This window comes from Marmota monax, unplaced genomic scaffold, assembly GCF_021218885.2.
Source record: "Marmota monax isolate L192 unplaced genomic scaffold, Marmota_monax_Labrador192_F-V1.1 WCK01_AAM20220418_F8-fsc00037, whole genome shotgun sequence".
Taxonomy (NCBI): domain Eukaryota; kingdom Metazoa; phylum Chordata; class Mammalia; order Rodentia; family Sciuridae; genus Marmota; species Marmota monax.
This window is the reverse complement of record NW_026693245.1, coordinates 5476360-5548448: the sequence shown is the minus strand read 5'-3', so window position 1 is coordinate 5548448 and position 72089 is coordinate 5476360.

The window sequence follows — 72089 nt, the reverse complement described above, 5'->3', positions numbered from 1 at the left end:
ATAAACCAAATTCAAAATGCATAAAAAGAATCATAGAATTCTTGTACATAAAATTTGTTTTAATTTGTTAGAAAACATAATCAAATATCCTAGGTCTCAAATAAAGGCATTTGAAAAAGAATTAGACATCTTTGGTCATGTGATCTGGGCACTCCTTGATTCAATAGTGTGAAATATGGAGCAAACACAACAAATGTAGATGCAAGCACGGATCCACAGGCAATGACTGAAAGCTAATCATGTGACAGCAATTGAAATCTACTTTACCAATGATCATGGTAATACATATGAAATATGTTAATGATCATGCATTGTTAAATGTCATCATGCTGTTTTAAGTGGAAAATAGATTTCACTTCTATCTTACCCAAGATTAATTATTGCTGATGATAACTATCAACAATTAAAGAATAGTATTAAAGAAAATTACGCACTTCCACATATTTAAACCAATGCAATTATTGAGTCTTGGACCCTTTTTGACCAAAAACCCAAAAAAAATTTGTTTAGAAAAATGAATAATGATATTTTAATAACCACTTTAAAATGTTTAGAAAAATGAGAAAATTGTTCACTTTTTAATTTGTCAACTTGAAAACACAAAAAGAATCTGTAGGCATTAGTTTATGATGCCTTCCCGTATAAATCAATGCCCTACCTTGTAATAGCTGCCACAGAGATCAGCTGTGCTGCACCTTACTATCTGTGGTTATTGACAACCCCCCTGTATTATATTAGGGAGAATTTTATGCAATTTCAAAGGACATGTCAGATAAACCAAAATCTTTCAAAGTTACTGTAATATTGTGAATTATGAAGAAATAAAGTAAATGCCATGTAGGATTGATGGTGAGAATGAATGGTTTTCCTCCAGAATTCAGCTGTCCCAGTTGAACACGAAGCAAGTAGTGTGTATCTGTTTGTTCAACTTTGCCATCTGTGGCAAAGTATATTATCTAGTGTCACATTATGAAAGTCCCAGTAGAGCAGGCATTTTTCTTCCCAATATGTGTAGAAGAATTACTTTAATCTTTTCTTCTTATGAGAAAAGATAAATATTATCAGCTGTATATACCTGATGAAACACTTATCTATTTTGATAATGAATGAATCCATTTTAAACACATGTTATACTATCCATCTTTAGTGGTTCAAAAATGGATGACAGTGTGATTATGTCTCTGTGAGATAAGTAAAATGTGTGTATTCTTAGATCATCTGGCTTTTAAAATACCAGCCATGTAAAACTGTGGCAAATTAGTCATTTTTCTTAATGCTGACTTTAAATTTGGTAGCTCTTTCTTTCTTATTGAATGAGGGTAGAGTATGTCATAGTTAATAATTCTAAATGATTAAATCACATTGAAGTGGAATATACTAATGATTTGTCATTATTTTGTATAATTGTTTTGTAAAATGTAAAACAAAATATTTCTCTGGGAAAGGTTGGTGTACATATGGAGAAAAAAAATATACAGTCAACTCTGTTTCCTCATCTGTGAATTAAGTGTTAAGAATGGAAGGCGCATGGAGCTCCTGAGAGCACCACTTGTGCTAAAGGTTTTAATGAGCAGTGAATTAAAACTATCAACTTCCATAGTAAGTGCAGCTAAAAGTGTGTACCAGCACAGCCCTGACCTTGGGTGGAGGCATGAGTGATACCAAGGTTTAAAATTTGAAGTACTGTTTGTTCTTAAATTATAAAAAATTTAAATGTTATCTCACATTCCTTTGTTTTACTGCATTTAAAATGTCTGGAAACTTATTTTGTATGTTAAAAGTAATAAAGTCCTGAAAAGCATTTTTCTAACATATCTTCCCTTGTTCCATCATTTTAGCACTGTTTTGTCCAAAATCTTAAAAGTTCCTTCCAAAGTCCATGAAGATGTGTTCCCCCTTCCAAGTACATAGCCCTGTACTTGAAATTCAAAAAGTCCAATCACTAGAAAGCAGTATACTAATATTCTAGAATACAGTTCAATTAGAGGATACAAGAGGTACAACTGAGAATACAAGAGGTAAAATTGTCAAACTTAAAATTGTACTGAGAACCAGACATCATGATTTCTACAAGTTTTAATTAATATATTTAAAAAAAAAAACATTTTTCCTTTGTCTCATATATTTCACTAATTTGAAATGTAACATTCTGTGGTCACTCCAATATGTGATACACAAGTCCACACCTACTGACAGAGTTGCACTCACATAGTTCAATTGAAAGCAGAGACTGAGGCAAAATATGCCCACATTGTCAATTTGTCTTTAATATATTTTGGAAATGATAATATGTTTTCGCGTATTTCATTTATAACTTAAATTTATTTCCTTGTAATAAATTTTAAATTAGGGGAGGGAGAGAAGGATTTAATGTATTTTAAAACTTACTAAATCTCTCTCTCAAGCTACTTAGGCTGAGCACAAATATTCACTTCAATGTTTTGTTTTGTTTTGTTTGTTTTTAAATAAAATGATGTATTCCTTCCCTGTGAATTGGTCAGTTATTTTAGCTTTATTTTGTCAGTGGATAGCAGAATGATTAGAGAAAGAAAAGTTGAGCACTCTTTACTTGAGCAGTTTTGTTATCATCTTGTGTTGTAATGACATACCACCATCAGGATTTACTTTCCCAAAGTGATTAAAGAAATGGAGAGATAGAGGAAGGGACTGGTTACACTGTTGATAACAGGATATCTCTGTGGGTTATATTTAAAGTTGTGATGACACTAACTTTTTCCCTTAAAAACATATTGTTAATTGTGACATGTCTTATAGACTGTAAGATTTACAAACAATGTGAAATACCAAGAAGTTTGAATTGAGCTTTTTCATGAAAGTTAGTCTTTAGTTAGATCTGGATGTGGTTTCAAATTATGCATTTTATAATATTAGAGAATATCAAATGTTTTGATGCTCATTAAGAAAAGTTTAGGTTATATAAAATTTCTCAAAGCCATATCTCTAGTTGGATAATATTTCTATGAAACTTAAGTTGGAAAATGCTTGCTATTCTATTTTATTGTAGATGACAAAATCTATATCTTGCAAGAGATAAGTAAGGTACACATGAAATAATTTGGGGGAAAAATATAAAACATGAGATCACAGTGCAGATACTTCTAACCTTAGAATACAAAAAGCACAAAAGTTTTTCCAAGGACTAGATCTTACTATAGAAAACATTCTTGAAGTCAGTTTTAAAAGAACTTATAGGCATAGTTTAATTTCTGTATTTCATGAATATCAAGAATTCCCATAACTGCTCGTTTTCCTCTTCTAGTTCTCATTATTAAGCACTTAGCACCATTTACTTTAAAATATTCTCTTTGCTCCCTCCCCATCATAGAAAACTTCTGAAGATACGACATATTATAAGCAACTAAATAATCAAGGTCTAAAACAATTAGTGAAGATCATAAATCTCTAAGAAAATAGAAATAACTGTGTCCTTGAATGCTTACTAAGGTGTTTAGAAAAAGTGGGACGTGAGTCAAGCCATTCATTACACAAAAGCTGTGTCAGGATCAGGAGCAGGCATGAGGAAGTATCCTGCAGAGACAGTGACTAAATAAACGAAAATTATATTACCACACTGTGATTTTTAGGAGTTAATTTTTAATATTTGCTCATTGAAGGGTTGATGAAAACCTAAGCTAAACATGAACTAGAAATTGTCTATACTGCCTCCCCTTCCCTGACCTCCTGTGTATCCAACACTGGTGCTTCTTCATGTTTTGCTTTATCTAAGGAGAGACTACTTGGTTCTTACTACCCTGCTTCTTACATCAGGACATGACATATCCGATAGAAGGGATCTCAAAGTCTGTGGGTACGTCTGTCTAAACTTTAGTTATTTTTTTTCCAAAAGTCTTACCTTTTTCTGTCCCCAAAATTATGCAAAGGGGCCTAACAATGTATGTCTGGCCCCATTTTGAAGAAGAGATTTATAGAGTGTCTTGGCTCTGTGAAGTAGAACACCATCTGGGCTGAAACTCACCTCCAAGAATTTTCCTCATTAGTAAGAAGAGAGATTTCTCTATTTACTTACCTTGTCACGCTTCCATATGGCCCCAACCATCCATTAGTAGCTTCACATTCTGTTGATGAACTAGTTCAGGCTTACCTATATATTGTTTTACTATCATATCATTGCTCTGTAAACCATTGACAATTAAATTGTATTCAAATGTACTGTATGAATGAAAGTGGCAAATAATTTCCTTGTACTTAATCAACTTAATTAATTAAAACTTGAATTGCTTTGTCCTTGAATCCCTGAATTTCCTCATTTCTCTATCCTCCTACCTTTCATTTACTACACATACTGCACACACACACACACACACACACACACACACACACACACCCCTTACTGTCTAACCTAGAGAAACCCTCAGGTTTCCAGAATAAGTCTTTCATGAGAAAAGCCTAAGAAGAGTCTTAAAGAGTAAGGTAGTCCTAATATCCTCAATTATTACAAATGCATTTCAGAAGTGATGAAAAGACAGGGGCTAGATTTCATAAACAGTGATCTTTACTTTTATGGAATCATGTGGAGCTTTGTCGTAGGTGGTGCAAAAGCTACACAGCAGACTGAAGTTCAAGAAGGGGAAAAGTGGCCAATTGGTAGGGTAAGTGCTAGAGATGAGAAACAGTAGTGGTAGCTCTTACCACAATAGAAATGATTTACAACAGTGTTGGTGGCAGCGACAGCAACCACTGTTTCTTATCCCAACCGGTGCCAGGCAGCAAATTACAGACACTCTGACAATAGAAAGTGTTAAAAAGATAAAAGATAAAGCAGCTTGGCACTTGCCTAGATAACAGGATGCTTGGCAGAAGCAGCCAACTGCAACCTGATACAGATTCCCTGAAGAGCTTCAGTGTGTTGTCTATAGGCACGCCAATCACTGGAATCCAGGAGCCTTGGGATCCACCAGCCTGCAGTGAAAGACAACGCAGTGCATAGTAACACAAACTTGGGCTTGGAAATTGGCTAAGGTTACTTAGCTAGTTTTGTAACTTTAGACCAAGCTCGGAAACCTCAGTCTCCCCATCTGTAAATTATAAATAACAGTATCTGACTCCTAAGGTTATTATAAATAGTAAATAAAGCTATGTATGTGTATTATGTAACAAAAAGCAGTAAGCACTCAGAAAATAGTCAATATTGTACTATTTAGCTCTAGGTTCCCTGTCATTTATTAAAATTAATGATGTTTATTACAAAAAAATTCTTTGGGAAATACAACAATAATTGCTATTTAGTGAGTATATTAGTTTAAAGTGAAATTTAACTGTACAATAAAAATTTAGGCAAAACTTTCAGAACTTCATTTATTCCCTCAGCATATGGGAGTAGATATTCAATCTGGGTATTCAGGTGATTATTGAAGATTGTCTGTTAATATTTGTAATGTATTTTTGTCATTTGGTGTGAAAAGTCCTAAATTTACACTCTTTCACATATTCACGGTTAACAAGCCAATATAATGAACTGCAGTGACTGTTTGGGGGCATATAAAATGATACTATAAATGACTATTAACTGTTGTCATCTGAAAAGATTTTTAAAAGTTATTTTTGCTCATCTGTCATTCTTCCTGCCCACCAATCATTAGTATTGTTCAGTATATTTACCTCTAAATTTCAGCTCAGTAAAACTCCAAAGCACATAGCCCCTACACAAAATTATGACTATTCACAATCAGTTATAGATTAGAAAATCAAAAGCACCAAACTTGTTTGAATTGTTGGTAAAATATTAGATCATAAGATCTAAAGAACATTGATATGAGGGGCATTCTTTATGCAGCTACACAAAATTTGGTTTGTAGAATACAGACATCTATTTGGCTTTGCAAGAGTCATTTCTTTCCTTACCTATAACATCTTAGCTGTATTGCAGATAGGCAAGTATACCAGATGAAAGACCCCAATGAAGCAAATTGTATCTACTTGCTTTTGTTTAATTTTAAAAATTGCTTGCTTGAATAACATTTCACTGTGTGTTTCTAATAGCAAGCATTTTTTTACTATTATATTTGTAGAAAAGGACAAACAACTTTGTAAACTGTTTGATGCTCATAGATATGCTTTCCAGAGTGTGTTTTTGGGGAAAAAAAATTGGCAAAAATTCACAGCATGTGGAGATCATCCAGACAGTTTGGAGATTTATGTTTATGTGATTCTTCATAATAGGTCAGTTGACAGTGTCAACATAGGATAGAACAAAAAATAAATCTTTAAAACTATGCCTATAAAGCACACATGGATGATATAATATTCTGCTGAGCTTTTAGGTTTTACGTCTGCTGCTTAGAAAGTCCCTTAACCTTGGGATTTGGCAGTCAGTATGAATAAGTTTGTATAATATCCATATTGAGTCATAACAACTGATCCAGAGTGGGTGAAGTAAGTCAGGGTCTTCAGCTTTCTCAGATACGTGCCTTGCATCCTGAGTAATAGTACAAATTTGCTTTTTCTAATACACCCAACTCTTCATGTCATTCTCCCTCTTAATATGGAGATGAAACATGACAGAGAATTTCCTTCATTATCAGGCCACCAATTATCCTCTAGCTCCATCTCTCACCATAACCCCACCTTACACATATCAGACCACCCTTTACTCTGGCCACATCTAAGTGCTTGGAGTCTCCCGAACACACAGATAGCCTCAAGACTCAGCATTTTTTCTTAGAATAGAGTTTCCTCAGAGAATTCCCTGCCTCAGTTTCTTTTCATCCTAACTCTGTCATGCTCTGCTTCTATCTCCCAACTCCTCTACCAAAATCTAGCTATTTCCTTTCTATCTTTAAATTTTTATCTTGTATGTCATATTCTCTAGAAAAGTTTCCTAGCATATTCCCAATCCTTATTTGGATGCAATGATCCTCCATTTTTCTCATTATTTGTTCTCATGCTTACCTTCATGGTAACACTCAGAATGATATAAAGCTCTATACTGCTTTATACTAGCCCTTTCCCTATTGAACTATGAGTGATCTGCAGTTAAGAACAAGATTTTTGTTATGTTTACATTCCTAAAAAGAATGTGCTATATGGTAAATATTCAATGAACATTTTTGATCAAGTAAACCAAGAAGAAAATGGCTCCTATTAAATGTAATTGAAGACAAAGCATAGTTAAATATTCTTATTTATTATTGCTACCTACCACCATCACATTTTTAAACAAATTCACACGAAAATTATTGTCTGTTTTTAATATTTTATTTCAAAAGGCTAATAGCCCTTTTCTAAGTTCTTGATCAGAGTCTCTCTCTCTCTCTCTCTCTCTCTCTCTCTCTCTCTCTCTCTCTCACACACACACACACCAAAAAGAAAAAGAAAAAAAAACTCTATCTCCCTTTTAACCTATTCTCATTTAATAGACAATAAGGCATTCCAAAGAGAGTATTCCCTTGTCTCTACAGTGAGTTAGATGGTCATAAGTCTGGGGTAACATAAATAATGTCTACAGAAGGATGCATAGCCAAAATAGGAGATGAAGAATGCAAAATATATTAACATCATGGTCAAATACAGGGTTAAATAAAGTGACAAATAATTTAGATAGTTGCACAAATGTGTATTTCCCTCTTTCTATTTTTTTCCTAATAAAAGAAAGTGACCTATTAATAGGAACGCAGCCTTTAAATATAAAATTGTATTGAATTTTAAATGGTAAAGAAAAAGAAATTTAGGTGATTTTTGTACTTTGGAACAATTTTAGTGCTTATGCAGGAACTTAGGGTACATTTGTTTTCAGATTTTTTTTTGATTTCGATGAAAAAAATGACACACATCTTGAACTACAGAAATGAATCCTCAGAATTCATAGAGAAATTCTGTACTGGATTTTTTTTTGTTTTAAAAAAAATGACAGTGAAATGCATTACAATTTTTATTACACATATATACCACAAATTTTCATATCTCTGGATAAAAAGTATGTTGTCACCCAATTAATGTCTTTATACATGTACTTTGGATAATGATGTCTATCACATTCCACCATCCTTGCTAATCCCCTGCTCCCTCCCTTTCCCTCTACCCTCTTCTCTATCTAGAATTCATCTATTCCTCCCATGCTCCCCCTCCCTACCCCACTATGAGTCAACCTCCTTATATCAGAGAAAACATTCGGTATTTTTTTTGGAGGGATTGGCTACCTTCACTTAGCATTATCTTCTCTAACGCCATCCATTTACCTGAAAATGCCATGATTTTATTCTCTTTTATTGCTGAGTACTATTTCATTTTGTATATATGCCCCTTTTTTTTCCCATTCATCCACTGAAGGGCATCTAGGTTGGTTCCACAGTTTAGCTATTGTGAATTGTGCTACTATAAACATTGGTGTGGCTGTGTCCCTGTAGTATGCTGTTTTTAAGTCCTTTGGATATAGTCTGAGGAGAGGAATAGCTGAGTCAAATGGTGGTTCCATTCCCAGATTTCCAAGAAATCTCCATACTGCTTTCCATATTGGCTGCACCAATTTCAGTCCCACCAGCAATGTATGAGTATACCTTTTCCCCCATATCCCCGCCAACACTTATTGTTCTTTGTCTTCAGAATAGCTGCAATTCTGACTGGAGTGAGAAGATATCTTAGAGTAGTTTTGATTTGCATTTCTCTAGGTGCCAAAAACATGCACTGGAGAAAAGGTAGCATCTTCAACAAATGGTGCTGGGAAAAATGGAAATCCATATGCAACAAAATGAATCTCTCACAATGCACATAATTTAACTCAAAATGGATCAAGGACCTAGAAATTAAACCAGAGACTCTGCATCTAATAGAAGAAAAAGTAGGCCCTAATCTTCATAATGTGAGATTAGACCCCATCTTCCTTAATAAGACTCCTATAGCACAAGAATTAAAACCAAGAATCAATAAATCGGATGAAATCAAACTAAAACGTTTCTTCTCAGCAAAAGAAACAATCTGTAAGGTGAACAGAAAGCCTACATCCTGGAAGCAAATTTTTACTCCTCACACATCAGATAGAGCACTAATCTCTAGGGTATATAAAGAACTCAAAAAGCTAAGCACCAAAATAAATAAATAAATAAAAATAACCCAATCAACAAATGGGCCAAGGACTTGAACAGACACTTCTCAGAAGAGGATATATATGTACTGGATTTTAAAATATTTTCTGAACATTGAGCTATAATAGCAGGAGTGTTGAGGATAAATAAGAGGGTAAGAGTAAATTTCATTTGTGTATAGCTATTATTCAGATAGAGAAGATTCCTGAAGACTTAATGTATCAGTATTCTTATGGTACATTTGTCATGGTCCACATATGTAGCCTGAATGATAGACCACTTAGTAAGTTGAAAGTAAAACCATACCCAATGAGTACTTATTTACTGTCATTTTTATCTTATTGGGATGATATTTTTCAAGATTCTACCCTCAATATTTTCTATTCAACATTTTAAAAGTGGGTTGGATGAGAATTTGCATTAATTTTACTTTTTAATCAAGCCTTTCATGTTAAGGTGGAAAGAAAAACCACACATATCTACAGAGGTTTGAAAGTGGAAAAACTTGTAGATTTTAGTGTGCTGTGAAACTAGCACGAATCAAAATTGTAAGAGGCTTCCAAAATAGCCAAATCAACCTGCATTTGCAGTATCACCCTGAACTAGTTATCATGTCCTAAACATCACCTTTAAGAAATATTGAAACATTAGGTAATGTCTAGGAGCAGTGATCATAATGGGGAAAATTAATTTTGAAGATAGCAAAAAACCACTTGTTGCTAGAAGCCAAATAATTGTCAATTTCCAATCAATGTGATACTGTCAAAAGGAAGGAGAATTGAACTTGTGGTGTTATATCCTCACTTGGCCCAACTGGACACAAGAATGAATATAAAAGGAATGTACAGAACGCACATAGGGGTTCATAACCTTTATAGCAATTAGAATTCCTCAAAAATAAGAATGGGCTTTGACAGAAATTAGAGAGTTCCCAGTCAAGGCATATTTCAAGTAAAAAATTGACAATTAAAGAAAACTGTATTGAATAATCATATTAAGAATATTGAAGACGAAATTTAAATATTTGATGAAGTAGAAAACAGAAGAATTGGATTAGACAACATGTAAGAGCTCTCCAACCTGACAAGATCATATTTCTCTATAAATACCAGCAAGTAGGAATACCATAACAGGAATGGTAGTATTAACCTTAACTTTTAAAAATTGAGTATTTTTCATACAGTTACATTATTAGCATAATTATCAAATTTTATCTGGAATGTAATTTGAAAATTTGCTTTGTATGGATGCAAAACCAAATATAGATGTATAAATTGTATTTCCTATTTCACATAGCAAATAGCTACTGTATTTAAGAATAATATCTAAGTTAATATATGCATTCAACAAAATTTTATGAAATATTCTCTGTGCTAGTGACGTGTGAAAAATAAAGAAATAGAATGTACTCTGTGACTTCATACACACACACACAAACGTGCACACACACACACACAAAGCAAGAGAATATAAAATACCTATGTGTGATACCAAAGCATTTGAAGTTTTAGCATGAAGTAAAGAGAATTAGGAAAAACTCTTTGTAGAGGATGATTTTGACACACATCTGAAGAAGGAGAAAATGGTTGTGAATGGAAGAGAAACAAGTTTTCTAGACCAAGAAAATTAAATAAGCAAAGAATCACAAAAGTCCAAGAAAGTGTGAAACAAGAGGAAGAAATTGCTTGAATTACATAAGGGGTAAGACTGCTCATCTCTGCACACTTGTAAAACCTCACTACAACAAAGCCTATGTATTATGCACATTGCAGTAGATGATCCATGCTGTCTATTAGTCACTCTTAGTCCTGAAAGGCTTTTGGTAATACTCATACATAGTTTAATGATGAATACTTAGTCTCATAATGAAAGAAAAAAGAGGAAGGAAGAAAGAAAAGAAAGATAGATGTTTTGTTTTGTTTTTTATCTTGAAGCAAAATGAATTTAGGTAATTTTAAGAATCACAACATTAAGTAAATGTAAGAAGTGAAAAACATTATCACACACTTAAACCCTACCCACTCCTATCCCCAGAACACAACTTAGGCAAAATTAAGAGGTTTGAATTTCTGTATTCCTAAGAGATGTATTCCTGGAAGAGTGGAAAGTCCCATTAAATCATGAATTCTCATAGTTCATTCCACCATGACAATAAACTGCCTGTGAGATTGTCCTTTCTATGTCTGATCAGACAGGTTTCAAGTGACTGCTTTCTCAAATCTCCCTGCCAGGTCAGGCCCATCTCACACTCAAGTTAGGTCACAGAAACAACAGACCCATACCTGTTCACAGGAAATAGTTATTTATCCAACTCAGATGAGATTGACAGGTATTTTTTAGATTGAGAAAAGAACTATATAGAGAGATGCTTTTACATGCTTTCAGTCTTAAATGATGTCCTGCATCATACTACACACAAGTAAGGGCGGCAGGAATTTCTACAAAGTAGGAAACCTGGGATCAAATAGTATCAATAATAGCCCATAGGAGAAAAGAAGTCACAAAAGCACAGCTCCTGGAAGCACAGAGAGGTAGTAACTCCTCTGTCAAGCCCCCAGGTTTGCCTTTTTAATACAGATGAGCCGCTGCTTGCTTTTCTAGAATGAAATCTTGCTGTCCACTCTGTGCTTTTTTGTTCAGCTTAACTGAAACTCTTTTCTTTTCCTGTAATGTATCACCTTTGTACACCTCTAGGCATTTGCTGTTTCCTGAAACTGGAAAACTGGAACTTCTGTCCCTAAACTTTGACTCAGTCCACAAATTCATATTTTTCTGAAAGTGTAGGTGTCACTCATCAGGGAAAGCTTTTTTGATTTCCAAGGTTCGAAGTTCCACCATAGCACCTGTGCATACTTTCTGAAAGCACCTTGCCATGCTCCTTTAAGGATTTGTCTGTATCCCCTATTTGACTAACACCCAGGAGGGTAAGAATAGTGCCTGTGCCACTCACTCATACCTTCATTGTTTAGAACAGCCCAACAGATTTTAAGTGAAGAAATGAATTAGTGAAGGCTTATTTAGCTCAGAAATCCACCAACTGTGGCTATGTGATTAAAAAAATTAAAATGATAATTATTAATAATATTTTTACACCTTACTGTTTGTTGAGCATTTTAAAATATATTAAATTAATTATCTGATAGACTTTTACAACTATAAGTTAAAGATATTATTATTATCCCTATGTTATGGACAGGAAAATTGAGATTTGGAGAATTAGAGAAAACTCCTCAAATCACACACCTAATATGTTTGTAAGCTGACATTTGGGATGCAGGCTATATAATATGATAGACAGAACCCTTTTTTGTTGTTATTGTTATTTTTTTTGTAGTTGTAGATGGATGGCATGCCTTTATTTTATTTGCTTATTTTTATGTGGTGCTGAGGATTGAACCCAGTGCTGAACACATTAAGCAAGCCCTCTGCCACTGAACTATAGCCAATTATAATTTAATACTGAATCCAATATTAATTTAATACTAATCTTACAGTATTTTCCTGATAGTTTTACAATATGCTGACCAAAATCAAACAATTATTTATAGAGAGCTTAGGATACTTGGATAAGAATTTATGCATGCAATTTTATTCTACCAACAATAACTTCCTTTCTTTCTTCTGTTAATTAGATTTACCATTATACAATTAGGAACTATCATCATAAACCGAGTCACAAGATTGCCAGGGTGAAAGTAAAAACAGTTTTTAAAAGAAAGAAAAATTAAAAACTATTATTCACTAAAACATATTTAAGGTTAAATGCACAAATTGTATGGGTTGACTGACAACCCATCCTGAGCAATTCTCATGAGGAAAATGCAGAATGGTGTGTTAGAATAGTGGAATTACAGACAAACTCAAGTCAAATGTGTGAACAAGTCAACTATACCCCATGTAACAGTTCATCCTGGCGTCAAAGAGTAGTGTGAGCAACAGGGGATGGGGGACCCAGCCTAGCTCAAGACTGGTTCTTTCTATGTGTGGTCTGAAGGCAAGTGCCATTTAATGGCTCATCTACCACCTGTTGCCAGGCAGGATCAGTGATAGCAAGAGCCTTACAGATTCTGATTACTAACTCTCTTTAGCAGAAAGTATCAGGAACAGAACTTTTTTGTTGTCTCAACAATGAGATTCATTCTGCAGATCCTGATTAAAACATAACAGAAGAGCTTGGATATCAGGCTTTAGAAGAAACAGAATCTTCAGGACTGAATGAAATAGGTAGGAAAATGAAGAAGCATCAATGTGTGGAGGGAGATGGGGGGGTCTCAGAAAGAAATTTTCCTTATTCCTGTCCAGAGTTTTATGCACTGAGAATGTTGATAGCTGTTCTGTCCGACTTGATAGACTGCAGTCATACGCAACTCTGGAAATCTAGAAATGGAGCTTCTCTGCATTGAGACGCATTTCGAATATAAAATACTTACTGGATTCAAAAGCCTTAGTATGGAAAAAAATGAAAATATTTTCATGCATAATCATAAGGTATAGTACTTGTTCAGTACTTATTAATATAATATTTTAGGTACACTGGGTTAGTTTAAAATATAATAAAATATATTAAAATTACATTCAACAGTTTTTATTTTTTAATGTGATCTTACATATATATATATATATATATATATATATATATATATATATATATATATATAATATTTAATGATCAAATCAGGACAACCAAAATCTCTCATTTACTTCTATAATGTTCAAATTAATGCCTCAAATTATTACCTACAAAGGTTCTGTGTTAAAATTTTTTTATTCAATTTAACTTTAAATTTTTGACTCAGCAATTTGTGAATCAAAGTAAAGTTTTTATGATATCCTACCCCCAAAAAAGCTGGAAAAACAATAGTTTCCCTTAATATCAGCAGCTATTTGTTCAGTGAGAAGCAGTATCTAAAACAGAGCCAGGGTGGAAGTGAAAATAGAAATCTGTGAAATCAACAATTGACTCCTTACATTACCATTATTTTCTCATCAGCTGTACCCAATCTGAGAAAGTGCACATTATCCACAGAAGCAAATATGCTGCAGAAATTTGTGTGGATGTTTTCATATGCCATAAATTGAGTTTGAAAATGAAACATATTGCACAAATCCTTAATGTTTTAAAATTAAAACATTCTATTGTATCTTTTAGGGTTCTTGAATTTTTAAAGTCGTATAATTTCTGGGCCCTTTTGGAACCACAGTTTTTCCTAGATAGTTTAAGTAAAGAGATGTAATATAGAGAAAGATTAAAAATAAAACAAGGAACAGAGATTATCAGCAGCCAGACGTCATTAGCACTGCCAGTGCTGATGGAATGTTTTTATCAGAGTGCAACAAATTTAGAGCCAAGGAGCAAGAACTCCTCAGAGCTACTTATGATCAGAAAAGCAGAACCCACAGGGAAGTATCAGGGAAGAAGGATCCTGATCTCTCCGTAGGCCTATCTTCCTGTCTACTCTACTGGTCCACCCATGTAGAAGCCCACTTGCATGTGCAAGGACTCTGAAAGGATGAAAAATGAGCACAGAAAAGGGACAGAATAGAGAACAATTAATCCACTTGTGTATCCAGTAGGTATAAATCAGTGTGTGTAAGACCTAGTGACAAATGGAAAAATCTAAGTTGTATGGTAAAGTCTAACAGAAAGGTGGTCAATATAATAGATTCCACACAACAATGAAGAGCATTAGTCTAGAATAACTTCTATGGTGGTAATTGAAATTCATTAGAGTTATATTGCTGTAAAAGGATAAAAGAATGAATGTAAGATATGGAAAGATTATAGAGCTTAAGCTTTTTTCTTTAATTAACTTGATAAAAATTATGATTTATTTTAAAGAATAAGAATTAATTTTTTAAAAAATTAAATAAGAAAGGAATACATCTGAGGAAATTGGTAAAAAGTATAATTTAGAAATTAGAGAATGCTATTTTCAATTTTTAATATTTGCTATTGACTTTGATGATATTGTTAATTTCTGGTTAATTAAAACTCTAGAAATATCAGTCTCAAGTATGAAAGTAAAATATATATTTTTCAGTACTTCATTATATACCAGTACCTTTTATAAACTAATTGGTATAGACAAATAAAATGGAATCACAATACAGAAACATATGACTAAAATGGGTTTCATGCTGGCCTCTGAACACTTCTTATTCTCTGGGCAACCTGACTTAATCTGACCTTGGTATGGCTACCTCCTCTAATTTCTTCATCCCCTACATTGTATTTACTTAACTACCAAGACTAGACTCCCTCACAATAAATAGGTGCTCTTCTCCAGAAAGCCTTCTCTAACTATCTCCCCACTTCTGGCTAGCTCTTCCCAGGTAGGGGTGAGACTAACATCTTAGAATACTATATGCCATAGATTGTTGTACTAAAATGCTCTTTAGAGAAGTGGATGAATAACATATTGTTTCTACCTGTGTTTGTACTAGATCGTGTTATCAGTTATAATTTCTGATCTAGGGAATGTAATGCTATGATTCTGTATTATTAATTAAGTGAATATATGAAACACTTTGATACAAGACAGGAAGGTGAGGGAGCCAACATTCCATTTTAGGTCTAATCCTTATTCTCACTGTGCTAGAATAGAAGGTCACAATTTATTCTTATTGGCAAGGTCACTAGTTTTGCCGAGGTTTTTTTTGTTGTTGTTTGTTTGTTTGTTTGTTTTTCAACTCCCCAGGCAAATTCACCATTGAAATCCCAAACTTTCATTAACTTAGACAATTGGACAATTTTCAGGACATGTGACAACATCACCCTGTTTATTGTAAGAAAAAAAAAAACTCAGTCATGCTATATGGAATATCTGCTTTAAAGAAAAAACACCAGAGACCTTTGATGTACCTTCTAGCTTTGAAATGTGACCCAAAATAGCAGGACAAATATACGACATTGAATGAAGTTATTTAATATAGGAGTTCTTGCTTTTTCTGATATCTATTTTTAAAAAGGCTTTAAAATCATTAATTCATATCTATGGCCAAATTATTTAGGTATATTTTTTTTACTCAATTTCCCCCAAATTTCCTAATCTTAAAACATTTTAAAAATACATACCCCACCAAAATTTTTTATAATAGTGCATCAATATTTCTATCCTCAATATTTCTATTCAGCAAGTTTAAGGTAGAGTCCAGCACTATGATTCCAGGCAATATCCCCTGCCCCCAGTCAAGAAACTTCCATGATCAGGCATCCGGAGAAAACTACTTCTACTGAACAGCAGTTGACCATATTTCAATTATATTCTTTAAGATGGACTCTGAACCATTTAATTTTACTATTTCACAAACAAAATTAATCAATCTTAAAAATAAAATTAAGATGTAAATTTTTTTCACATGTTATATGCTTAGGAATTTTTATTTTCAAAATAAATCTGTATGTATATGCTTACAGTTCGACCAAATTCTTGGCATTTGTATGTTTCTGAGCAACCATTCTTGGAAATTTTTTTTTAATTTTTTTTAGTTGTTGATGGAACTTTATTTTTACATAATGGGTTTAAATCATAAGTTCATGATGGTTAAATAATGAAAATGAATGTTCATGGAAAAGCACAGATGAATTATCTCCTATTGATTTGGTTTGCATATAAATTAGTTTGTTATAATATTTTTTTCCCTGTGAGGCAATTCAATAATCAAGAATTGTTAATTTTACACAACATTCTAACATAGAATTTTGGGGGTATTATTTGTATATGTTGCTGAGAATCAAAACCAATGCCTCATATGTGCTAGGCAAGCGTTCCATCACTGAGCCAAAACCCCAGCCCCTCTTGGAAATATTTTAAGAATTTTTTGTCACATGCATTTTGAGAAAATCACCTAAGTATTTAAATCTTTTGACAGTAATAAAACCCAGGGTCCTGCACATGCTAGATAGTATCCCACCACTAAGAGAAACTCCAGATCCTTAATTTAACCAAAGAATTTGGTTGAAATACAAAATGTGGTTGCTATACAAAAAATCACCAAGAACAATGTATTTGTAATTGTCCATATATACTTTTCCTCTAGAACAGGTGCTTAAAATTGTTATGTTACTCCAATAATACATCATTATATCATCCAAATACTATTATTTTTCTTTAAGTCTCATGCTGAATAAAAATAATTTGTTATATGCCAAGAGTTCTACATGCTTTTCCTAATTCTACGATTGTCACACATGGTCTGCGGGTATGACAGTGAATTTTTTAATGGTGGCATTTGAATCTGTGTGGTACACAAGCTCATGGGCATCCTCAGATAGGGCCATAAGCAGTGGTGATGTTTTTAGAGAGTGATTTTGTTATATGTGTAAAAAAATTTAAATTCATAACCTTTATCCCATGTGATCACTTCTAGAATTCTGAACTCTGAGTACCCCAGTTAGACATGTACAAAGATATGAAGATGTTATTAAAAATTCTGTTTAAAATATCAAAAAGGAAACTTAAAATATTTAACATTTTCAGCATTTAAAACAATTATAACACACATTCAATGAAAAATTAAAAACATTTTTTAGAGTTTACAAATGAAAGCAGTGATGGAGTGAAACTAACCCACCAAAGCACAAAGTACAAAAAGCAGGAGTTGAATTTATAACACATACTTTCAAATTAAAAAAAAAAAGCACTGTGTGCATGTATACAAAAAAAAAAAAAAAAAAAAAAAAGACAAAAAGAACCACAACAAAGTATGAAAGCTATCTCTAGATGGTAGGATTATATATATCTTTTTTAGATGTTTTCTATATTCCCCATTTTTGGTTAAAATTTGAGTATTTTTATAATAATATGGTACATATTATTTTTTAAACAAAAGAGGCCTTCTATTTATTTTATTTATATATTTCTGGTTTAACAAGGAGTAAAGTTCTAACATTTTCAAACCTTTTCCCAACTTCCTCACTGTTGTTTTCTTAAATTCTTTCTCTCCTTTCCATGTTTACCATCTTAGTTTCTTTTGAGGAGAAAGGTTTTTAAAAAAATAAAAAAGAAATTTCCTAGTGCCTCTTGGCTCTGGGCACAGGAGATGTGAAGTTGATGTTACTGACATGACCATTGTTTGTCATTGTCATTTTTAGCCATGTTAATAGAGTAAGCACCTCAAAGTATTCAGGTTCAAAATGTTGAGTTTTTCACTACCCAGGTTTATACATTAAGATGTATCTCTGATTCATTTTTCCTCCACTATGTTGAAACATCAATGCAATCTTTCCTATTTTGTACTAATTTATACTTCATGAACTTAGTCTTGCTCACTTGTTCTAAAATACTTAGGATTTCTGTATATCCCAGTCATGCTTATTCATGTCTGTGTCCTATACCAATTTACTTAACCTCTGCGTACCCCAATTTCTTAACTAACTATTAAATGGGTTAACTCCCACTAATGAAAGGTGAGATTTGAACAGAGTTCATATACAAACTATTGGAATTTGACTTGTCATATAGAAATCATTCAAAAAATGTTCGTTCTTAAAATCAGTAGTAATACAATTGTCTCTGGGGAAAAAAAACTGAGGTAAAACAATTGTTAGTAAGCTAGGGGTAGGAGAGACTCCCAATCCCCACTCCCCCACACACATACACATACGCACACATACATGAAATTGTTTCATGTTCATGATTCTAGGCAGTGGGAAAATCACTTGTTTCTTTTCTTACTCTGTCCAAATAAAAATCACTCAAAGCCAAATTTTTGGTGTATCCTAAAAATCTGAGCTAAACTTTAACATCAGAGTGTTTGCCTTGCATTTTCTCCTTGAGCACTTCTTCCTTTATATGTTTATTTTCCTTTTTTGTGGAGGGAGGGTTTACCTGAGATTGAACTCAGGGGCACTGAACCACTGAGCCACATCCCCAGCCCTATTTTGTATTTTGTTTACAGACAGGGTCTCACTGAGTTGCTTATCTTCTTTCTTTTTGCTGAGGATGGATTTGAACTCATGACTCTCCTGCCTCAGCCTCTGGAGTCCCTGGGATTACAGGCATGGGCCACTGTGCTCAGCAAAGGTCACCAAGGGGGCACCTGGATAGGAAATATTTTTCTTGAGAGTGATTTCATCTCTTTACATATGTATTTTTTCATGTCAATATACATATTCATGGACCACACTCTTGAATTCCCTGTGAAGATGAATGTTTTAATGCAATAATTAAAATATTAAATTTAAAATTTAGCTTCTGGTCATAGTTTATATTTTCTTTTTAAATTTATTTTTATTGGTTCTTTTTAGTTATACATAACAATAGAATCTATTTTTATATAATTATAAAAGCATGAAATATATCTTGTTCTAATTCAAACCCTAGTACCTCTACTTCCCCTCTCCTCCCCCTACCTCCTGTTCCCTTCCCTCTACTCTACTGATCTTTCTGCCATTTACCCATAGTTATTTTTAAAATTAATTTCTTGTGAATATACAGAATAGTGAAATTCACTGTGGTATATTCATATATGTATATGGGAAAGTCATGTCAGATCCATCCCACTGTCTTTCCCATCCCCCCTCCCTTCCCTTCTGAGACACATAGCCAGCCCTTTTTTAAATATTTATTTTGAGACAGAGTCTCACTAAGTTGCTTAGGGCCTCACTAAATTGCTGAGGCTGACTTAGAACTTGCAATCTTCCTGTCTCAGCCTCTCAGCTGTTGGGATTACATACATGTGCCACCCTTCATTCTTCTTCTTCTTCTTTTTTGTTTTTGTAATAAAATGTTATTACATTCGTGTATTTGAGATCATTAGACATGTTCACATACCATTTCCTCTTCCCAAAAAGGAATTCTTAATACTGATGTTCATCACTTAAAACATTCCTTGGACTTTCATCATCTACACAATGGTACCCACTCTACTCCAAATATACTCTGTTGTTCTTAACCTACCTGCAAAATCCTTCCCAGAAATTGGATATATCTACATATGATTATCTTCAGTGAAGCAAGATTATTTTTCAAAAAGAGACCTATCTTTTGCTTTCTGGTATAAATATTTTCTGCAAGCTTCCAATTCCAATCTTCTTTTAGCAAATAGCTTAGGTACGCAACAATATGGAAATGATTACTCACCTGATATAGAATAATCTCAGGTTCACTTCCATGTTTTGGTTCATTATAAATTTAATAAGAAAAAGAAAACATTTTCATGATGTCTACATATACAACAATATCACATTGCACACCATAAAAATATACAATTTCTATTTGTCAAGTACACTTTCTTAATAAGTGGAGTAACCACTATAAAATTCTAATAGTAATATGTTTTATACTCTATACCCTGGCACATTATAATTCTTGCATGAAAGCAATGCAAAATATTCTCAGATGTATCTAAGCACAAAATATATACCACTGGTCAGGTATTGTAAAATAAGGGAAAAAAAAAAAACCTGACAAATGTTTTCTACAATGCTTTATTTCCTAACACAGCAATAACAAAGAAAAAATTGTGATATTTATCTCTAAGTTTAATTAATAGTATTAAGTGGAAGTCAAGGTGAAAACTGAAAGAAATCTGTATTCTATAAATGTGGGTAAACCTACATAAATTGGCTTAAGGAAATTTTACACTTGCAATGTGAAATGTAAAGACTTGCCTAGATGGCCATGTTTCAAGATATTTAAGATGTGGCTCAAGCAGTAGTGCACTTGCTTGGCATGCACGGGGCGCTGGGTCGATCTTCAGCACCACATAAAAATAAAAATAAAGATGTTGTGTTCACCGAAAACTAAAAAATAAATATTAAAAAAAATTCTCTCTCTCTCTCTCTAAAAAAGAAAATTTTACACACCCATATTAAGTAACTTTAGCCAAAAAGAAATTTGGTGAATAGCAACAGAAATGAATGGAAAAAAAAAAAAGAAAAAGAAACACTCCTGAGATCGATAAGATCTAAAAAAAAAAAAGCTATATTCAAAGTAAGTCATTTTAACTATTTTAAAATAAATATATTTAAAGGATTTATTGGAGATGGGAAGAAAACTGAAATCCAAGTAATTTAAAAGAAAATAAATAATGATGCATCAAACAGAAATAATTCTATAACAGCAATGGAAATGATCAATATAAAACTTATAAATACTCAATTTATTTCAAAATAAGAAAACATATATTGTAACAGTTATAGAAAACATGTAAAAATGAAATTGTTCTAAGAACATTTGATGGTAACATACGTAATAATTTCAAGAAAACTGATAAATTTCTAAAGAAAAGCTTATAGGTAGCCAAAACTAATTTAACAAAGATTTAAGAAAAACAAACAAACAAACAAAAAAACAGCAAAAACTTGAAACTATCAAAAACAGCACAAACAGGAAAGACTTTCCACAGATGATTTTACATTTTACTTAATCCACATTTTCAAGACATCAGTAATGTCTGTGCTATAAAAATTACTGAAAAAAAAAAGATGGTAAAAAAGAACATTGCCAGATTCACTCTCTAAGGCAACAACTACTCAGAAAATAAAAGTTGACAAAGACATACGGAAAGGAAATCTGTGTATTCAGTTCTTTATTACTTAGACACACAGCATTTTAAACAGATTACAAGTTGAATTTTGGTCTAAGAACTAAATTATTCATCATTATGAAGTCTACTAATAAAACATCTACTAATAAAAACAAGTTAAATAAGAAAAACTATATAACATTTTCCATTGGATCAAAAAAAAGTCTACAACAAAATCCAAAAAACATTAAATAGTGTATTTTTTAACATACTGAGATAAAGACACATCCCCAAAATGATAAAAAGCATCATTCTTGGTCCAAGAGGCAATAGAGCACTTACCAAGGCCACAGGATTACACTTTTGGTATTGAACATTGCCTTAAATCTAGCTAGTGTAGTTGGAAAGGAGAAAGAGAAATATTTATTTGCAGATAATATCATGTTAAATCTGGAAAAAAACAAATGTATACAGGATATAAAACAATGCAACAATCAAACCTCACTAATAATGAAATACATGCATATAAAAACTATTATTTTTGGGTGATAGAATTACAACATTTGCTTTCTATCTTTTATTTTTTTCTCAACCTAATGCATATGTACTGCCTAAATAGTATAAATAGAAACAACAGCAAAATATCTGGAAACTATGACCTAAACAAACAGACAAAAATTGGGTTGTGGGGTTGCTAAATCCTTTGAGGCTCACACACACACACACACACACAAGACCTTTGGAGACCTGGATAAAGAATCAAGGTCTACACTTGACTCTGTTGCTGATTAAGGAATCTCAGGCTTTCACCTAAATTTAAGATTTAGTTTCCTCATTTGTAAATGAGGCAATGGCAAAAGATTCCATTCAGGGCTATATTTCACTATGACTCTGTCACATGGTGACCAAAAGCATAATTAAGCAAAAGGAAAACTGGTTTATTCTCATTTAGTCATTTAATTATCATCATCATCATCTTTAACATCTTCATTGAACATAAATTGTCTAACAATGTGCTATATGCTTCATGTGAACTTTAACATTAAATTTCATTTTTATTTTCATATTTAGAGATGAAACAGTTGAGAATAGAAGTGTTTATTTCCAGAGTTGATTAGAAATCTATGGGAATCTACAGGGCCAGAAATAAAGAGATATACCTGATTCCAATGAACAGGTATTTACCCATTACAACATTGAGTGGCTGAGGAATATGTCAATGAGCTATATGATATAATACTTTTGATTTTTCAAACAAAATTATTTAATTACAATATTACCAAAATAAGAACACATAAATTCTTACAATTTTGCCAACATACCCTGAGCAGAATGCCCAAACATTAGGATCTGACTTTACTTTGAATGTTTGTGAACAGTCCATGTAGGAGAGACAGGGCATTCAAAAATGGATATTTACAAGGAATGTAAATAATAGTGAAAAGTACAAATGGCTGATTTTTAAAATAGTTTATAACTCTAATACTAGAGCAATAGACTTTTAAAGCAGAAAAAGACGGCAGAACAGCCTCTGATAAGATAAAGTAACAGAAAGATTCGTTATATTCCCTCATGCATTAAGTAGATTAAGAGGGAGCCCTGGTCAGAGCAGAATGATTGGCAATGAATGGGATAGAACAGATCTGACAGGAAGCTTGGAATAGCCTGAGGTTGAGAAAGAAACAGATCCTTTGCCAAGGCAAACTCTTGCCAATGCTGCTTCTACACAAAGTGGGTTGGCACTCAGCCTACACAGTGCAATTTGGGGCCAAACTCCCATGAGGGGACAGTGTGTGACTGCTACTTGCATGCTCAGAAGGCAAAGGTAAGCCTATTTTCATTCCCTTTTTCTTTTGTTGCTATAACTGAATAGGAAAATATTTTTGTTTTCTGCAATAACTCTTGGAAGGGTGCTCCAGACAGCTGTGCAGGAACATTTGCACCTGAACAAAAATAAAACCAATCCCAACAAGGGAAGGAGTGCTGAAATGAATAAAATTTCAACCCTTGTTTAATGGCAATTTGATGAAAATGTCTATTTTCTGAGGCAGGGCCTCCTGAAAAGCTCAAAAACCAGCTGTGCCCAAAAGGGTATACCTGAAACTTAACAAGCAAAATAGGAAGTAAAACAATTTGTGAATAAAGGTTTCCCTTTCCTGCTTAAAGCTAGATTGACAAATATTTTTATTTTCCATTCATTGAATGGTATTTTGAAACACACTAGATAGAATTACATGTTTAAAAGCCATATACTCCCTGGTGCATTAACAAAGCAATTCTTTATAGCAAGTACCACAAATTCTTAATGAGTTTGAATTTGAGGATGAGAAAACAAGCAGAGAATAAAAACTACTATCTCCATAGGCATAACCATAGTGTAGAATCTGCCAATGCCAGCAATTTAGAGGTGTGTCTAAGTAGTAATTTCACTTGCCAAAAGCTTTCTGGAATTAAAAATATGGGATTTGCCTCCAGTAATAATTATATAAGCCAGTTAAGAGAGGAGACAAAACTGGAGAGAAAAAAAAAACACATAAGAAGGATGGAATTGTTTGCTTACTTGAAATCGTCTAGTTAGAAAGAAAAAAAAATAAATGAGTCCATATTAAGTAGCTCCTTTCAGCTCCATTTATAATGTATGCATATTTCAAAATACCACATCATCCCCCGTGAGTATATACAATTTTTGTCAATTATTATTAAAAATATAATAATTTTAAGAATCAAAAACTATTGAACAAGCTCACTTTCTGTCAATCAGATAATGGCAGTCATTTTCTTCAGATGGATACTGATTTATACCATGGACACTAGGACTTGCTAGAGATGTGGAAGAGATCCAGTAAACTGGTGGTTACATGGCTTTCTGAGATCTTGACATGCAGAGAGGCCACTAAAAAGATGGTTCAATGTTGGTGACTCAAGTTGGAGTAACCTTAATAGGTATTTTCCTGAAATGGAAATCCTACAAATCAGCATTACTTAGATAATTTCCAGTGCTCTTTAATTTTTTATAAGCTGCATTGACATTTCTACTTCTGTTTTACAACCCCATTGGGAAACTGAGGTGATTTCTTTTTCAAAAACTAAACCCATACATTTTTAAGCAACTCTGAGTTCATTAGCTTTTTCCAACTATTAAAAATACATTATCAGTATAGTGGAAATGACCCTATGTCTCCTTTTTTACTGGCTTGTCTCAGTTGGAGAATCCAAACCTGGGTCAGACTTCTGTATATATGAGATAAGTAATTACATACAGAGAACAATTTGACGCATACCAGAAGTTTTCTTAAACGAAAAAATGTTGCCCCCTGTATCACCTGGATAGCCACTATGTGCTGATTGTGTGGCTTACACAATCCCACCTGCAAATGTCCTCTTCCAAGGCAAATACTATCCCTCCAATAAGTAAAACATGAGAATAAAATTGTCCAGTTATTTTCTCCTGAAATGGTCAGTACAGAAACAGAAGACTCTTTTCTCACTTTTCCTGCAGATAAACTCAATTTTTGCCTTTCAAAATCCAGTACAATTTGGGCTGGGGTTATGGCTCAGTGGTAGAGCATTTGCTTTGCATGTGTGGGACACTGGGTTTGATCTTCACCACCACATAAATAAATAAAGGCATTGTGTCCATCTACAACAAAAATTTAAACAGAAAAATCCAGTACAATTACATGTTTCAGTATTTGCACCTTAAAGGGAACCAATTATTCCTTTCTCTTGGCCACTGTAGGCTTTATACTTTCCATTATGTACCAATAAATCCATTGCAAATTGTATATACCATAAGTCAAAAAATGCATTAATACATTTAACCTACCAAGCATCATGGCAGAGTACTACAGAACACATTTGACCTCAATTGTTTACCCTCTCTGCCACTGCCCAGCATTGTGAAGAGACTACCCTACTGAATATGGTGAGCCCTGAAAATAATCAAAATTCATAATTTGAATTTTTATTGAATGCATATGGCTTTTGCACCATCATAAAGTCAAAAAATTATTATGTTAAACTATTGTAAATCAGAGACTACCTATGATGACAAATGGTTTGACGAGAAATAAAGACAAATAAAGAGATGGCTAGAAAAGAGAAGGAAAGGTATTCTGAGTCACTAGAGAACTGAATTTGGTCAAGCAAAGAATACATTCAGGAAAACACATATTTCAGACTTTTGATGATTAAAATATAGTTACATACCACATGCAAGCACATTTTAGCATGTTGGTTTTCTTCTTACAATTAATTAAAGAATACACTGCATATTTCAAACCCAGATCTGAAGTTCACTCCTCTAGAAATACTTCCTTTTAAAAAATTTTTCTCTTTTTGTACTTTATGGCATTTTCAGTATACTTATTCTTAGACACTTCTTTCTGGTTGTGATTTCTAGGTTATATTGGGTAATTTTCCTGAATCTCTTAGCACTTTGAGAGGAAGATCTCTGTTTGAAATATCTTTCATTCCTAAAATATGTAGTGCCTTCAATCACTAAAATGTTCAGTTCAAGTTTATTTAATAAAAACAAAGTGAATAATTAAAAGAAAAACTAATATATAGTTATTATACCAAAAGGTGAGAAATGAAAACAGTCTTTCTGGGACCTCCATAAAAAGGGGTTGCATTATACATAGAGAATTTAGAAATAATATTGAATTGAGCTAATTAGTATGAACAAGATTGTTCTCTCTCTTTCCAACCTGGGGATTCCAAGATTCCAAGTAAGGAATCAAACAGAATTCCGTACCTGGATTATAGCTGCCTACCTGTCTCTACTTTTAGAGTCATCATACTGGTAATACTGAATAATCTTAGTAATCACGTATTCCTCCCATCAACAAAGATGATGTCTATGTCCCTTCCTCCTTGGTACACTACTGACAAAGTACATTGCCATCTTTTAAACTATTCTTCTGTTTGAAGACTTATTCTAATTCCTCAATTTCATCATCAATATAGTCATCATAAACTAAAGTTTAGGCAAAAAATTGGCTTCACTGTTCCACTAAATATAAAATTTGATAGGGATCTAGGTTGTATCATTTTATCTTAAAGTGAACATACTAGATTCTACTTTCTACAAATGAGTAGTGAATCATACAATTAATTAGAAACTAACAAGTTAAAGTAGTTCTCATTAGGTCCATCAAATTTATATTCAGTGTAAATTTGTCAGGGATTATGATCATTTGTTTCTTCAATTATATTTTTATAATCTTAGTATTTTTATTTGTCAGTGAAACTACGTGAGACTTACTAATATTGGCAGAACAAATCTATCAATTGACAGAAATTAATAGGTTTAAGAGATATTTGTCACTAGTAGCTGTCCATCCATCTCTGTGTTCAGACTCATTCTCCTGGTGATAGAAATTAAAGGACTAACATGTTTTCAAGGACCTACATGTACTTTTCTCTTGAGTATGTGCTTAAAAGACAAAGGCAGATTTTTGAGTTCTTTGCCTTCAAGAAATGCACAGCTTCACTGTACAGGTAAAAAATATCTATTTATCAAATACTCTCATGACAAAATTTAAACAAAGGGGATGTGTATAGCTCATGATAATTGCCAAATTGAAGTCATGCAGATAACTGTTTGATTGCCAGCTAAGAATTTGTCATAAGAAAAATCTGGCATCTTCACTGATAAGAACCTTGTCAGTTAGATATCACATTTTTCTTTTGCAAGCCCTCAATGTATCTTTTCTTCAAAAAGTTGCTCAAATCTTGTGTCAGTTAATATTTTGATATGTTAGCCAATAAGGTTTATTCATATAATTATATGTACTATGACCTTTTCCAGAGTTTACACAGCTAAGGTCTTCCAAGTTCACTTCTCAGTGAAGGGGAATAAGAGGAGAAAGACAGAGCCAAGGGAGGGGTCAAATTGCTGGCTTTTGAGGAAGTCTGGTTTTACAAGCGGGAGTGAGATGCACAAGCCCAGCAATCTCACCAAATAAGAATTAGCAACAAGTTTGGTCCAGCTGGAGGGGAACACTGTCCCCTGGAGTAATTAAAGTTTGGAGTTGTCTGCATTATATAGCAATGTTTGAAGCCTAATGTGAGTTGATATGGATTTGGTAGGAAATGAAAAATAGCACCATGAGCAAAAGTGAGCAGATTTTTTTTAAATAAATTGTCTAGTTCTGAAAAAAAAAAATGCAGTGATAGCTGGAGTGTTCACCCTTGGCCAACTCTCCCTCTCAACAGCCTTCTGTAACTAGTCTGCCACTAATATAACTGTCATCTAATGCTAGAGTCAGGAGTAAAGTTCAGGAGTATCAGAAACAGAGACCTCAGAAAGAAGGTGAACAAGATGAGTTTCATTCTTTCTAACAGAAAGAACTTTTGAGACTAATTCACACGGAAAATACATGCATTTGTGATGCACTCTACCTCTGTCAAAGAAGGTATTATAAAGAATTGGTGTTAGCTAAGGACAAACATCACCTGTTTCAATTTGTTAACAGGTAGCCTTTTACCCAGATGCCTCAGCATCTAGTACCACTAGCCATCAGTCCACTGGTAAAAGAATCTCATAATCTCATGCAATTATTTACAGACTGTTTTAAAAGAATTGCAAGAGCTTGAAAAGAGGAGCACTGTTGCAACAGGTGGTAAAACAGCATTGTGTACAGGGTCTCTGGGGTCTCACTGCCAGGCTTAGAATCCTAGCTCTTACCTAGATCCATTGCGATATGGTCATAAGCAAGTTATTCAACCTCTGTGCCTTGGTTTTATCATCCACAGAACTTTATGGTATCACTGTGATATTCAGAATGGTATCACATGGAAAGTACCTAGGGTCTGGGGTCACTTAGGTGAGCTCCTTCTGTAAAGTTAATATTAAACAACCCTTGGCTAACATGAATAGTGGGTGAACTATCATGAGCCCTTTGTAGCAGACTGACTAATTCCCCCAGATGTGTTCATATCAGAATCTTCAGGATCAGTGAACATTACCTTATATGACAAAAGGGACTACGTAGATGTGACAAACTAAGGATCTTTTTGTTTGTTTGTTTGTTCTAAGTAGTTATACACAATAGCAGAATGCATTTTGTTTCATTATACCTGTTAAATTAAGGATCTTGAGGTGGGAAGATTAGCCAAGTGTACCCAGGAAGGCCAGCATAACTATAGTGATCTTTAAAGGAAGACACAGGAGTCAGCGTTAGAGGACTAGGCAAAGCAATGACAGAGTACACTGGAGTGGTGTTCTTTAAGACTGAGGATGAGGTCATGAACCATGGAATATAGGCTTCTACAAGAAGTTGGAAAGGCAGAATTATAAACATTATCATTTAAATACCCCAAATTCTGGCACAGTATTAATATACCCATTCTATAGAGAAGACATTATTTTAAAGAATACTTGAAACTCACCCAAGCTTAAGTGCCTAGTCAATGGAGAGGGGGAATCATCTTGGACCTGCCTAATTCCACACATGACGTTGTTCATAATTCCAAGATTTCCCTGGTGAGACATTTATCTCAAGTTTCCATCTTTAAAGAAAACCAGGCACTTTGTTACAACAATCACCATACCTATACATGGAACATTTTTCACTGGTTCACTTCCAAATTTCAGCTTATTCTCAGAAAAAAAATGAAAGAAAGAGAGGAAGAAATAAAGAAAAAGTAGAGGAAAAAAGATAATAAGAGAGTGGTAGCTGTACCCAGCAGCTATGGAGACTAGGAGCTAGAATCCATAGATTTGAAGTCAGAAAACAAGGAAGTCATACCTTGCTATGTGATAAAGGATAATTCATTTAATTTCATTTCATTTTAAATTCCTCATCGGTACAATAATTACCTTACAAGGCTTTGTAGATGAGTAAATGATATAATCAATATTAAAACGATTTACACGTCTTGCACATAATTGCATTCATGCTTCCCTTTATTGAGAGTTGATTGCAAGTCTGAAACAGTTCTAATCATGTTACATGGATTATCTCATTTAATTTCCACAGTATCATAGCACGTAATCATGCTAGTGGCAATAGAAATAATAGCTCAGAGCATTAAGTCACAAGCTGTAGCCCGTGTTTCGTGAGGGTGTTGGGAATGGGGTTCCCTTCCATGGAATGGGCTGGCTGAGAAATAAAGCTAAGAAAAATAGAACAACAAACCACAAGATGCAGAAAATAATTCCAAAAATCAGGGACAGGCCAGGCAAGCCGATTATAAGGATGGAGCATCTATACTAAAATGGCAAAATGGAGCCCACACTTGCTTTATTTATATCAGGGAACATCAAAAGCCTTCCATAGAATGTTCTTCACCAAAACAGGTAGAAGATGAGCTGTTCAGTTCCCAATGGGTTATGCCAATGTCTGGAGCTACTGTGAGGGTTCTTCCTAGTAGAGAGGAGATAAAAGTCATATACCTTGGGCAACAATTTTGTGGGAGAGCCACGGGTAATTCCCAGTGTTAACCCTAAAATCTCCCTGGCTACCGTACTGAGAGAAGACCCTCAAACAATTCACATGTGGCTTCCTGCAATAAGCCAAATTGTAGGCTTAGACAACATAATCAACTTCTCCATGTCTCCCCTCTTGCTCCTAGAAAATAATGATATTAATTTTTTATATCATACATATGATCTAAGAAATAAAATAGGGTGGGGAGGATTAAGAACTGCCAACCTACCACAGAATGTTTTCTCTGTAAGTGTATGAGGTTATTATCATCTGCCCTACACAAACACACAATTTACAGATGAGGAAAGTAGTCGATTACTCATCCAAGATCAAAGTGCTTGTGGAGGATGGGTTGTTAAAAACAAGATTGAAACCCATAGTGTTTCTAGGCTGTTCTCTGTATTAGAAAAGTACCTTGTGTTGATATATATTTGATATATATATTATGTATGATAAAAATGATTCCAAGATATCATATACAAGAAATTTGAAATGACTTATTTACTGTAAGTAAATGGTATGAAATCTTTGCATAAAATTTCTTTCATTGAAGATTTTGAATTTCATTGAATTTCATTATTTGTAACCATTAGAATCTTGAAAGTGAGAGCATTCTGCACATGTATGTTTATATTAGCTTTGTTCATAATTGCCCAAACTTGGAAGCAACCAAGATCTTCTTTAGTAATCAATGTATAAATAAACTAGTACATCTGGACAGTGGAATATTATTGAAAACTGAAATGAAATGTGCTACCAAGTTGTGAATAGATATGGAAGAAACTTAAATCTTTTATTAAACAAAAGAAACCAATCTGAAAAGACAGCATGCTGCATGATTCAACTATATGACATCTGGAAACAGCACATTACAGACACACTGAAAAGATTAGTATTCATCAAGGTTGAGGGAAGGAAGGATGAAAAGAGGGAGCACAGAGGACACTTAAGGCTGCAGAACTACTTTATTCAACATATAATGGTACATAAGTGTCATTATTCATTTATCAAAACCCACAGAATATGTAGCACCAAGAGTAGCCCAAATGTAAGCAGTGAACTTTGGGTAATTATGAAGAGTCATTGTAGGTTCCATAGTAACACGTGTACCTCTCCGATGAAGCTACAAGGGAATGAGAATGGTGGTCATGTGGGAACTCTCGACTTTCTGCTCAATTTGCTATGAACCTAATACTTTCAAGAAAAAAAAAAAAACTTGCTTAGTAGGAAAAAAATTCAGAAAGGTTTTATGCATCTGATATTTATTAAACTTTCATTATTTAGCTCTAACTTGGAGCTTTTGTGTTATATTCTATAATAATATCAAGGCGAGTGTTTATGGTTTCTTTTAATTTTAGTTTTTTACTTTTGGAAGTAGATATAAAATTAATAATATTAAATTTTTGAATTTTTTTCATAATTTCTATCATTGTGGAATTTTAAAAATTTAAAGAAGTGTTATTTAATAGTTTCAAGGAGTCCTGTCTCCAAATCTGACCTAACTTTACTTTAAAAATGAAGTTATACTCTGAGGTCTGTGCTAGAGTACTAGGTTTAAAGGGATCATATTTTGACAAAATTTGACCATTAATCTGCTCTTGAAACTCACACATTTCATGACTCCAGAAAGAGGAAACTGGGTAGCACTTCACTCTGCACGTCAGGAGATCATTCCTTCCTACGCCGCCATCATGAGTAGGACCTCTTAGGACATTCTCAGCCCCGTGCCTTCCCCACCTTCTCTTTCACAGTTCCAGAATGGCACCAAATCTCTCCATGCTATTTCTTTATATTAAAAAACCTGCCAACCAGATACAATTGTGCATGCCTGTAATCCCAGCGACCCTGGAGGCTAAGGTAGGAGGATGGCAAATTCAAGGCCAGCCTCATAATCTTAGTGAGGCCCTAAGAAACTTAAGAGAGACCCTGTCTCAAAATTAAAAAAAATAAATAAATAAAATGATCTAGTGAAGTAGTTCAGGGGTTAAGCACCCCTAGGTTAGATCTCTGACACCAAAAGTAAAACAAAACAAAATAAAAACCCTGCCATCATGTCTGAAGCTTCCACTCTATGCTAAACACTGTGGTAGCTGCTGAGAAACATTATCATTTGTTCATTTATCTTTGTCAATCACCCCCACTAAGTTTTGGAGAAATACACAAAATTTGTTTTTCTGAGTTTTTTTTTTAATTATAATTATTCAATCATATTGTCTCTACTTCTGTTTGTTTTTAATTCAAAAACCACTTACTGGTAAGGAAAGTTTTTCCTATACTAATATCCATGACTATTTCTATTTTCGTTTATTTTGTTTTATACCTCCCCTCCACACACATACACTTCAGTGCCCAGGGCTTTGTGCATGCTAGACCAGTGTCCTACTACAGAGCTACATCTCCAGCCCTCTTCTGCTTCATTATACTTTCCTCTTTCTTCATTCTCTAACTCCTTCCCCTTTATCCAAGTTTTTCTATAATATCAAAGTGTGGGAGTCACTAGATTAAATAATTAAAAAAAAATGCTACTAACTCCAATCTGAGACCATTTACTAATTCCAGAGAGAACGTTTCATGAGGGAGCCTTTCTGTCAGTGTGATAATACATGTACCCAATACCCTTGAATACCCATCACACCTACATTAAAATGACATGTGATTCAGAAATTAATGCAGAACTATTAATGACTAGGCTATGTTAGTCTTCCAAAGTTTTAGGGAAATAGGTAAGAGTCAATAAAAGACGTACAAAGTCACTTCGGAGTATGATAAAAAGAATTACAAATTTTTTATGAAACTAAGAAAGGAAATATAGTCTACTAAGAATGAGATCAAGCTGTAATGACCTGTGGTTGACCGCTTTTCTCAAAACCCCAAGGATACCCCAGATTTTATGAAGACTTAAGGAAGGGACAATTTGGATGAATAGGACATTTTAGCACCAATACCAAGTTTCATCTAGGAAAAGTTTACAGGTTTTTACCATTTTTGACTCAGGCCGTTAACATGGCTTGAGCATGCAGCCAGTAACATGCAGAGCAGACTGAGCAATCTGCTTAGTTCAGTCACTCACCTGTAGGAACTTGTTTGAAAGTCACTTCTGACTGCCATACTCACTTAACCTGGAGCATTTATTGTAAATGGAAGTAAAGTGGTTAACTCTTGTATCTGCTAAAACCACCCAATGATTTTTCTGTTCCGTTCTTTTTAAAAGACAAAATGTTAGTGACCACAATAGATGATCTCTTAAGAAGTATGTTAGTGAGCAACAGAATTCAATAAAAGTGACATTAATGAGAAATATATGGATCTATTTTGAAAAATAAAAAGACAGTAAAAGGCATGCAAATTATCTAATTAGTTTCCTGCAACGAATTTGATTATTATACAAAAGGTAAAAAACAGGGTAAATGATCAAATATTTGGCCAATCTGTGAGCAAAGAAGAAAATTTCAAGTAGTAAATAACAGAAATTATAAAAATTAGGCTTTGTCTTTGTGAGACAGTGTTCAAAAACCTTAAGGACACAAGCATTTAGATATATAAACCGACAAAAGTGAATTAATAGTAAAAACTTAAAAAAAAAACATTATAATCATCTGGGGGGGGTAGTCTGTGCTGTTAAAAATAAACTACATTGCAATTTAAGGTAATTTACAATTTGGAAATTTGCATACACCAGTTTCCATATGATGTGAAATACACATCCATATAAATAATGGTCCAATGAATTCATTCATCCTGTGTCACTGAGACGATTTAAAAAGTGTGAAAAGTGAAATCAGAAAGCATGTAAACACATTTTTTGACTTTTCAAAAGATACAAATGCAAAGAAAATATAAACTTAGACTTTCTTTGGACTGCAAAAGGCTGATCTCTTTAAAGGAGTCTGAGTAGATGCAGAGCTACTTTTTTTCTTTTCTTTTCTTCCTAAAGCAGATTAACTAGTTGGGTATTTCTTTGAATATCTTAGAAGGTTCAAGTTATATCTGACAGAGTGAATAGGTAATGATATATGCTTCATTCACCAAAGAAACAAATGTTTTGTTTCCCAACTCTAATTCTCTATTTTGTAGTAAGCTAGAGTGATATAATATACACTAGTATTATTGTAAAACAAGAGTTTATTACTTGGCTAAGTAAGTTGATCTTTGGAAAAGTGTACAAGTGCTTTTAAATAAAATAAAAACTACTTAATCCAATCTTCTCTCATACAAATTCTTTCAAGGAGAACAGACACAGCCTGTTAAAATAACAAAGAATGTAGAGTTTCCATTCATGGACAAAGTGTCCTCATTCAAACTCCCACTCCAAAGCTACCTTGCCCCTCTTCTCAACTTTCTCTGCAGTAGGGAAATGTGATTCCCTGAAACCTCCGGGATTTTGTTTTATGTTAACTGGCAGAGCTTTTCACGTCTCACAGACCTAGTGACACCTAAATGACACGCACTTTGGATTGTCTTGTTGTGTGGAAAAGGTAGATAAAGGAAGGAGGAGAAACCTAAAACAGGTGGCTAAAGGCAAGGTGGTTTTCACAAGCCTTTCTGAGATCAGGGCGAGGCTTAGGATCACTGGGGAGATAAAACCATCTCTCCAGCGAAATGATTTCACAAGAAGTGTTCAATTACAAACCAAGTCCTGAGAATTCTCCACCATCTGGCAGCCCTGTATTGTAGCCCTGCAAAGGAAAAAGTAAACTCTTCAGAATCTTCAGCCAGATATGCACAGAGAACAGTATAATTTAAGTGTCATTACCAGACTCTGTCTGGCTTGCAAAATGACTCTGGGATTGTGTCAGATGGAGATTGGTGTGAAATGCCAGTTGTACTGGGAAGTAAGATCCAATGTTTTGGATAGAATTCTCTTTGTCTTCCTATCTGTGTCACTGTTAGAATTCAGCTGAGGAATTATGAACAATGCATGTTTTCTAATTCCAGGACGATTTGGAACAATAGGTTCCATACTGATTTGAGGGGGAGAAAAAGAGCATATACCTTCCGACTTTCTGACTTTTATAGCAATATGTCTTTAATGTGTTCATTCCCAAAGGACTTTTGCAAAGTGTATTCCAATAAAAAAAAAATCTTAAAAGGTTGAGATGTAATTTCCACAAGATTACAAAATGTAAAACAAATGTCAAAGTAAATTTTTGCAATTGCTTTTGATTACAGCATTTTGAGATTCTAAAGCATTTTACAAAATTCTTAAACTAGTATTTTTTTTTTTTTAACAAAACATAACCTCCCTTGAACCTAACCACAATTCTTTTCCGTCCTGTCATTCAGTTCCTTGTAATTCTTTGAAACACTATTTGTAAGTCAGGCCCCTAGGGCAGAAAGCATTTGTTGAACCACCTCTCATTATAAGCAGACCTTTTGGAGGGCTTGGATCCTCTTCAGCATGAAGACAGCAAGGTCTCTTCTAGGAGGTCTATTTCATTGGACTTTATGTTCCCACTGTCAATGTGAGTAGCTCACAACTTCTGAGGAAAAGAATGAAATCAAGTGTGAATCAAGGTTACAAACCAGGGCTTTTATAATCAATGAGAATATTTATTTCCTTCTCTGAAAGTTTAGTAGTGGCTAGAGTTACTAATGGGACTGATCATTAGCAAAACACATTTGTATCATTGACTGTATATATATATATTTTTTTCCAGTTCTGAACACAATTGTATTATACTAACACAATAAAGTGCTTCCTTTCAGCTAATGAGTTCAAAACTGAGTCTAATCTTAGTAGTTACATGAGTAAAGCCGCACGGCTGGTTCCCTCTGAGGAGAGCAGTTCTCTATATCACAAAGGAGGCCAGGCCAGGTGGAAATAAATGCACATCTACTGAATTCCTTTTCAGAACTGCAGCTTTGAAAAGCTCCAGCCCCATCAAGTTGCTCCACCAGCTGCTGATTTGACATCATGATTATATACATAAAGTTATAACTTTCTGTTTATCAAACACCATAGATTCCATGAGGATTATAATTTTGAACTTGATCTATTTGTGCCAAATTGCCTGAAAATAATAATTAGAGGCAATTTAACATAATGAGTACAGTAGTTTCAGATAAATTACCTCTACAGAACATTAATTGTATTCATTAAACAGAAAGGGATAAAATTCCAAGGTCACATCTATTATGGTTTTATTTTTAGAAATCATCTTCAATTTCCTTCTTTTTTAATTTATAAGACAATGATTTAGAGAGCACAAAGTGATTAATTTAGGATTAGATATTTAATCCTGATTATTGCATTAAGATGTTATTTTTAATTAAAAATTCTACTTAAATTCATTGAAAATCACATTCAAGTTATGTTCTGGTAAGAGTTTGGGGTTTTTTGTTTTGACTTTTGCATTGCTTTGAGTTTGGAATTGCTTTGGTATGTAAATAATGAAAGATTATTTAAATTTTTTGGATTTTTTTCTAGTGTTTCATTACCCTAAAAAATGAATATAGGGGCTGTAGCTCAGTGGTAGAGCGCTTATGTTGCATGTGTGAGGCACTGGGTTAGATACTCAGAACCACATAAAAACAAATAAATAAAGATAATTTTTTTTAATCTTTATGAAAGCAGATACATTGATAAGAGCATACTGAATTTTGCGGTGGGAAATCTAGCCAGAATACTTTTTTGTAAATTAATGATTGGTTAAATTTAAATAGAATACATGTGTTTTGACATCTACAAAATTAGTTTACTCTTTTTATTATAATTATTGGACCTGAAGGATTTACCAAAGTCTTATCAAGGGCAAGGTTATAGTCTTAATCCCTGGTCTGAGATGTGACCTCTCCAGATAAAGCTACCAATGGTGTGTCTTCTGACCTGGTGAATCTGTGTTGCCACAGCCAAGGAGAGAAAGTATGTTATAAATGTGATACATGTACAGAACACCTGTGCTGGAGCTAGACAGTTTATTCATGCTATTCTTAATGAAAAACTTCATAAAGACCTGAGATTCTCTTTTCTTACATTTTCGGTTTAACATACAGCCTCCCAACTGTCAGTTACCACTGCTTACTAAAAAGAAATGACCTTATGGATTCTCACTGCTACACTAGTATGTTTCTCACTGTAAGTCCAGAGATCTTCAGCTTTAGCTTCTGTTTGGTCATTTGTTTGTTTTAGGTACATACATGCAATTTTATGTTAATTTATTTTTTCAGCTTTACTTTAAAATTTATTCTCATGAATCAGCTTAGTATTTCCCCGTAATGCTTAGACTTATCAAATCACCTTGAAGTGTGTAAGTCAAAGTTCTGTGCATGTATATCTGGACTACTTGAACTTCATCAAAGTATCTTCTCTCTTCTGGCTGATTATACCTATTTGCTTATTTATTAAGCATCACCAATTTAATATGGCAAAAATAGAAATTTTGACTTTCAGCTTCAAAACTTTCTCTTCATATGAGAAAATGGCACAATCATCCAGATTTTTCTTGTACCAAAATCAAATTTAAAAAAAAAAATCAATAGGTACCATCTCTTTTTTTTCACTTTACTCCCCCCAAAAAAAGCAGTCCTGAATGATTATGCTTCAAAATAAAACTTATCAACTTATTTCCATCTACTTCTCCTCATTTCCACTGGTACCTCCTCAGTTCAAGCCACCATCACCTGTTGCCTGGATGCTTTCCATAGTAAAGTCTCCCAGGTTTCCTTTATCGATTGATGATTATTTGACACAAGCTACAGGGCACCTTCACTCTATTCAAAAACGCCAATAGCTCCCATCTCTTAATAAAAACAGAGAGAAGTCCTACAATGCTATATGTGGTCTGTCACAGGTTCTAGATTTTAGGGCTTCTCCACAGTTCACTTGGCTCCAACACTTGCCTCCTCGCCCCTCCTCCAGTAACTCAGACACTTGTATTCTTCAGGGCTTCTGCCATTGTCAAGCAGCAATCAAGAATGCTCTTGTCCCAAATTGCTTCCTCTTCTTTCCTTATTCTATTCAGTTTTTTGATGATTTTTTACCTCATCAGAGATAATCTCCTACATCACTACAGGTAAATTGCTCTTTCCCTTTCCCTACCACCCTCTTTATATATATATATATATATATTGGTTCGTTTTAGTCATACACGACACTAGAATACATTATAATATAATTATACAAGCATGGGATATATTTTATTCTAATTAGGACCCCATTCTTATGAGAGCACATGAGGGATTCACTTAGGTATTTTCCTTTATGCTTTCCATAGTAAAGTCTTCCAGGTTTGTGGATTGTGTCAAATAATCATCAATAGATAAAGCATATTTTACTTTATCAACATAGGAAAATTATGTTAGATTCATTCTACCAAGTTTCCTACTCTTCTCTCCCTTCCCTTCATCCCCCTTTGTCTAATCTACTGAACTTCTCTTCTCTCCCACCTTTTAGTGTGTTTTAGCTTCCACATATCAGCAAAAATATTTGACCTTTGCTTTTTGGGGATTGGCTTCTTAAACTTAGCATTATATTCTCTAGATCCACCCATGCACTACTGGTGAATGTTCTAAAGTCATTCTTCTTTATGGCAGAGTAATATTCTGCTTTGCATATACATCACAATTTCTTTATCCATTCATCTTTTGAAAGACATCTAGGTTGGCTCCACAGTTTGGCTACTGTGAATTGTGCTGCTGTAAACATTGATGTGACTACATTACTATAGTTTGTTGATTTAAAATCCTTTGGATATATGACAAAGAGTAGGATAACTGGGTCAAATCTCTTTACCCTGTCTTCTTTTTTCTCTTCATAGTACTAATCTCAGTCTGAAATAGTAAGTATGTATTATTTGGCTTGTAACCTATCTCCCAAACGAGACTATAAGATCTCTGAGAACAGGGACTTAGTTGATCGTGTTCAATTCTCTATCTCTATCAGTTAGGACAAAGCCAGATATTAAGCATAGGTGATATATAAATAATTGTTCAATAAGCAAAAGATTCTAGACTAGATATAAGAAATACATTTCTAATCTGATGACACTGTTTGACCCACAGAATATTTTTATGCTTCTCTATATTGCTCATAATAAAATATGATGAAAGGTCCTTATTTTTTTTTTAAAGAGAGAGAGAGAGAGAGAGAGAGAGAGAGAGAGAGAGAGAGAGAGAGAGAGAGAGAATTTTATTATTTATTTTCTAGTTTTGGGCAGACACAACATCTTTGTTTGTATGTGGTTCTGAGGATCGAACCCGGGCCGCACGCATGCCAGGTGAGCGCGCTACCACTTGAGCCACATCCCCAGCCCTAGAGGTCCTTATTTTGATGTAATGCTTTTATCAAATCAGGTGCATCCCCTTAATCATGATATGAGGTCACTCCTAGGTAAATTACAGGTAGTATGACACTTGCCTCCTTCAAAGATATAAGACCTTCACAGATAGACCTCCTGGCAAATGTTGATCAAGTTATCTTTCAAAATATAATTCAGCAGCCTTTTCCCAAGTAAATCTGACCATTCCACTTTATAGCCTTTAAAGCTATCTATAGTAGCTGTAGAGTAGTCCCTGCTCTGGTTGACTTACTGGCCTATCATTTTTACTGGAATGTAAGTATCTGGAGAGCAGAATCTTCATATTATCTCTGTGATTTCTATATCAAAGGGTACTTCATTTATTCCACAAGCAATTATGAAGCTAGTTCCAAGCATGCATTAGGTGTGTTCAAGTGACATAAAGAAGCCCAGTATAGCCTAAGAAAACAATGCAGGGCTGGTAGAAAATGAGATAGACAAGGAATCAATCATGTTGGGTGTTGCAGGAAAATGGGAAGTTTTCATTTCCTTATTCTAAGTGAAGTGAAAAGGCATTAGAGTTTTCAAAAGGGGTGATATGATCTGACTATATATTTTTTAAAGATTATTCTGGCTACTGTGTAAAGAATAGGCTTTGAAGGAGCCCCAGATTAAGATACCTATTAGAAAGCTCCTGAAGTAATCAAGATAAGGGATAATAGTAGGTCACACTTGGGTGACAGTGAAGGAGACGAAGACAAATTGAATGTATATGATGTGTATGTTTGGACATAATGTACTAGATATATGAGATAAAAGAAAGAAATTTATCATAATTTTCCCATGTTTATATATGAAAATATGTAAATGAATCCCACCATCATGTACACCCACAGAATGGGGTCCTAATCAGAATAAAATATATTCCATGCTTGTATAATTGTATCATAATGTATTCTACTGTCGTGTATAAATAAAAGCAACCAATAAAAAACTTCAGAAAATTAAAAAAAAAAGAAAAAAGGAAGGAAGGAATCTAGGATCATTGCTAGGAATTTTGGCTTGAGTAACTGCATGTATTGTGGTAGAGTTTAATGATCGGAATAGAGAAAGGGTTTGGGATTGTGAGTTTGAAAACTATAAGTCTTTTTGTTTTGATCTATTTGTTTTTATTCTGCATTTATGTTTAGATTTTAATTATAAATTAAGTTGTCCAGTAGGCAGTTGGGTATACAAATATGGAGCTTGATATTGATGATTGAATTAATTAATTTTAAAAAGTTCTGAAACTATGCTTTGTTTGGAATACCAAGGTTTTATGCTTGTCCTAATTAAATAAATTCCATATTTTTTCAATAAATAAGAGATAAAGTTAATACAAAAATTTTCTCAAATGTACATTCACAATAGTCAAATTATGGAACCAGCCTAGCTGTCTGTTGAAGACAAATGGATAAAGAAAATGTGGTATATACACACAATGGAGTTTTATTCCACCATAAAGAAAAATAAAATTATGTTCTTTACTGGCAAATCGATGCAACTGGAGAATATCATGCTAAGTTAAATAATTCAGACTCAGAAAGCCAGAGGTGGCTCTGTGCAGGTACAAATATATCACAATGGTGTACACTATTAGGTATAACTATAATTCAGCAATTTAAAAAATAAAGAATCATATTATACTGATTGCTTCAGCATTCTTTCTGTTCATTTCAATATGCAAAGCTAATAGTTGTCTGAATCAATTTATATTTTATTAAATGAAAAAATTGTTTGTACATATATATTCATACATTTATATATTGTATGTTGTTTAATTCTTGTGTTTAAAATTTCACCGTGTTATGACTTTCTATCCAGAGAGAAATGTCTTTCAAACTATTTAAATTTATTTGAGAACTACTCTTCTGAGGATTTGATGTGATGCCCCAAACACCCAGTTGTGGTAATCTCCATAATTCAGACTTTATCCTTCATGTCTCTCCTCCTCCAGGACTTTTTGAGCAGTTTATATGTGAAAATATCACAACAAAGGGTCAGCAGATCCAAGAATATAGAAAAATTATCACTGCCATTAATACCAACTATGTTCTTCCTAATAATCCAAAAAGAGAAATCAGGAGTTGTTAGATCAAAATTTGAGTGTTTATAACTGAACTTGTCATTAAAGTCATCATTTAAATAACTGGTATATTATCAACCAAGTTACCATTAAGTAGAAGAATTACATACAGAATTAGAGATACAAAAAAATTTTCATGAAAAAAATGCAAAAGATGCAAAGAGGAAACACCAGTCTGATTTCTCATTGCCTGTTTAATAGCATGAAGTAAATTAGAAATGAAGCTGTTCCCCACATCATAATGTTCACACCTGGTGTTATAAAAAATTCATAGCACTTTATGGGCTGGACTGTCGGTGCTTCAATTATTTTACTCACACATTGTTGATGTTTTGTTTTAATACAATTTAGAGGACATTGCTATTTTATTCAGCAGAATTTTATTTTCCAGATGAGTTTTCTAACGGTTCTAGAAGGATTTTAATTTTATTCTTGGGAGATTTCTAAAATCTTTATCTTAAACAAAAATTACAGTTCAAAATACTGGCAGATATTAATACTCTTCTCCTTTGCTTCAGTTCAAAATAAACTCCAATAAGTTTAATTTTAAATTCCTAGAAAAACAATGTAGAAGCTACATTAACAAAAAAGAATACTACAAAAAGGTTGCATATAAAGGTTGTCTTATAAACTGACTCCTAGCCAACATTTCCCCATAAAGCAATGTAAATGAGTGTCAAGGAGCTTGACACAGTAATGCACACCTGTAATTCCAGTGACTTGGGAGGTTGAGGCAGGAGGATCTCAAGTTCAAACCCAGCCTCAACAACTTAGCAAAGACCTAAGCAACACATAAGACCCTGTCTTTAATAAAGTATTTAAAAAATGGCTGGGGGTGTGGTTCAGTGGTTAAATGCACCTGGGTTCAATCCCTGATATATTAAAAAAGTGTCAATAAGCTACCACTTCCTCATTTCCTGAAAAGCAAAATGATATACCTCATTCTTAGATATATTTTAGATTATAAAACAATTTTATTCTCATTAAAACACTTCTTATACATGTTAAAACTAAATTTAAACACTAAAGAGTTATGTAGATTTTTAGGAATATCACCATCGAATTGTACATGTCTCAATTCTCTCCACAAACCATAACTCAATATTTTTGTGAACATTCTATAATATCATTTAATTTAATGTACTTTACTAGATGTATAAGGCAATGTTTTGTGTGTGTATTATATAAAAGGGCCACCAAATACATAGTAGAAACCTTTCTTTTACCTTTGCAATGTATCTTTGCAATCTGTTCCTACACAACTTACTTTTTAAATTTATAATATAGCTTAGATGCAAAACTTCTAAAAGATATGTAGTATTTTTAGAAGTGGCTTTATGTACAAATTTTGGGGATGGGCATCAATGCTACTACTATTTGAATATTTTTATTTACTGAACTATGGAGACAGACATAAGAAAAATATGTCATGCTCTATCAAATACATGTAGACAAACAAACAAAAGGAAAGATAGTAGGATGGATATTGGGATTCCACAGTTTCCACAATTTTGTTGAAAATATTTCTGTAAAATTTAACATTATACAAGGAAATTCAAATGGAATTTAATTAATCACTCTATTGTTTGCAGCCAGATTGCATTTTTGTATGTACAGAAGAAAATTATATATGAATGCTTGGGCTAAACATTTACATTTGACATAAAAGCCCAAATCTTAATGCTCCCCATAAAGGAAGCATCTGCCTTGCTGAAATGTCATGGTTGATACATTTTCACCTGGAAGAGCGGAATTTTCCTATATCACTCTACAGAGCCAAACACATAGTGTATACTGATTGAGATAATGTGCCCTCTACAAGCAGAGCCCGGTAGGAATGATCCACATAAGCTTATTCACCAAGGAAACTCACTGATTCTATCTTACACTCAGAGCAGACACTTTTTGTAAATAAAAATTTAATGCAGAAATTATTAACAAGGCATTACTTAAAAATTGTCTGAACATTACTAATACGAGAAAACCTAGTGTGAAATAGGAGAAACTCTCTTTGTCTCCTGAAAACATCAGGTATAAAACAAAAGATGAGATAACCTATTTAAAAATCAAGAATAAAGCAAGCAACACCATTTGGAGCACTTTATTTAGACATGTAAGACCTTTTTAGAGCAAGAACTATATAAACGATGTAGATGAGAATGTTTTATGTGTATGTTGGATGGCAGAATCCAATTAGGTCATCCACATTGAATATGAGGTGACAGAAGAGGGAGACAGAAAACATAGCAGATTCAATCATTGTCCAGTGAGAGTAGGGAAAATTTATTATACAGTGCTGTGTAGATCACAGAGAGCTTTAAAGATATAAAAACAGGAAATGGACTTCAATTGTCATAGAGGGATTTATTTAAGACTGATGGTAGAGGTTATTAAATTCTGAGTTTCCTCCCTGAGAAATGCTTAAGAATATAGTGAATGGCTATTTGTAGTGAGTACTTTACAACATCTTTGCTGGCAAATGCCATTTCCTACCACATATATATTCCTGTGATTTCTCTCCTTGCTGTAGGTCTCCTCAACCTAGAAGCTAGTATTTTACTGCAACCCAAATTTGCAGAATCCTTAACTATCCATTGACATAGAACACTGGCTACATCTTTGTGCAAGAGTAGAAAGGCCCATAGTTCAGAAGCAGTTCTTTCTGGTTTTCCAATATGGGTATGGGGGGGAGCTATTGAGAGTCAGTGATTTTTGTTGTTGTTGTTTGTTTGTTTTTGTTTTGTTTTGTTTTTAAGAAAGTAAAATAAATGTTTTTAATCATGGCATTTATTGTTTTTGAACCATTAACTATTGTCTCAGAATTCTCTTAAGTACTGCTCATCCACATACTGCCTTAATCCAAGGTCAGAAGGAATAATATTACAAGATAATATCATTATATTTTTTATGTTCCTGATACTACAGATGCACACCTGCTTGAGTTAGTTAAAGTGCTAAATAGTCTACAGATGCTGAGAATTATTTTTAGAAGAATGCATTGTAAACAGACTAGCATCATCTCACATCCTTCACAGTCCAGCTGCCTTTCAAAAGTGATATGCATCTGTAGGCTGTTCATCATGAGTGTGGTTGTAATCTGGGAAGGTTCCAGTCTCTTTCTGAATCAATGCTCTTTCATAAGTTTAATACATTTATCATGAGTTTAGAAGCAAGGCTGATCTTGCTCTTATGCTTTAATAGAAAATTGTATGGTATTCTATAAACCCTGAGTGTTTAATAAATCCATACTGAATTGTAATGACCTCTGATCAACTTTAGAATCTGTACAATATACGTCTTTATTTATTGGAAAAATGAATACTATTGGTTCCCATTTTTTATCATTGTTTTTCAATATTTCTCCCAAGTCAGATAACTGTTTTCCTTAGATTGAATGGAATGCCTCCCCAGAGTTGTCCCATCTGAAGTCGAGAACCTTCTCATGGACCAGTCTTGGGTGCAGTAGTCTGCTCCCAGATAAGGGGGAACGACCTTGGGTGAGCAGATTTTCTTCACTCAAGGACTCTTCTGGGGGTAAAAAACTTAGCTAAGAACTGTCACCATTAATGTGTTTAGCAACTGAAAAAATAAAAGCTTCCATCCTGCAGGGAATAAGGGGGTACACTACACTATTTTTATCTTAATCCTTTGTAACCTGTTTTTTTATTTCAGTATTCTATTTTTTTAAAAAAGGATTTTTCAAATATCATCAATGACTTTATTTTTCAATATTCATCTTTCATAACTTTATATTTGAGCAAATAGATCTTGAAAAATTCTCTACTGTTGGTTTACACACGTAATTTTCTTCCTGCCCAATTGCTTCTTTTTTTCTGCCTTATTCTCTTTGCTCTGTATAGTCTGTCAGAATATTCATCTTCCTGCAGTTTGAATTTTTCACAGTACGTGAAGGATAAACCAAATCAACACATCCAAATTGTCCACATTTCAAGATGATTCTTTTATCTCCAAATAGTGTACTAGATTATTTCATAAGACTTCCTCTCTCTATTAACCCAAAGGAAACATTTGGAAAAACTAACACACTTTTAAAACAGCAAATCTATGTCATTTTATAGATATGAAACTAGTGCTCTTTTAGTCCCACTACTATTATTATAAATAATTCCAGATCATTCTTTTATTTTTCTTTCAGTGAGATTTTTCACAATATCTTTCTTTATTCTACTGACTTCCAAATACCTAATCTCGTTTCTGAATTAATTTTCATTTCTTTTCCTTCTTACTTAATATCCAGCCATGGAGCATTAATCCTTCTCAATTGTTGTTTTCTTGGTTGTGGTTTGTTTCATCCTGACTACAAGATTCTGTAAATTACTGCATTCCTAGATATATTCCTAGATGTTCTTCTTTTCTTAAATTTTTGCAGCTTTGAACATTCTGTATTCCAGTCATAATTTAGGAAATTAATTCTTTTACAATATATTGTCAGCATAATATTTTATAATAAAAATTACCCCACAGGTTTCTCAGAGCCATAAAAGCCCAATTCTAATCTTTAATCTAATATGCAGGGCCAGAAAAAGTAATAAAAATATTTAGGAGGTAAATATTCAAAGTGCTAAGGATGAAAAATAAAGCAGGAGAAGGATATTGAGTGTTGAGATAAAGGGATATTATTTTATGCAGGGTAGGTGTTCGGTCAGGTTGCAGTAACAAATATCACAGACTGAGGGAGTTAAGCGAAGAGGATTTGTTGGAGGCTCAGAAGTACAAGATCAAGGTACCAACAGACTTTGTGTCTGATGAGGGCCTTCTGCTTGGTGTGATGGCGACTTTCCTGATATATTCTCACATGACAGAGAGAAAGATTATCTCTCCTATGTCTCTTCTTATCAGAACACCAATTCCATAAATGAGGGCTGTTGTTTCATGAATAATTACCTCCCAAAGTCTCACCTCCACATACAATCACATTGGAAATTGAGACTTTAACATGGGGATTGGATGCAAGACACAAACATTCAGTCCATTGATGTAGAATTGACTGAAATGGTGCCTATTGAGTAAAGACACAAAGGAAATGAGAGTACATACCATATGAATATCTAGAGGAAGGGTACTACTGTAGAGAAAGGGAAGAGTAACCCTAAAGGTAATGCTAAAAAGTAAAGAGTAATCCTAAAGATCCTAATGAAATGATTCTTGAAGCAGCTTCACTGTGCACTGATTGCCAACATGTCTGAGTCTGGCGAAGCAAAAAACCCATGCACATAGAGTTGTGTGAAGCACTATTATTACAAACAGAAGGAAGCAAGAGAGAACAGAAACCTAGCATTCATGTGAGCTGGTCTCACAAGGCTCAGGAAGGCTGCCTGGACATGTGGACCACTTGTACCAAAATAAGGGGCCCCAGAAAGCAGCCCACCCCAAGTTTTATGCCACAAGGTTGTAGAATGAACTTTACTAAAACATCAATGATTGTCCAGTTCTAGGGTAGAACTTGAACAGAGCCTGTGCTACTCCATCTCAAGATGCTCCATTCCTAAGACATCTTACAGTTACTCCTGAGAACCACAAGTGAAATAGGATAATTGAGTTGGCCCAAGACCACCCAAAGAGCCATTCTGCATACCTTGCCTGCATGTCTGAAAGATAAGAAATGCTGAAATAATTATGTGGCTGGAATTCTCCAATTGGAGAGACATCAGCTTTCATGTGATTATAAATTACATGATTCCATGTTCTCTTGTGTCCTTCATATTTTTGCTCAATAGTCACCATTTCTTAATTCTATATCTATGGAGTGAATGTTTATTACCCACCCCCACATTCATATTTTGAAGCCTTAATATCCAATGTGATATGAAAAGAGGAGAGTACTAAGAGATGAAGTCAGAGAGGTGAAGGTGCTAGATCACAAAGGCTTTGGGGGTCATCAGAAAGCATTCCCCTTTTATGCTGAACAAGACAGAAGTCACTGAAAGATTTTAAGCAGAGTTGGGATATGATCTGACTTTTGTTTTCAAGACTGCTCTGCTGAGAATGCACTGAGTGGACAAGGTGGAAGCAAGTAGACAAATTAGGTGATGTTTTAATCCCAGAAAGAGAGAAAGGAAGCTGAAATCAGGGAGTGCTGATAGAGAAGATAAGAAGTATTTGCATCCTGAATATATTTTGAAGTTTGATCCAACAGGACTTACTGATGAATTGGTTGAGTGGTAAAGAGGGGAAATGGAAATCAAGAATGAATCTGGTTTGTTGAGCAACTGTAATTTAATGAAATGAAATATATTACAAGAGATGAAGGTGGTGGTAATGAGTAGATAGCAGAAATTCAGTTTTAGACATGTTTTATTTAATATGTTTTATTAAATATTCAATAGGTGATAGGTTATAGGTGATCATATACATGATTTAATAACTGAATGTGAAATACTGTGAAGTAGAGAGTAGAGTTTAAGTGTGGGAAATATCAGTTTATAAACAACATATAAATCTACGTGATTGAAATTATATTACCTTGGAAATAAGTAAAGGATCAGAAAAGGAAAGTAGGAGGAGGATCTCAAAAGGAAGAAAAAAATGAAGTATGCATGGTTTGTGGAAGCCAAGTAATTAATTTCGTGAAAAAAGAGAAAGTGTCCAGTTGTATCCATGCTACTAATTGTTCAAGTAAAATTATGACTGTTGACTAGTCATATAATTTTAAACTTTGGAAGACTATTAATGATAAGCCTAGTCTTTCCTTCCAAACAACTATTTCATAAACATTTACATATACCCTTTTTATCCAGTCACATTTGACTACTTAGTGTTCTATGAGAATGGCATATTTATATATGCTTCTTTCTCTTGTCTTACACATATATTCCGAGTTAAAATGTTGCTTCTCTGCCCATTCAAAAGCTATTCACATTTAAAGCTCCAGTTTTATCACCCTTTTTCCATTAATTGCAGTGTGATTTCTATTCAATGTCTGCAACATCATAAAGCTTATTATCAAAAACATGTATTTATCAGTTATCATAGAGAATATTGCTTGATGGAAGAAAAATTCTTGAAGAATCTTATTTAGTACACCTCAAGGATATTTAGATAGGATTCAGGAGTGTTATTGACTTTGGAGTCCAATTTTTCACTGTTTGCATTTAAATTAGAACATGCATTCCATTTTAGAATTTCTGAATTTAAAAACTTCTCATTTTATAAATCAAGCCCTGCCTCCTTTGAACCTAATCTATCATTAATAGTGAGTCCTTCTATAACAAAAAAAAAGAAAGAAAAAGAAAGAAAGAAAAAGGAAAAGAAAAAAATTGTTTTATTTTGTTGGTCCTGTAAATGTTTAAAGATAGATGGCTATCATGTTCCTCCAACCAATCTGTAGCCCCATCATTCTTTCCTTTTGCAGACTAAACACTCCAGTTTTTTCTAAACATTCCATATGTGACACCATGTCTAGCCCTTTTACTATCTTGGTTGCCCTATGTATTAGCTCCAATTTGTCAATGTCTCTCTTAAAGAATGGCAAACCAAATCTGAGTCCAGCACTGCAGAATGCCTCAGATCAGTGTATACTGGAGAAGGAATTTTCACTTTAGTGTTTCCATCACTTAAATTAGTTAAAGTAACTGGTGATTTAGCCTACTGTTCACTTGAAAATAACATTTTATTGAATCTCTCTATCAACTTCTATTCAACTAACATAGTGAATATATTCCAATAAAGACAAAATTGAATATTTAAACAGAGGTGAAAGAATCTACACTTTTAACCACTATTCAATCTCCCTTTATTCTATCTTTACTTTGTGATGTTTAATAATAGTTGATAGCAATTTTAAAATTCATGACAAGTCAAAAATATAAAAGTATTGTAAAAAATATGTTGAATGTCATATTAAAAAACAAGTCATTATTAAATTATAAAACTTAAGGTCGATACAAAAAAAAGTTCCTTAAAGAAAATATAAACATTTTCTGAATGATAAGACTTAAAGCTAATATATTGAGTTTAAAAACAAATTCAAATCCAAAAGTCTTTTAGGTTGTGAAGAGAAAAAAAATAACAAAAAAACATGCAAAATTTGTATCTTCAAAAAACAGCTCCATTTGCATTGAATATTTGGACATTGTATTTCCAATATAAATACATTTTAAAAATTTGAGCATTTTGAAATATAAATTAATAATAATGTCTTTTAATTCCAGAAGCTTACTAAGAATTTTTAAATTGTATATTTATAATTGATAAATTATATTTTAAAAAAAGCTCAAAAAATATTCTGTCAAAGGACTTGTAGCAAAATATATATAGAACTCTAAAACTTTATATGAAAAATTATATTAAAAATGAGCAAAATATTTTGAATATGTAAATTAGCAAACAAGATAAACAGCAAATAAGCACATCAAATGATACCCAGTTATTAATCATCACAAAATTGAAATTCAGAAAACAAGAAGATATTTCTATATACCTATAGGAATGCCTAAAATACATGAAAATTGAAAACCAAGTGCTGGCAACTATAGCACTCATACATTGCTTATGGCAATGTAGTATGTCAGATGTGTAAAAACAGTTTTATATAACTTGTGACCACACAGAGAACTGTACATGAAGTTAGATAAAATTTTACAATGAATTTCATCAAATGTATTCCTAGATATTTACCTAACTGATTTGTTGATACTTATGTCCACATTAAAACCTGTACATAATCCTTCATAGGAATTTTCCACATAGTCACCAAACACTGGAAGTGACGAAGCTGTTCCTCAGTAGGTGAATCTGCAAAATAAGACATGCATACAATGAAATGTTGCTTTGAGATAAGAAGGAATGGGTTATCAAACCACATGGTTATGGTTTGAATCTTTAAGGTCCCTAGAAAGGCTCATATGTTCAGGCAAAATTAGTAGATTATGAAAGTTGTGACTTCATTGGTGCATTAACTCATTTGATACATTAATAATTTGAATTGACCAATGGGTGGTAACTGCAGGCAGGAGGAGCATACTGAGGAAGATGATTATGGGGGATGTGGTTTGGACCTTACTGTGGAACCTTCTCTCAGTCTCTCTGATTGCCAACTGTCATGAGATGAGCAGCTTTCCTCTCCCTTGTCCGTCTTCCATGAAGTTCTACTAAATCTCAAGCCCACAATAATGAAATTGGCCACCGCTGTACTGAACTTACCGAAAACTGTAAGCCCAAGTTACACTGTACTTCCTCTTATCAGATATTTTGGTCACAGTGACACAAAGTGACACTGAATAGTACACACACGGTCCTGTACAACTCAGCTGTGTATTCATCCAGTTCTGGGCTTATCTTGTTGGTAGGCTTCTGATGGCATCTTCTATTTCATCACTTGAAATTGATCTGTTTAAATTGTGTATGTCATCCTGATGCAATTTGGGCAAATTATATGACTCTAGAAATTTGCCAATGTCTTAGACTGGATCTACTAATTTTCTTTGCCTTGGGAATGTATACCCGTTTTCTGGATTTTTGTGTGTGAGTGCTATTTTATGGATAGTTATTTCATGCTTTGTTTTCTATTCCAATATCATGTATCCAAAACTATGTGCTGATTGCTTTTTAATTAAATTTTCTAATTGATATGATAAAACATTAAAAATGTACATATTAATAGAGAATTGTGTGATGCTTCAATATATATATGTATATATACATATATACATATATATACATATATATGTATGTATATGTATATATATATGTATACATATATATGTATATGTATACATATATATGTATATATATATATATATATATATATATATATATATATATATGTGTGTGTGTGTGTGTGGGTGTGTGTGTGGTGCTCAAATCAGGTTAAACATAGCTGTGTCTTCATTATTTTTGTTTCCAATTGTTTTTGTTTCAAGTAAATTTGTATTGAACTCTAACTATTATATAAATTATGAGAGAGGAAATCTGGGTGCTGCAGTGATATTCTGAAAAAAAAAATGTGTTTTTGTTTTAAGGGAAAATTAACTTTACAAGACTCCAATTTTAAGTCTGTCCTTCTCTTCTGTTTGGTAGTTCAAATTTTTGTTCAAACAGCATAACCTTTCCATCTTCCACATGAACACATGATTTCATAGTCAGCCTGAGACTAGATAGATTCCTTATATGAGTTAATGCATCCCCCTCTCTAGCTCTCTCTTTGCCAGCATTCTCCCCTCATTCTCCAGTACCCATGGAAACTTGGGCCCCTCTCCTTGAGTCTCTAGCCAGAGAATACTGGGCCTCCTGTGTTTACTAGAATTTTAGCCATCCATGCTATACTGCTCAGTGATAAAGCTATAAAACCCAAGAAAATAAAATGCAACCTAGAAAACTCACATACTGATGCTTACTGTTCAAGAATTTATCTCTCTTTCATAAGTTGCCTGTTTTGTTTTGTCTCCAGACTCTTGGATTTTTCCAGGGTAGGTTTATCTTTTGATGGATTAGTTTGTAAGGAATTCATACCACCAGGTATCAGATAGATATCCTTTAATTGACTTTGTAACCACAAATATATTTTCAAACATCTACTTTTGTATTAGTTTGAATTGTGTATAAGTGAGTGTCAATGGGTACAGTATGAGAGCAAGTGGTGTGCAGCAAAAATCCTTGCACATCAACTCGATTTATCACATTGAAAAGCTGAAATTGCTATGAACCACTACCTCCTCAAAGAGTAATAAAAACTGGAAATTAGTAAATAGTTGAACACCCAAAAGCAACCAGTTGTAAATTTTATACATTATAACCACTCCTTCTGTAAATAAGAAACAAATATTAAAGTTTAGCCTATTTAGAAAACACTAATGATGAAGTCAAGGCATATAAAAATATAAACAATTCTGCCATAGTTATCATGGAAGGAAATTTATGACTTCAAATGATTTTATTCTTAAATAAAGGGATGAAAATATAAATTGTAGAAAGACATTTGGGAAGCAGTAGAAATTACAGCAAAAGTAAATATGAATAAATTTAAAGACACAAAACTAGAATTCATTTATTTTTCTAGAAAACAAGCAACAACTCTAGCTATCTTAATTCGTAATAAAGAGATAGAGCACAAATGTACAAAATCGTGAATGAGAAAGAAAAATATTGTCTTTCAAAAATAAAAAAGAAATAAATTTGCAGGTCAGGACTTTTAATAATAGGGAGAAAATCAGAAAATTTCCTAGCTATTCGTAGTTTTCTGGGATAAAATAACTAGTAATGGTAGTTTCACGTTATTTTGAAAGCTCATTTGTGATAGATACATAAGTCTGTTGCATTGTGGAGTTGGCTGTTATAACCTTTTATCTGATAGCAATACATCTCAGGAGAGGGAACAGGAAAAAATAAAGATAATTGGAATAACTTACATTAATAATTGGTTAGTAACCAATGGCAGAGAACAAGGCTATTGGATCTAATGTGAGTGGGTTAGGAAACAATATCTAGGACTTGAGGACTGAAATTCTCATTAACATAAAAAGATAATCAGAATTCTGCTTCCTAACCTTTTTAGTATGTCTTGTATTCTTTGACTGAGTGACCTCACTCTTAGGGATTTGGGGTATAGCCTTAGTAATGATGGTGTGAGCTGCATGGGCTGAAGTTAGTTGAGTAAATTAAATGGCTAAACACACACACACAAATAAAAAGAAAAAAAATAGAAATATAGTGAGGTTTGACCAGCTTAGGTAATATAAGGTTGGTATTCTTTCTCAATACGACTTTAAAGATTGTTTTGTCTTATTTATGAGTCCCTTACAGCTTATATATGTTATGAATATTTCTGTTTCAAATGAAATCTTTCTGACCCTTGGTTTTGTCCAGTGGTCATCCTTTGTGATAAATTTAATGGATTTGTATTAAGTATTTTAACAATCCATATGCTTTATATTGTATTTGTTTAGATTTGTCATCATTCTGCTGTCAAAGGAGAAAGCAATACCTTGAAGTTAGAAAAAATAAAGAAAAAATTCATTGTGAATTTAGGCAGAAGGGGGGGGGTAGAGAGAGAGAAGTGAAGGAGAGAAAGAGCGCAATAATAGAAGTGAGAGTGTTTAAGATTCATGAAGGGGAACATTACTTGAAAATTACAAGATCCAGATAGGATCAAGGTAAGAAAGTAATGCTAAAATGAATATAAAGGTCATCAGTGCAAAAAAAATTTCAGAAGCTTTTTGGATAGTTCATTCATGAGGATATTATAGACACACATATTAGTAATAGGATTTAAAATTTAGAAGTTTTCAATCAAAGGGCTGGGGTTGTAGCTCAGTGGTAGAGCTCTTACCTTGCACTTGTGAGGCACTGGGTTTGATCCTTAGCATCACGTAAAAATAAATAAGCGAAATAAAGATATTGTGTCTAACTTAAACAAATTTTTTTAAAGTTTTCAATTAAATGTCAATGTCATCTTCATACATCTTCAATGAACAAAGTATGAATGAGAGAAATTGAAACCCAAAGACCAATGGTATATGTGATGAACAGATATTTTTATGGTGATGATAAAAATGCAGACATCTCAGAATGGTAGAACAGAATGAAGAAAATGAATCTTGTCAAGTATTCCTAGAAGAAAAGATTGGTTAAAAGAATAAGTAGCATCAATATGAAGGGAGTGTGTGGGTTGCAAATTTCTCTTGTAAAAGGCATTTGAAGTCTTAACCTCAGTGATAGTGGTAGTAGTGTAGATGAATAGTGGGTAAAGATGGTATTAAGTTAATTATCCTTACAGTTTCTCAAGTTTATGGTTATCACTGATGTCTGTAGAGTTCCTTTGCCATGGTGGGTAATGAAGGGAGTGGTAAATTATTCCTTAAGCAACTTTTTTTTGGGGGGTAGAGGGATACCAAGGATTGAACTCAGGGGCACTCAACCACTGAGCTACATCCCCAGTCCTACTTTGTATTTTGTTTGGAGACAGGGTCTCTCTGAGATGCTTAGCACCTTGCCATTGCTGAAGTTGGCTCTGAACTCACAATCCTCCTGTCGCAGTCTCCTGAGCCACTGAGATTACAGATATGCACCACTGTGTCTAGCTACTTTTTTTATACTTCAGAACATAAATCCTATTTTTAAAATTTTTAAGTGCAATACAGTTATACGTAATGGTGGGGTTCATTTTGACATATTCATAATTGCATAGAAAAGAGTTTTATCCATTTCAGCCTTCCCCGCCTCCTCCCCTGGTCCCCTTCCTCAATGGTGTTGGTTTATCTTCTGTTTATTTTTTAAATTGTTATATTATACTTATATACAAAATTGTAGTCCACTGTGATGTATTCATACATGTACATAACATAATTTGATCAACTTCATTTCCCAGTCCTTCCCCTTTACACAATGGAGTTATACTTAGTTAGAAAAAAGAACTAAATTCTGTTATTTACTGGTCAGTGGATAAAACTATAGAACATCATGCTAATCAAAACAAACCAGACTCAGAAATGCAAGGGTCAAATGTTTTTTACCTGTATGCAGATACTACAGAAAACAAAGGAATAAAAAAGGGGGATATAAGTGAAAATAAAAGAGAGATCAGTAGAGTAGAAGCGAGGCACCAAGGGGGGTGGAAGAATGGAGGCAAAGGGGGTAAGGCCCGTTTGTAACAGTGTTTGCATTGTACCACTTACAATTCAACCAGAAGAGACAGATGAGGTGTTGCTCAATTCTGTTTTGAACCCAGCATCGTAGTGTCATTAAAAGTTTGAATATATCCTAAGATTATATACAATTTGCTCTAAATTTTTAAGGTTTCTCCAGTGTAACACTGTTAGAGCCCTCATGGTTTCAGAATAGAGAGAGTAAATATTTCTGTAAAAAAAAAATTAGTTTATTATTTTTTTATTTGTTCTAGTTAGTTGTAGTGACAGCAGAACGCATTTCAATTCATCATACACAAACGAAACACAATAAGACTAAACGCAATAGTTCAATAAATTAATTTATTGAATGTGACAGGGACCAAGATTTTAAATTTCTGACCTACATGAATCAATACTTAATCAATACTGCTCAGATCAATACTTAAGTGGCTTTGGTTAAGTGAAACAAAATCACTTCCTTTTGACTACTGATGTAAATTTTTTAAAAAGTCATTTTAAGCTTACAGACTGTCATATAGCATAATATTTGGAAAACATTAACCGTAAGAAATCATTCTGAAAAGGTCGTTCATTTTATTTTAATCATCAATGCTATTGAATCATCCTCATAGGAAAACCGTGGAACTCCCTGTTGCACTCAGTAGCCATGCCAGGTCTCATGGTTAAGAAAGCACAACACTGTATTCCTTTCACAATATTGTGTTCACACAAGCTAATCAATACTTCATTTATAAAACCCTTCGAGGCCAAAACTAAACTGGCACATGTTTTTCAAATCAGAAGGAACATGTCTTTGCCCAGAACATTTTAATTTGGCCTCCAGCGTGATTAACAGAAGTGGTATGGCTGTAATGGCATGTGCTCCTGGCTTTGGAATCACTATCATGAGCAAGCATAGACCCAAGCAGTGCAAATGGGGAAAAATGGCTTTTCTCCAAGTAGCAAATTTCCTTGAAACATATTCTCTCAGAGCATATTAAAAAGAGCTAGAACGTCTGGTTAGTGTTTAGATCACCTTATAAGATCTCAAGTGTAGGCTACAGGCTGTGTACAATAGTAGCCATATAATAAACGCAGTGGGGATTTTGGTCTTGCCTAGACTCATTGTTTTGTCCATCACTCAAAAGATCTCAGATGAATTCATTTACAAGGCCATTGTGGGGCCTCCATTTCTAGATTACTCACAGGGAGCAAGATGTTACAATTTAAAAGCCAACAAACAGTGATGTATATGACAACAATCTCCTGTTCTAAAGCCTTAGAAAATATAACTTGCATTTTTTGTTAATTGTCAGACAGATAAATGAAACTTCCAAGTTTGTTCTCTCTGTAGTAATTTCAGCTAAATTTGGGAAGTATTTTGTGAAACTGTCATTTGTAGATATGAGTTATAAATTATTAAAATAGGTCAGTATATATTTTATTATAGCAATGAACTGTTATCAGGATACTGAAATAGAAATCATCTTCAAATTTATCAGTTTCAATGTTTTGTCCACTGTCCAACAATAAAAAGTTGAATTTATTTACAAATTAATTGTTAATAACTTTTTTCCGGATCTTTAAGTGAGATTGTCTATATATTTTTATAAAAATTAAAATCAACTGTGGATATGGATCTGATCTCACTGGAGTTTCACCCAAACCTACAAATCTTCCAAAGGTCATGTGTCACCACTCTTGAATTTGAATTGGGAATTCCAGCCAGGAGCAACAGGAAGACAAGAGCCAAATAAATTATAAGTTCTAATAGTCATTACCCTGGGAAGCACTGGCTGAAAAGCTGGGCCTGGAGCCAGGCAGCTTTTAGATACTAACTCTACACACAAATCATGATCCATATGTCTATATGGGTTAGAGGAGTAGAGAGTAGAGCTTACAGATAACTTTCCTGAAGAACTAAATTAAGATTGGCTTATCTCTAATTAAAACTCCACTGAACTCACTCTATTTCATCTCAGTTCTTACAGAATTTTACTAAAGCTTGTATTGATGATTGTTAGCTCTGAAGGGCCTAATGTTGTTCCTGGGTGATATTCACAATAACACATCCTTTCCATCCATACCCGTTATCAACAGTAACCAATTACTTAGATTTTAAGCTTCATCTTTTAAATAGAAGTATTATTTTTTGTGGATAGAGATATTAGTTAACTAGTATATAACTGTAATTTGAAATAGTACAATAAAATTAATTTATAAACAAAGAAGATGCTACATAAATTATTTACACAGGGAATCAGTGATGCAGTCAGAAAAAAAGTATACTTCCCCCTTAACTGTGAATTCACCATAAGTGTAATCAGGAGAAATAAGACATTCAGGTTCCTCTGTTTCAGATCTTATCTTTAGCTTCTCTTGTTTAGCACTAATGATATAATCACGAGTTTTGTTATTACTTCCATTTTACTAAAGATAATATAAAATGGGATGATTTACTTAGTTTAAAAGATTAAAAGAAAGACACATGTTTACTATGAAGTCTATAACTTGAGCTTCTCCTCATCTTAATGGAGGTAGCAATCAATGATTTGTAAAAATTGATGATCCCTTGAGATTAAAAGTTAGATTGTGAAACACTATGATTTCCCAAATTCCTCCTCAAAGCAAAATAAAAATAATTCCATAAGATGGGCATATTGATAACTGTATCAGTCATTAGGTAAAATTAAAGCTTTTAATTGATCAAGAAATAAAACAATGAGAATATTTAAAATAAAATGGTAGATCATATTTTGAAAATCATTTAAAACTACATACAACTTAGATTCCACTCAATTCTCATCCAAAAAGACTATTCAGTCTATTTTATTTACCTTCATACTGTGATTATACACACATATATATATATATATATATATATATATATATATATATGTATAATATATGTATATTCACTATACATATATAGTGAAATTAAAATATCATTAATTTTTAATTATCTTGGGTGTAAAGTTTTTCAAAGAAGATAAAATACAAGAAATTCCAAATTTACTGCAATTTCTTCTTCAATTCTATACAATGACAAATTGTGCTAACAAAGTTAGAAGCCAAATGATGATCAGGAAATAATATTTTCAACTTACGAGAAGCAAATATTAATATCTTTGATATTTAATAATTACAAATTAATAGCAAAAATTTTCCAACACAATAGAGACACAGGCAAGAAAACAAATAGGTAATAAAGAGATACAAATAGATAGAAAACAGGTAAAGATGCTGATAAACTCATAATTAAAGAAATTACATCAAAATTTAACATGTTTATCTACCATATTGTTTATAATTCTTCATGAAGAATTAGAAAAAGAGATATTTTCACACTATCCTAGTAATTGGAGAGATTGTTATAGAAGATGTTTTGTCAATGTCAAAATACTTACAGTTTTTTTTAGTAATATAAATGCAAATTTAATATTGATACATATTATGATTACATATGTGAAATACACATAAAATTTCATATTGGTATACAATATTTTAAATAAAATTTGGTTTAAGTACTGAGGTAAGGTAAGTTTTTTTTTTTTAATTTTTTTATTGTTGGTTGTTCAAAACATTACATAGTTCTTGATATATCATATTTCACACTTTGATTCAAGTGGGTTATGAACTCCCATTTTTACCCCATATACAGATTGCAGAATCACATCAGTTACACATCCATTGATTTACATATTGCCATACTAGTGTCTGTTGTATTCTGCTGCCTTTCCTATCCTCTACTATCCCCCCTCCCCTCTCCTCCCCTCCACTCTTCTCTCTCTACCCCCTCTACTGTCATTCATTTCTCCCCCTTGTATTATTTTCCCCTCACTTCCTCTTGTATGAAATTTTGTATAACCCTGAGGGTCTCCTTCCATTTCCATGCAATTTCCCTTCTCTCTCCCTTTCCCTCCCACCTCTCATCCCTGTTTAATGTTAATCTTCTTCTCATGCTCTTCGTCCCTACTCTGTTCTTAGTTACTCTCCTTATATCAAAGAAGACATTTGGCATTTGTTTTTTAGGGATTGGTTAGCTTCACTTAGCATAATCTGCTCTAATGCCATCCATTTCCCTGCAATGATTTTGTCATTTTTTAATGCAGAGTAATACTCCATTGTGTATAAATGCCACATTTTTTTTTAATCCATTCGTCTATTGAAGGGCATCTAGGTTGGTTCCACAGTCTTGCTATTGTGAATTGTGCTGCTATGAACATCGATGTAGCAGTGTCCCTGTAGCATGCTCTTTTTAGGTCTTTAGGGAATAGACCGAGAAGGGGAATAGCTGGGTCAATAGTGGTTCCATTCCCAGCTTTCCAAGAAATCTCCATACTGCTTTCCAAATTGGCTGCACCAATTTGCAGTCCCACCAGCAATGTACCCTTTCCCCACATCCTCGCCAGCACTTGTTGTTGTTTGACTTCATAATGGCTGCCAATCTAACTGGAGTGAGATGGTATCTTAGGGTGGTTTTGATTTGCATTTCTCTGACTGCTAGAGATGGTGAGCATTTTTTCATGTACTTGTTGATTGATTGTATGTCCTCCTCTGAGAAGTGTCTGTTCAGGTCCTTGGCCCATTTGTTGATTGGGTTATATGTTATCTTATTGTCTAATATTGTAAAAGCAATCTATGCTAAGCCTCAGGCTAGCATCATTCTGAATGGAGAAAAACTGAAGGCATTCCCTCTAAAATCTGGAACAAGACAGGGATGCCCTCTCTCACCACTTCTGTTCAACATAGTTCTCAAAACACTGGCCAGAGCAATTAGACAGACGAAAGAAATTAAAGGCACAAAAATAGGAAAAGAAGAACGTAAATTATCACTATTTGCAGTTAACATGATTCTATACCTAGCAGACCCAAAAGGGTCCACAAAGAAAGTATTAGAGCTAATAAATGAATTCAGCAATGTGGCAGGCTATAAAATCAACATGCATAAATCGAAGGCATTCCTGTATATCAGCGACAAATCCTCTGAAATGGAAATGAGGACAACCACTCCATTCACAATATCCTCAAAAAAAATAAAATAAAATACTTGGGAATCAACCTAACAAAAGAGGTGAAAGACTTATACAATGAAATCTACAGAACCCTAAAGAGAGAAATAGAACAAGATCTTAGAAGATGGACAAATATACCCTGTTCATGGATAGGCAGAACTAACATCATCAAAATGGCGATATTACCAAAAGTTCTCTATAGGTTTAATGCAATCCCAATCAAAATCCCAACGGCATTTCTTGTAGAAATAGAGAAAGTAATCATGAAATTCATATGGAAAAATAAAAGACCCAGAATAGCAAAAACAATGCTAAGCAGGAAGTGTGAATCAGGCGGTATAGCGATACCAGACTTCAAACTATACTACAGAGCAGTAGTAACAAAAACAGCATGGTACTGGTACCAAAACAGGCAGGTGGACCAATGGTACAGAATAGAGGACACAGAAACCAATCCACAAAACTACAACTATCTTATATTTGATAAAGGGGCTAAAAGCATGCAATGGAGGAAGGATAGCATCTTCAACAAATGGTGCTGGGAAAACTGGAAATCCATATGCAACAAAATGAAACTGAATCCCTTTCTCTCGCCATGCACAAAAGTTAATTCAAAATGGATCAAGGAGCTTGATATCAAGTCAGAGACATGCCGTCTGATAGAAGAAAAAGTTGGCTACGATCTACATACTGTGGGGTCGGGCTCCAAATCCCTCAATAAGACACACCCATAGCACAAAAGTTAATAACTAGAATCAACAAATGGGACTTACTCAAACTAAGAAGTTTTTTCTCAGAAAAAGAAACAATAAGAGAGGTAAATAGGGAGCCTACATCCTGGGAACAAATCTTTACTTCTCACACTTCAGATAGAGCCCTAATATCTAGAGTATACTTACAGTTTTGACCCAGATTTCTCTTGTAAGAATTCGTTTTATAAGCATGTTTCCCAATGTTACAGAAAGGTACATATGCAAGGGCCATCCAGACAGACTACAATACCAACAAAAGTGTAAACAAACGAAATACTCACTTATAGATTACTGATTAAGTCATGACACATCTACATCTATGCAATGAGCTTCTAAGCAACAGTTGAAAATGTTATGTGTGTTAATATGAAAAAACAGTCAGAATAGATACGAAGTATAAAGAAGCATGTTGAGAAAAACATATGCTGCATTTGTATGTCATAATCCAATCTGTAATCACATTTGAAGAAGTGGGGAAAGCTGTGTGTAAATATATAAAGAAAAGAAACTACCAGTAATGGTACCTTTAGGAACTGGAAATGAGGACATGGAGTTCTAGTTTTTACTTCTTTTTGCAGTACAATGTGAACACTGAAGCAAATCCAAATACTTTAATTTAATTCTCATAGTTTATCTTAAAACAGTCTTGAACTGAATCATAATTTCTCCACAGAACTTTCAATTTCAAGTGTAGACAGATATTTTTAATGTTGCAAATAATTAACATCATAGAATCTTTTCCAGATTATAATTTCTCTTTGTTTTTAGTTTTCCGTAGAATCTCTACATTCTTTTAGATGAGATCGGGCGCGTTCAGGGTGGTATGGCCGTAGATTCTCTACATTCTTTTAAAAACAGTTTCTCTCCATGCTGGTATATTTTTATGTAGTATTGCCTGATTTCTGTTGCAAAATAAAGCTCAACCTCTGCATGTGCACAATTTTGATGTTAAAGATTATTTTTGGTATTGCTTTGTATTGATGATCTGGAACAATATATTAATTCAAGATAGCATTTCTTCATAATGAAACTTCATAATATAGACTTTGAAGCAATATCAAATAAATAAGTTGATAACATTATATTTTAAAACTTTCTACTTGGTTTTATTTGGTCTTATAAAAGGCATTTTAGCTCAGCTAAATGACAAATTTATTCATATTAATTTTTAACATTATACTTTAAAACTTTCTACTTGATTTTATTTGGTCTTAAAAGGCATTTTAGTTCAGTTAAATGATGAGCTTATTCATATTAATTTTAAAACTGTCTTAATTAAGCATTCATGAGACCAAATACATTTATATATGCATCTCTAATGAATGTGTACAATCATATAAACATAGTTGTACTACTTTTATTACATAGATTGCATTTGGATATTATCATAGGCCTTCAGGACAAAGAGTACCATTTTTGCACAGAATGGTTCTCTTGTTGATAACTAGTTTAATCCTCAAATGCCACCATACAGTGAATTTCTTAAAATAAGTATCTATGTATAACTTTAATGAATAGTAGTATAAAGAAGATAAAATAAAATAACAGACAAAAGTTATTTCTGATAAATCCATAAGATTAAAATTCTATAATAAATAATTAAAACATGAGAGGCTTTTGTAGCATGTCACAAGTCTTGTTGCCTTCTGGGAAATCTACCTGCTCAAAGGTATGACAATGAAAATACTGAATTTTCTTCAGCATATAATCTAACATTCTCTAATGAATATTGCATAATAGTGATCACTGTGTGTGAACTGTTTATCATTATTCTCAAGGGTCCTAAAATAGTATCTTTGTTTAAAATAAAAATCTATAAATAATACATATAGAAGAGAATTATATTTATTTTGAAAAAAATATATAGTTTTTCTTAAAGAGAATAAAGATCACACGAAGTGTACTGGAAACACTAATCAATATGTACTTGGATTTCTGTTGTTAAAGAAGTGAATACAAATAATGAGTCTAATTGTCCTGAATGATATGGTAGTATTTTATTTCTCAGTATTCACACAAATCAATTTGTTAGACTAAGCTCTGCAGAACAATTTGACACCTAAGTGGATTTTGATAATTTCTTAATCATTTTTCTATTTCCAAAATACCTAGTGCTTTAGTGATAGCCAAAATTGGCAAATTATTTAATACTTAAGTATTTTATTAACATGTATTGATTTTACACATTAATGAGTATATATCGTGACCTTTCTTGCCCTGGTCAAATCATGGCAATTCACATTTCCCTATCTTTTTCAATTTTTCACGTTTAGAGCCTTCAAACTCCTCTCTTCCAGAACTTCATAAAATATAAAATAGGCTATTGTAATGTATAGCCAGTCCTCTATGCTATAGAACACTAGAATTTATTCCTTCCATTTAACAGTGTGTTGACACCCAGTATCTAAAATCTCTTCATCCTCCCACACCCTAACACTTCCCATCCTTCAGTAATCACTATTGCATATACCACATATGAGAGAAAGCATATAATATGTGTCTTTCTGTGTCTGGCTTATTTTGCTTGACATAATATCCTCTAGTCCAATCCATTTTATTGCAATGACAGGATTATGTTCTGCTTTATGACTAAATAATATTCTATTGTGTATATATACCACATTTTCTTCATCCACTCATCTATTGATAGGCATGTAGGTTGACTGTTTATCTTATCTATTGTGAACAATGCCCAATAAGCATAGAAGTGTAGGTCTCTCTTTGGTATGCTAATTTAATTGCCTTAGGAACAGCTAGATCTTATGGTAGTATTCACAATACCTACCAAAACCAAAAATGAACAAATAAAAAAACCGGAATAAACTTAATGGAGGAAGCAAAATACGTCTACAATGAAAATTACAAAATACTAATGAAATAGATGAAAGAAGACACAAAGAAATGGAAAGAACTTCTACGTTCAGAAATTGAAATTATTAATATTTTTTAAATGTTCATACTACTGAAAGTGATTTACAGATTCAATACAATCTTCATCAAAACAATAATGAAATTCTTCACAGAACTAGATAAAACAATCCCAAAATAAATATGAAAGCACAAAAGACCCTAAAGAGCCAAAAGCAAACTTGAACCAAAGGAACAAAGCTGGAGGTACCACATTACCTGATTTCAAGCATACTAGAGCCATGGCAACCAAAACAGCATGCACTAGCAAAAAAAAAAAAAAATAGATACTTATTAAAACCCAATTTCTGGTGCCCTTAACTACAAGAACCAGAAGGAATTCTGCCACATACAAAGCATCATGGCAAACACTTCTAAATTTTTATCTTAGAATATGATTTTTCTATTTTTTTGTTTACTTAATACATAATAATTTAAGAAGAAGATGTGCTTAGCCAGGTGCAGTGGCTCATGCTGTAATCTCAGCAGCTGGGGAGGCTGAGACAGGAGGATCTCTAATTCAGAGCCAGCCTCAGCCATGGACAGGCGATAAGCAACTCTATGATACCCCGTCTCTAAATAAAATACAAAATAGGATTGGGGATGTGGATAGGTGGCCGAGTGCCCCTGAGTTCAATCCCTAGTAACCCACCCACGCCCCAAAAAAAAATCAGAAAGAAAGAAAAAGATGTGCTTTAAAAATTCTCTGAACTTTCTGGTGCTTGAAGTTTATTCATTCACAAATATGCAGTGTCAACCCAAACATTCAACACAATGAGGTTAACCCATATAATATCCAGAGTTCTAACTGATAAGATACCACAAGAATATCACTTCCTCCACCTACTAGACATCTCACTGACTCAGTTTTGTCTTCCATGTAACAATTATTTATTAAGTGCTACTATATGTCCAGCACCTGATCATAATACTTTCTGCACGAGTTTATTGGGGGATTTAATGTCATAAAGATTATTGATAAAGCACTTTACACAACGTCTGGCACACAGATCACATTCTATGTATTAAAGCTACTGCAATTTTATAGTAGAAAAGGATTTCATCCTTTTGCAATCATAAATATTATATATGACTTTCCAGAACAACTGCATTCTCTTTACTATACATGATCTATCACGGATCTTTGGGGCATAAATATGTCTAAACATTTTTAAGTTATTCTGTCTTCAGTCCATTGTGTCTCTGTGGACAATGAACCTAAGTTTATGACTCATGTAGAACTGTTTTCTCCATCAAATTCTTTAGTTGCCCATGGTCCAGGATGAAGTGTCACTATATGTATGGAGCAAATGAATTCAAGGTCAAAGGCAGTTCCTATTGAATAATGCTTATCAAGGACAATACACTCATTTGAATACTTATACTTTTTATACATTATATTTTAGAGACATAAATTTCTCTTTTGCTTTATGTATATCACAAAACTGGAGACAAAGAAAAGTGTTTCTGTGGCACAAATCTAATACTTTTAAGGATCACTCTTATGTTAGTCCAAAAATAAGTTTGGTGCACTTTGATAGCCAAGGTCAGGATACTGATGACAGCATTGAACAACAGCAAACGTGGGTTCCTGGGAATGAACTTGCCTAAGGATGTTAACCAGGAAATCAGATCATCATATTAAAGAGCACTCAATATTTACTAGGCACTACTTTGGACATTGAATTCCAGTCCTCACTCTGACACTGAACAGCTAGGCCATTTTCAACTTGATCCAGATATTTCACCTCTATAGAAAAGAAAGATTTGGACTAAATGAATTTGAAAATCTCTTTCAGATAAAAATTATCAGATTCCTATAATAATCAGATAATTTTTATCTGAATAAAAATAAAACATTTTTTCTGGGAAAAAAATCCTTGAATGTTTAATCAAGAACTAAAACAATGATAGACCAGGATGCTTGAACCCATGTCTCTATTGCTTCACTAATTTCTGAATAGGTACAGAATCACAGTTCAACTCAAAACTACCAATTCTCAGTTAACCATAAAGTAATTATTAGAAATGATGCATTTAGTGAGCTCAGAGCTTTTACTAAGTTCCAAACATTCTTCTAGGTACTTTAGGATTGTTAGTTTATTGATAACTCAAACAACCATATGAGGTCAGCCACACTGTAATCCTCATTTTGTAGATGAGAAAACTGAGGTAAGTAAATTACCCAAGATCATACAATTAGTAACTAGCAGAGCAGAGTTTCAAATTAAGGCAATCTAGTTCATGGATTATCTTAATTATTGTCTCATATAATCTTCCTATATGCAACAGAAAATAATTTCCCTTCCTTTAATCACTAGGTTAAAGTAACCTAATTTAATTATGTAATTAAATAATGTTTAATTATTTAATTATTAGTATTATTAAATTATTGCTTGAATTGTTATTATTAGGACTAAATAGGAACCCTAATTCTCACACTTTGGTGGTTATAAAAATCCCTTGCATTCCCCAGAATCTTTAAAAATCTTCCTCTGACCACTTGGAAAGGAAAGCAAAAGAATTATTCAAACTATCAAAATGAAGACTATAGCAATGGGCAAATATTCAGGGGACTACAGTTTTTGAGGTAAAACTCATGACAAACATTAGGATGCTATTTTAGGTATAACAAAACTAATATTTTTTTTTTCTAATGTCTCTATGTCATACCACATTACAAAATCAAAAACAAAAATTGATGTCTATGTGAGTCAGATGAGAATGTTTACCCTATCAAAAAGATGAATCATTCAGGAGAAGGTCAATTTCAAACTACTTAAAATATGAAACATTCTGTTTGGGAGTATAAAGGGTAGGACAGAAAGAGGAAAAATGCAGTAAGTTATATTGCATTTTCAATTTTCTATTTCTTCCTGATGTATTTATGAGACTAAAGAAATGTAATGAATCAATTTCCTCCCACACAACGACATTCTGATGTCTTCATTTACAAGACCAGAGGGAAAGCACAAGGACTGACCCGCTACTGGAGCTTTTCCTATATACACAAATGACAATAGTCACCAAATGAACCTGTGTTCATAGTGCCAAAAAGTCTGGAATTATTGAAAATTGTCATTTTTTCAACACCAAAAAAGTCATTTATGCAGAAGTTGATAGCTAACAAGATTGTCCTACACATTCAACATCATTATAGATTTGTTAAACTGAATTTAGTTTTTAATTGGTAAACTGCTATGCTCAATCCAGGAACTGTACTGGAATAATCTAGTGAACAGCTGCTGCTTGAAGAGACTGCACTTCTTAATGATAGAAAGAATTTTGAAAGAAAAATAACTTTTGAAATAGTGGTCTGCCATTTAACACTTAAGTAAGAATCTTAATAAAACTATCTCAGTGATCAGTATGGTGCAGAAGGACAGTACGGATGTACCGCATGTCAAACACAGTGGTTAAAGCCGAATTTGGGGAGTCAGAATGGTTTCATTTCAATCTTGGCCACATACTATTCATGTGGCCTTGTCAAGCCAATTATTCTTAATAACCATTATTCTCCTCATCTCAAGAACAGAGAGAACAGTTTCATTAATGAAAGAAAGATCATGAACATAATTTTATTCTTTATGATGGTTGAATAAGGCTCCATTTTGTATACATAACACATTTTCTTTATCTGTTCATTCATTGATGGACACCTAGCATGTTTATGTAGTTCGACTCTTGTGAATTGTGCTGCTATAAACATGGACATGCATGTATCACTGTAGTGTGATGACTTTAATTCTTCAGAATAAATACTGAGGAATGATATAGCTAAGTCACATGGTGATTCTTTCCATACAGATTTATATGTACAATCCCACCTACAATATAAAACTATTTTTTCCACATCCTCTTTAGCAATTATTATTGTTTGTATGCTTGATGACTCATTCTGACTGGAGTGAGATGACATCTCAAATGCCAAATGTCTTCTTTGATATAAGGAGAGTAAGTAAGAACAGAGTAGGGACGAAGAGCATGAGAAGAAGATTAACATTAAACAGGGATGAGAGGTGGGAGGGAAAGGGAGAGCGAAAGGAAATTGCATGGAAATGGAAGGAGACCCTCAGGGTTATACAAAAGTACATACAAGAGGAAGTGAGGGGAAAGGGGAAAATAATACAAGGGGGAGAAATGAATGACAGTAGAGGGGGTAGAGAGAGAAGAGGGGAGGGGAGGGGAGGGGGGGATAGTAGAGGATAGGAAAGGCAGCAGAATACAACAGACACTAGTATGGCTATATGTAAATCAATGGATGTGTAACTGATGTGATTCTGCAATCTGTATATGGGGTAAAAATGGGAGTTCATAACCCACTTGAATCAAAGTGTGAAATATGATATATCAAGAAATTTGTAATGTTTTGAACAACCAACAATAAAAAATTTAAAAAAAATAAATAAATATAAAAGCAGGCTTCCTAAAAATGATGAGGAGTCCTTATCTACTACTTTGTTTCTGGCCTAATTTCAGAGAATTAATTGTAAATCAATAAAGAATGGGATTTGGGGAGACACACATTTTTATCCACACAGGAACAAAAACTACTGGAAAATATTTAATGATTCAATTTTATATTGTAATTATGTTTCATGATTGTGAGTCAAAAAAGTCCATACCTCAGGAATATAAATAGAGGTAGGAAGATTCTTCTTAACCAGCATGCATGTTAAAATAGAGGTTATTGGACTGGGATTGTGGCTCAGCGGTAGAGCCCTCGCCTAGCACGGGCGGAACCCGGGTTCGATTCTCAGCACCACATAAAAATAAAAAGGCATTCTGTTGTGTCCATATACAAAAAAGATTCTCTCTCTCTCTCTCTCTCTCTCTCTCTCTCTCTCTCTCTCTCTCTCTCTCTCTCTCTCTCTCTCTCAAAAAAAAAAAATAGAAGTTATTAGTCAGCTGCAGTGGCTCATGCCTGTAATCTCAGCAACTGGGGAGGCTGTGGCAGGAGGATTGAGAATTCAAAGCCTGCCTTAGCAAAACCAAAGCAGTAAGACCCTGTCTCTAAATAAAATACAAAATAGGGATGAGGATGTGTCTCAGTCTTAAGTGCCCCTGAGTTCAATCCCTGGTACCAAAAATGAACAAAAACAAAAACAAAGAAACAAACCAAAAAACAAAATAAAACAAACAAACAAAAAACAAAATACAGGCTATTTAACAAGTGTATGAAAAACTGTTCAACATCATTAGCAATTAAGAAATGCACTTTCCCCTCACTTCCTCTTGTATGTACTTTTGTATAACCCTGAGGGTCTCCTTCCATTTCCATGCAATTTCCCTTCGCTCTCCCTTTCCCTCCCACCTCTCATCCCTGTTTAATGTTAATCTTCTTCTCATGCTCTTCGTCCCTACTCTGTTCTTACTTACTCTCCTTATATCAAAGAAGACATTTGGCATTTGTTTTTTAGGGATTGGCTAGCTTCACTTAGCATAATCTGCTCTAATGCCATCCATTTCCCTGCAAATTCTATGATTTTGTCATTTTTTAATGCAGAGTAATACTCCATTATGTATAAATGCCACATTTTTTATCCATTCATCTATTGAAGGGCATCTAGGTTGGTTCCACAGTCTTGCTATTGTGAATTGTGCTGCTATGAACATCGATGTAGCAGTGTCCCTGTAGCATGCTCTTTTTAGGTCTTTAGGGAATAGACCGAGAAGGGGAATAGCTGGGTCAAATGGTGGCTCCATTCCCAGCTTTCCAAGAAATCTCCATACTGCTTTCCAAATTGGCTGCACCAATTTGCAGTCCCACCAGCAATGTACAAGTGTACCCTTTTCCCCACATCCTTGCCAGCACTTGTTGTTGTTTGACTTCATAATGGCTGCCAATCTTACTGGAGTGAGATGGTATCTTAGGGTGGTTTTGATTTGCATTTCTCTGACAGCTAGAGATGGTGAGCATTTTTTTATGTACTTGTTGATTGACTGTATGTCCTCCTCTGAGAAGTGTCTGTTCAGGTCCTTGGCCTATTTGTTGATTGGGTTGTTTGTTTTCTTATTGTCTAATTTTTTGAGTTCTTTGTATACTCTGGATATTAGGGCTCTATCTGAAGTGTGAGGAGTAAAGATTTGTTCCCAGGGTGTAGGCTCCCTATTTACCTCTCTTATTGTTTCTTTTGCTGAGAAAAAACTTTTTAGTTTGAGTAAGTCCCATTTGTTGATTCTAGTTATTAACTTTTGTGCTATCAGTGTCCTATTGAGGAATTTGGAGCCCGACCCCACCATATGTAGATCGTAGCCAACTTTTTCTTCTATCAGACGGCGTGTCTCTGATTTGACATCAAGGTCCTTGAATATTGTAAAAGCAATTTATGCTAAGCCTCAGGCTAGCATCATTCTGAATGGAGAAAAATTGAAGGCATTCCCTCTAAAATCTGGAACAAGACAGGGATGCCCTCTCTCACCACTTCTGTTCAACATAGTTCTCGAAACACTGGCCAGAGCAATTAGACAGATGAAAGAAATTCAAGGCATAAAAATAGGAAAAGAAGAACTTAAATTATCATTATTTGCAGTTGACATGATTCTATACCTAGCATACCCAAAAAGGTCTACAAAGAAACTATTAGAGCTAATAAATGAGTTCAGCAAAGTGGCAGGCTATAAAATCAACACACATAAATCGAAGGCATTCCTGTATATCAGCGACAAATCCTCTGAAATGGAAATGAGGACAACCACTCCATTCACAATATCTTCAAAAAAAATAAAATACTTGGGAATCAACCTAACAAAAGAGGTGAAAGACTTATACAATGAAAACTACAGAACCCTAAAGAGAGAAATAGAAGAAGATCTTAGAAGATGGACAAATATACCCTGTTCATGGATAGGCAGAACTAACATCATCAAAATGGCGATATTACCAAAAGTTCTCTATAGGTTTAATGCAATCCCAATCAAAGTCCCAACAGCATTTCCTGTAGAAATAGAGAAAGCAATCATGAAATTCATATGGAAAAATAAAAGACCCAGAATAGCAAAAACAATGCTAAGCAGGAAGTGTGAATCAGGCGGTATAGCGATACCAGACTTCAAACTATACTACAGAGCAGTAGTAACAAAAAGAGCATGGTACTGGTACCAAAACAGGCGGGTGGACCAATGGTACAGAATAGAGGACACAGAAACCAATCCACAAAACTACAACTATCTTATATTTGATAAAGGGGCTAAAAGCATGCAATGGAGGAAGGATAGCATCTTCAACAAATGGTGCTGGGAAAACTGGAAATCCATATGCAACAAAATGAAACTGAATCCCTTTCTCTCGCCATGCACAAAAGTTAATTCAAAATGCTTTTATATTTATGACAGGGAGTAGTCTTTCCTGTCCTCCCACTCCCAATGGCACATGAAAACCAGGCTTATACACCAAAAACTCATGTGGGATTAGCTAAAAATAGAACATTGGGGCTAGGTTAGACAAACAGGAAGAAAAAACTTGGAATAATGAACTTGTGGAGACCTTTGATGAAATTTATTTTAGGGATCTTCTAGCTCCAAATAAGAAAGGGAAAACCCCCCTCTTCACTTTGATTCTTCACAAGCTTTAAGGACAGACTACAACTAGTGAATAATATTGTTGTGGAGCCTGAAATCTGGATGGTTGTGCTGACACAGGTAAAAGCTAAAACAACTGTCGCTTGAGAAGACAATTACAAGAGTGATTGAGATGTAGGCTCCAGAGTGAGCAGCCTGGTTAAGGACAGAACTCCAGCATGTGCTAACTGTATGCATTTGAGCAAGTAAAATTACCTCTCTGAAGTTCAGTTTCTCACCCATAGAAAAAGAACAGGATAAATAAACAGGATAAATGGCATAAAAATAAATAAATTACTGTTTATTAAATCCTTACCACAGATTCAAAATAACTCAGCAAACAGCAACTGGTCATTAAATGCCAGTTACTCTTACTATAACTTTATTATAAAAAGAATTCTAAAATGCTTATTTAAAAACTTCTGTTTTAGTAAAATAAAATTTCACCTTTATACACTTTTCCCACAGCCATCTTAATAAAACCTTGTCACTCCATTACAACCACTTCTAACTAGTTTTCTTTTGTCTACCTGTATTTTGGAGCGAGGGATTGAACTTGGGTCTCACACATGGTAGGCAAGCACTCTTATCACTGAGCTACCACCCCAGCCTCTACCTGTGTACTTCTTAATGCCATTCTCTATGAGGTGATCAATATGATTTTTTCAAAACCCTCCAGTGTTTTTTTACTAATAAAACTAATAAAATGCAAATACTTTACACTAGTCCCTAAGACATTTCATTTCTTCATGTAAAACCAAACTTAAGCCTGATTTAAACTCTTCACTGTTTAGTCTCTCCACCTAGAATATTTCTATCCCAGAAATTGTTCCTCCCAGCTACAAATCTCTTAGCAAAAAGAACCCCTCCTCATCCTTTCACTTACATTTTCACAGCAGCCTGTTGCATTTGCATCATAATACTAGATTGTGCTCTTAATTATTTG